Source organism: Rhincodon typus, chromosome 25, assembly GCF_021869965.1.
Source record: "Rhincodon typus isolate 14 chromosome 25, sRhiTyp1.1, whole genome shotgun sequence".
In the NCBI taxonomy this organism is placed as follows: Eukaryota; Metazoa; Chordata; class Chondrichthyes; order Orectolobiformes; family Rhincodontidae; genus Rhincodon; species Rhincodon typus.
The window spans coordinates 10342950-10415038 of NC_063356.1; the positions used below are offsets into that span (position 1 = coordinate 10342950).

Sequence of the window (72089 nt, forward strand, 5' to 3'; positions counted from 1 at the left end):
TTTTCCAAAGTGCAGTGATACACTCTCAAGGGATCATAAGTGGCAAAATTATCATAGAACATCAGAAGAACTAAATATAGAGAACTAAAGATCTCTGATCTTATTTCTCTTTTCCGCATGGAGAGATTTGAGGAAAATCCAGGGAATAGAATGATAGAATCATAGAATTTTACAATACAGAAGAAGCCATTCGACGCATCATTTCTGTACCAGCTTCTGAAAGAGCTATCCAGCTAGTTCCATTCACCAGCTCTATTCTGAGTTTGAGTTTGATTTGTTGTCACATGTTCCAAGATACAGTGAAAAGTGTTGTCTTACATGCTATACAGGCAGTTCGTGCTATACAAACTACAGCAGGGTAGTAGAACAGAGTGCGGAATACAGTGTTGCAGCCACAGAGAAGGTACAGAAAGACAGATCAGAATTAATATTTGAGAGGTCTGTTCAAAAGTCTGCTAACAGTGGGGAAGAAGCGGTTCTTGAATTTATTCGTACATGTATTCAAACTTTTACACCTTCTGCCCAATGGAAGAGGATGAAAGAGAATATAACCAGGGTAGGAGGGGGTCTTTGATTATGTTGGTTGCTTTGATGAGGCAGCAGGAAGTATAGATGGAGTCAATGGATGGGAGGCTGGTTTGCGTGATGGACTGGGCTGTGTTCGTGAGTCTCTGTAGTTTCTTCCATTTTGGGAAGAGAAGTTGTCATACCATGCTGCAATGCATCCAAATAGAATGTTTTCAATGGTGCATCTATACAATTTGGTAAGTGTCTTTGTGCACATATCAAATTTCCTTAGACTCCTGAAGAAGCAGAGACGTGCTTTCTTGACAGCATCAAGATGGGTGGACCAGAACAGATCATTGGTGCTCATCACTCCCAGGAACTTTGCGCTCTCGACTATCTCCACCTCAACACCATTGGTGCAAACAGAAGAATGCCCTCTACTCTGCTTCCTGAAGTCGATGACCATCTCCTTCGTTTTGCTGACACTGATGGGGAGATTGTTGTCTTTCCGCAGCCCTCTGTATTCATCCCTTTCAAATTTATATCCAGTTCTCCTTTGAAACCTCCTATGGAATCACCCTCCACCACTCTCCCAGGCAGGGCATTCCAAATCCTAACAACTCTCTGTGGAAACGAGTTTCTCCTCAACGCACTCCTAGCTCATTTGCTGACAATTTTGAATTTGTTACTAATATGCCACATCTGCAACCATCTCTTGAAGGGCACATAGCCAATGAGGGATTTCAACGTGAGACAAGTCTTGAAGCTAACATGACAGCTACAATTTTTCTAGCGTAAAATGGATCTCAGCTTTCCAATTTCAGAATGATATATCCTACACCTGAATAATGACCGATCTACACATGCGTACTTGAGTGCAAAATTGGATTGGGAGGTATTTAGGGATCCCTCACTCCCTTTTTTATATGCTGAGCAGGAACCTTTTGCTTGTTTTATGATTCTGCCATGATTGCTGAGAAACTAGGCATAATTTGAAATATGTTGTTGTAATGCCAACTGTTTCTTGTTAGAGTTGAGGTACAGAATGTCCATGATCTAACTGGCTGACTGGCTTACCTTTTATTCCTAATATTCCTTTATATCTGCTTGGACACTGATTGGCTTCTGCCCCATTCACTTTAATGCTAATCTTGGTTTAACTTTGTTCTCTCATGATTTTCCTTACAATGCTACTTCCAACCCTACAAGCATCGTATTTGTGTATGAAATGAATTGCTTTTCACTCACAGTATTCTAATTTCCTTTTTTTGTTACTGCTGCGTTATCAATATATTCCACATACGTACTCCGAAGCATTATCGTTAATGAGTCAGCACTCCTTCTCCCTTATCAGGAAGACTGTTTTGGCACCATGTGACATTACAAATTATATAAATTTTCACAGATACATTGAAAGTATGTGTAATGTGAGTACTGCAGTTTTCAGTGAAAAGTCCTGGAGCTAGTGAAAATAATAATTTCTGGAGCAATAATTTATTTGCCACCAGAAATCCCAACACTCCATCGCATTACTTTCCTCCCATGACTTGGCTTAATATTTGTGGATTTTATCAAATTTCATTATCTGGATTTGGCTAGGATGGATAGTTTTTGCAATTCTCTGATTTATGCCATTTCAGTCACATATTGGATAGAGAAAAATTGAGTTAAGGACAATAGATTTTGTGATAATTTCCAAAACTTAAAGAAGTTATTTTTAAAACCTTTATTAAACCAAGACAGCAGAATCAAAAAATGCCAAATTTAATTTCTTTTTTCTTCCATGTGATGTGTGCATCACTGACAGAACTATTATCTGTTGTCCATCCTTAATTACTGTTGAACTGATGGTTTGCAGTGTCGTTTCAGAGGACAGTTAAGAGTCTACTGTATTGTTGTGTCTCTGTAATCACATGGAAGCCAAACCAGGTAAGGATGGCAGATTTTTTCCCCATAAAGGACATGGGTGATCTAGGTAGGTTTTCTTTTATTACGATTGACTCCAATTTTGCAGCATCAGACCTTCAAATTTCAATAGCAGCTGTGCTAGGATTTGAACCCACATGCTCCTACCATTAGCCTGGGCTACTGGAATGACATTATCACTGTGACCACTGTTTCCTACAATTCACCATGCCAAGGGTCCAGTGGTAACTTGTAATTTCTTGCTGAGGGATGGTAATCCTGAGGAATTCTGCTAGTGTCATCTTAGCCACTTAAAGGTTAGTTACACCATTGTGACATAGAACAACTCCAGACTTACACATTAATACTATAAGGTATAGGAGCAAAATTAAGCCATTCGACCCATTGTGTCTGCTCGCCATTTGATCAGAGCTGATATGTTCCACAACTCCTTTCTCCTGCTTTTTCCCCGTGACCTTTGATTGAATGCAAGTGATGTTTATTAGACTTTGTGAACAATTCCTTTGGGGACTTCTATGGTGCAGTGATAGCGTCATTATCTCTGAGCTACAAGGCCCAACTTCAAGTCCCACCTGCTCCAGAGGTGTGTCATAGCATCATGAACAGGTTGATTAGAAGAAATAGTTTGAGGCTGTTGTGTGTAGTGGCAGTGTCCATCAGAAGGCCTGGGCTCAAGCCTCACCTGCTCCAAAAGTGTATTATAGCATGGTTAAACAGATTGATTAAAAAATACCTAGGACCAAGAGCTGTTCATTCACCCCCCAATTCCATTTTAATTTAGTCCCCTCCCTCTCTCCCTCATTTTATTTCATTGCACTGCTCCTGATAGGCTATGCTTGGAAATTGTTCTCTTAATTAAAAACATGGCTAAATTGGCCGAGGCAAAAAAAAACCCATTGAGATCTGTCCATTGCCTTTGCAGAGAGATTGGCAATGGTGGAGATGGGGAGCATTAGTTCCCCGTTCAGCACAGAAGCAGGCAATTGGGCACATCAAGTCTGTACCAACCTTCTGAAGAGCATCCCATACAGATCCACCCCACTCCTCTATCCCCATAGCCAATCTACCTAGCCTGCACATGCTTGGACTGTGGAAGGAAACCCACACAGAGAACATGTAAATTTCACGCAGTCATCCAAGGCTGGAATTGAACGGGAGTCTCTGGTGCTGTGAAGAAATAATGCTAACCACTGAGCCACCATACTGTCTGCTAATAACAATAGCTTTGGTTTTCCCAATATTTATTTGAACTTCCTGCTTCTCTTTCATGAAAATAAATTAATTTGACTGCAATGAAAAAGAAGAACAAAGAATTTCCAACATAAGTCACTTCTTCTACATGGGAGAGAGAGCCACATATTTTGGTCAGACAATAGCAAACTGTTAGAGAAACTTCAAGTTAGGTTTCTGAGTGGGAGAAGAACCAATCTACAGCTCTGCATAATTACTCTGTCAGTAAGTTAGATTTTGGTTCAAGTTTTTCCAGATGCCATTCATAGAGTCTCATAATAATTACAGAGGTCTGCATCACTCAGTTCTGAGGAGAATCCATAATTTCTGCTTACAGGTAAGAAAATAAATAGAGGAGTCTATTTGCAATATACAAGTTCTTCATTGAAAGTACTTGCCCTCAGTAGGAGTTACCCATTGATTTTCAAAGGCAGTGAAAATCAGCTGGTGTAAAAAGAGCTGTTAAGTTCCTATCATTTTAAATCTAAGATAGATACATTTTTGTTAAGCAAAGATATTAAGGAATATGGGCCAAAGGCAGGTACATGGAGTTAGCCAAGATGTCATTAAAAGGCAGAATGGGCTCAAGGGGTTGAATGGCCTACTCTTGTTCCTATGTTCATTCTTCATTTCTACCCAAACTGAGTTTCACTTATGGAGTCATAGAGTCGAGCAGAAATATTTTATTGTAGCTCTGCATTTTGTGTTGATTGAATCTGTAGTTTCAAAGCTGATGTACCTTAAAACAGACTGAACTGAGAGTGAACTGGAAACTTTAGCCAACTGAACGGGTAAGTTATCCTTTAGGATTCTAGAAACACTAGAACAAAAACTCCAGGTTTCTGGGGAAACTGACATTTACTGAAACTGGATAAAATGACACACAGTTGTTCAAGTTCAGATTCCAGCTACGCAGCATTTGCACCCAAATTGGCTGCCATTCTTTCCAAATTGATTGCTGAATTTTAAGCACATTGGAACATGCAAGTCATTTGTTTTAGTTAACACTATTCAAGTGTTAAAAACCAAAAGGACTGCAGTGGCTGTAAATCAAAGACAAAAATAGTAATTGTTTGAAAAGCTGAGCAGGTTTGGCAGCATCTGTGGAGAGCAATCAGTTACCGTTTTGGGTCGAGTGACCCTTCCTCAGAACTCAGTGACCATTCTGAGGAAAGGTTACTCAACCCGAAACGTTAACTGATTTCTCTCCTCAGATGCTGTCAGACCTGCTGAGCTTTTCCAGCAATTTATATTTTTGCTATTCATGTGTTAATATGAGTGAAAATGTCATGAATAGCACCTTCTGATGTATTATGTGAAATCAACATATTTACAACTCTTGAGCCCTCATCCCTTAATGTTTTTCTTGGCAGTATATTCTGAATTTACAATATCATAAAGTGGACAGCATAGAAAGAATTCTGAAAGCTTTGGGAAGAATGATTGATGCCAGAACACTTGCTTTTCTCTCAGCATTGTAACTGAGCAAATATATTATTAGAGAGCTACCCCTGTGAACATAATGTGGACTTCATGATTAGATTGTTTCACAGATGTATCTGAAAAAAAAAATTAGAAAGGAGTAAAAATAAAATTGGGCTGAAGTAATAGGAAACAATTGTGTTTTGTTAATTATAAAGGATGTCACCGTACCTTTTTGCAGTGTGGTACAATTACCATGCGAGTCTGTAATAGATATAATTATAAATATTTTCAGTGTCACAGCTGTCTGATGTATGTTGGAAGATGGTACTCATCCTCTTCTTATATCATCTCCATAATGTGCAGAAACATTTGAATTTGGTAGGTGAAGCTGGAAGGGTTGTTTTAAAAATTATATCTCCCTGGCTTTATGAAAAGAAGAGGACAGTACAAAAGAGTAGCATGGTGGCTCAGTGGTTTGCACTGCTGCCTCACAGTGCCAGAGACCCAAACTCAATTCCAGCCATGGGTGACTGTCCATGTGGAGTTTGCACATTCTCCCCGTGTCTGCGTGGGCTTCCTCCCATAGTCCAACGATGAGCAGGTTAGTTGGATTGGCCATGCTAAATTGTCCATAGCGTGCGGGGTAGGTGGATTAGCCATGGGAAATGCAGGCTTACAGGGATAGGGTGGGTCTGGGCAGGATGTTATCTGGAGGGCTGGCATCAACTGAATAGCCTGCCTCCACACTGTGGGGATTCTATGAAAAGTATGGATGTTCTGCTTAAATCCTTATAAAATGCTTGTTGGGCCCAGACTGAAGTTCCGCATGGAATTGTATAAATCACACAAGCATGAACGAAATACAGGGTATATTTATAGCTGTCACATTACATTTGTTTTAAATGATATTCACATTGAAATTGATATGGTTATGCACATTTTTGTTACATCACTTTATTAATATATGAAGATTTACCTTATAACATGCAACTAGGACTGGTGAGCAAATACAGATGTTACAGTAAAATATTTATCAGTTTCAATTTCTGTCATATAACAACACTGATGGTGCATACGTTGAAAATGGCTCAGTGGAATTTTAGGACTGATGCAAGCTGCCTTATTTGAGACAAGAATTTTACAATGACAATGATTTGAATAGGTCTTACTGAGAACACTGGAAGGAATATGCATAGAGTTGCATGGAATACAAAAAAACGCCCAACTAGTCTGTAGTATTTATAAACCATGATCATTCCTTTTATTCTATCTACTTGATTTTAGCCTTTCTGCATATCTTTCTATTTCCTTTCATTTGCTAATTTAATTTTCACAGAAACATTTTTGCCTCAAACATTTGCTGTGGTGGTAATTTTCTAATATTCTGATTAAGGATTTTTTTCCTATTTTTCAGTTAGATTTATTAATAAATGCATTATATTTATGATCCTTAGTTTTGCATTCTTCCACACGTGGAAATATTCCCCTGTTTCCACTCAGCTACTTTCCCACAGTCTCCATTTTGTCATGAGCTTACTGTGTAACACATTATCAAACATTGCTTTGAAATCTAATTATGTGACATCTACTGTATTAACCTGGTCTACTGTCACATCTTCAAAGGATATTATCAGGTTATCAGGTTAAACTGGGAGAAACTGTTGATTTGTAGGGAACAACTCCAAAGTTGCAGGTAGAGTTGGACAATGTTATATATAGGTGGCTCATGACAGAAGAAACTTAGTGTCACTGAAATACAAAGAAAAATGATGAAGTCTTCCTAAAACTATGCAGACAATAGCTGGAATACTGTGAACAGTTTGGTCCTCTTATCTAAGAGAAGATATACTGGCCTTGGAGGCAGTCTAGACAATGTTCATTCGGTTGATTCTGGAAATGAAGGAATTTTATTATGAGGCGAGGTGGAGTAGTTTGGGCTTGTAGTCATTGGAGTACAGAAGAATGAGAGGAAACCTTATTGAAACATATAAGATTCCTAGGGGCTTGACAGGTTAGATGCAGAGAATTTATTTCTTCTGTTGTATAATCTAGGACCAGAGGGCATAATCTCAGAGTGAGGAGGTGTCCATTTAAGATGGAGATGAGGAGGAATCATGGCACAGTGGCTCAGCAGTTAGCACTGCTGCCTCACAGCGCCAGGGACCAAGGTTCAATTTCACCACCGGGAGACTGTCTGTGTGGAGTTTACACATTCTCCGTTTGTCAGCGTGGGTTTCCTCTGGGTGCTCTGGTTTCCTCCCACAGTCCAAAGATGTGCAGGCTAGGTGGATTGGCCATGCTAAATTGCCCATAGTGTTCAGGGATGTGTAGATTAGGTGGGTAATAGGGGGATGGGTCTGGGTGGGATACTCTAAGGGTCGGTGTGGACTTGTTGGGCTGAAGGGCCTGTTTCCACACTGAAAGGATACTATGATCTATGATAGTCAATCTGTGGAATCCTTTACTACATAGGGCTGCTGAGGCTGGGTCGTTTAGAATATTCAAGGCTGAAATAGACAGATATGTAATCAGTGAGGACCTCAAGGGTCCTGGGGATACAGTTGAGAATTATCAGATTATCCATGAGGTCATTGAATGGTGGACTAGACACAATGGGCTGAATGGCCTACCTCTGCTTTTCCATCTTATGGTCTAAGAAGGAGCAATGAGAATCACGTGTAATAAATGGTTTCCCTCATGTGTAATGTTCTATAAATTGCCATTTGAGAATCTTGTGGATTTTGGAAGATGAAGTTTAAGTATTGTTCTCTGGAGGCTGCTTTTAAATACTGATAGCACTGTAGATGACACTGTCTGCATTGTTAATCGTGTCCCTTTCCACCTCACTCGTCTGTGCTGGTGATTTCCTTTGAAACTGTACTGCTGCGTAATGGATTCCATTTTCATTCTTATTGAACTGGACATTTCCATTGCTGTGTGTTTCAGGTGAGCTACTTTCTGTGACATTTCCATCTGAATTTATGATAGTCCCTTCTGCTGTTGTCAGTTGCTGCATTGTAAAAAAAACACATAATCCAATTTATTTCTAATTAACATCAACATAGATCTGTAGCATTATGACGATGAATACATTTGTTTTATTATGTGTGAGTTCGTAAAGTCATGAAAATTATTTACAGCACAGAAACATTTGGTTTGGCCCAACTAGTTTATGCTTGTATCATTGTCCTTGATAACCTCCTCCCAATCCTCTTAATATCAGTAACATATATTTTTATTCCTTTATCCTTCATGTGCTTATCTAGCTTCCCCTCAAATGGATTTATGGTATTTTTCTCAACTTGTCTCTTTGGTAGAGATTTCTACATTCCGATCACTCTCTGGGTAAAGAGGTTTCTCCTGAATTCCTCTTTCCAAAGGATTGGTTGAAGCAATTAATGGAATTAACTTTAGCATAAATCCAGTTACGTACATGAGAGAGAAAGGATTAAATGCATCAGTTGGACTGACTGGTTGGTTTCTGGATTCCACAAAAACTGAAAATTTCAAAATACTATTCAGAGAATTCATAATTAATATTCTTACCTGATTATCATTTGGAGGCTTGCCTCTTCGACTGCATATAATGCGGCTATTCACTGAAAGATTACAAAATTATTGTTGAAAGAGCTGTGGCAGAAAGGATTAATCAGCTTAACATTTCTTGTAGCATGCATAACCTTACATTGATTTACTTTCAGGTAAACCTCATTTGTACTGTATACATGATTTTCCTATTACTGCAATCACAGCTGATGGTAACACTAGACAAGTAAGATAGCAGGGTGAGCCCTAGCTTTGATGGACCACAAGTTTTATTTTACTTTTTGTTTACCATGGAGGTCAGTCACTGAATATATTTGCAAGAGGCTACCAATGTAGAGGCATAGAATCATAGAGCTATACAGCACAGAAACATACCCTTTAGTCCAACACGTCCATGCTGACCAGATATCCTAAATTAATCTAGTCCCATTTGCCAGCATTTGGCCCATACCCCTCTAAACCCTTCCTATTCATGTTCCTGTCCAGATGTCTATTAAATGTTGTAATTGTACCAGCCTCTACCACTACCTCTGGTAACTCATTTCATACACACACCACCCTCTGCATGAAAAAGTTGCCCCTTAGGTCCCTTTTAAATCTTTCTCCTTTCACCTCAAACCTAAGCCCTCTAGTTTTGCACTCCCCTACCCTGGGGAAAAGACCTTTTCTGTTGACTCTATTCATGCCCCTCATGATTTTATAAACCTCTATAAGGTCACTGCTCAGCCTCTGACGCTCCAGGGAAAATAGCTCCAGCCTGTTCAGCCTCTCCCTTTAGCTCAAACCCTTCAATCCTGGCAACATCCTTGTAAATCTTTTCTGAAGCCTTTCAAGTTTCACAACATCTTTCCTATAGCTGGAAGACCATAAAAATAACATCACAATGTATTACACAAAACAAAAGCTCGCACTGTATTAACTATACAACGTCTATCTGAAGTGATTTCATTACAAATATCAGAAAAAAATAATTCAACCCTTTTATCTCAACAACAACAACCTTAGAGATACTATACCTCAATGAAGAGCCACCCCTCTCTCCATTGTAAAGCTTATTGTTCAGATGGCAGAGCTGTCATTACTTTATTTATGGAAATTTTTTTGCATTTACTTGATGCTATTTTCTTTAGTTAGTGTCTCTTCCTGAGACCTTTAAACATTTTGACACCTCAGCTCAATTACTGCAGAACATATGTTGTTTAAACTCATGTCTTCAAAAGCCTTGCCTGATGCCTCTCTGACACATAACAGCCTTCTGTCTCTGGCATTCTTTCAGCTTTTTTCAGGCCTGACTGTTTGGATTGTTCATGACAGCACATCTGCTGTAAAGGGACTCTTCTCTCTGAATGAACTGATTTCTGTCTGAACAAACCTGCGTCTGGGCCTTATATTTAATTATCTCTCTGGGTTGTAAACCTTCTCGAGTGGTTTGCTTTGCATTTATCTAAATTATGTGAATTCTCGAAATTGATATTTTTTAAACTCATTGTTCTGACCTCTTAAAAAAAAACAAACTTTCACCGACTGAAATCCAAGATTCATTTTTCTCCTCTACTTTAGATCCCATGTTTCAAAATAACAATGATATGTTCTGAACCTTCATCACACTATTTGGAGGAAAACACTGCCCTTGGTTATTTTACATAACACTCAGAAAGAGTAGAGGCAATCTTCATTCACTTTCTGATAGGGTGGGCCACCAGTCTGTTGTAGAATCCACTCAATTTCTGTTCCATTGATTCCTACCAACTGCTCTGTCAGCATACTGTTCAAGACGTGAAAGTGAAAATTAAAGTCTGTCCCTCTACCCAATATTTGTTTGAGGTTGTGCAACTCAAAGATCTCTCAATTCTACATAGAATCTTTACAGTGTGAAAGCAGGTTATTCAGCCTATTGAGTTCACAATGACCTTCCAAACAGCATCCAACCCAGGCCCATCCTTAAATTTCTTATGGCTAACCCACCTAGCATGTAGATCTTTTGGACTGTGAGAGGAAACTCACATGGACATGGGGAGAATGTGCAAACTCCATACAGAGAGTCACCTGAGGTCAGAATCAAACCTGGGTCCCTAGCACTGTGAGACAGCAGAGCTAACCACTGAGCCACCATGTCGCCCCATCGTCTGCATTGATAAGAACCCCTTATTCTATTATACCATTAATGAGAAACAAAACAATGCATTACATGGGGAAATCAGCACCCAATTTTAATTCAAATGCCATTCACTTATACAGAGTAAAGGTGGGCCCTATCTGTTGCCAATGGCTGTGTGTTGGCAACAGGCAGAACTAATTTTTGCGACAGCAAGCCAAATCTATTTATGCAACATGCAATTAAGCAAACAAAGTCTGTTTACTCAACAGGGTCTACTTAAAGGGTGCACGATGACAAATTGTTTACAGAGTTCACTTTGAAAGAGTCTCTAACAACTGGGGAAAGCAGAACTCATGACCGAAAAGGAGACAAATTCCCCATATAAAATAGACTTATTCTATAAAACGGTGGAAGATATTTATATACAAATTATGTGTGTACAATCAATTCCAGTCAATTATAACTGTTTACTTTTAAAGGTATGATGGACGTGGTAATTGTCCAACCATCATCTTGACCAGAAATAGTGATTTACAATGAGAACCTGGAAGAGATCAGTAAGAAAGATCAGCAGGACCACCTCTGGAACTACTTTATGAGTGGAAAATGCATCTCTATTGTTGGTCCATGAACCACACTTTCTGGGCCAAATGAATACTAATACCTTTTCTACCTCTTCAATGATCTTTTTCTTCCTCCACTTCAAATCATTATCTGAATTTTCCCTAAGAAAATCTAATGTTCTCAGCCATTCTTTGTGTCAAGAACCTGTCCTAACATTTCTTATTACTCTCCTGCTAATAGTTTTAAATTGATGGCCCCTCATTTTCAACCAGAAGAAATCCCCAGTCTTTTAATCAATATCATTTATATTAAAGAAAAAAATTAAATGAGAAAGGGAAAGGAAGAAAATGTGATGCGACATAAAAGGAAAAAGCATGTAACAATTTTATTTGTTGATGTTTAATTTGTATGTACAAGAATGACCATAAGTGTGTGCGATTTTCTTGAAAATATTAGGAGCAGTTTTAATAAATCAATAATATTAAACACCTGTCTTCTGATGACAAAGTTATGAGAAGAATTCCACAGGAATTTTACTGGTGATGATCCCTTACTGGAAGACAAGAGTTGTGAAACACTTGACAAATACTACCATTATTTCTGCATCTGAGTTGAGAAATTGTTTACACAATCTCTTCAACAAAAACTACAGCTGCATCAGGATTGATTATTTCTATTTAAAGATGAAAGAGAGGAGATAGGTGATAAATAATGACTTTTAACGGGTTTATAAACTTATTGTGTTGCTGTCTTTGCTTTCTTTCACATCCAGAGAGCATAATGTGATGTTTAGGATGCAGTCTTTTGCGCTTCACATTTAGATTTAGCTTCAGATGTCAATGCCAATCACATCTGGATTCCCTCTGCACAAAATTTCGGCTACAAATGTGACTTAATGTTTTAATCAAAATCTAACTTTTTTTGAATTGTCACAGGGAGAATCCTTTGATCCACATATTGTTTTGTATGTGGAGTTATGGTGCTTTCAGCAAATTCATGCTTGCATTACCAATAACTCATTCCATTCATGTTTCTCTTAAGATATTACTGAGAAGAACTCGACTAACAAAGATTACCCTGCTAAAGATTTCATCTCGTATGTCTTGGGGAAGAATGGGTTTGGTCTTAAGCATGGCAAATTTCACAATAGGAAGCTAAAACAAATTAGTCTGTATTTTTATAGAACACAGATAATCTAACAAATGCTTGAATATACATCCCAATATTGATTACCTGACTCCCATACAAATTTTCTTAAAGAGAAAGTGTTAGTCCTGTATTCAACTGAAACATATTATGATTGGGTCAAATTAAAGAAATTTGGCTCATTAAATCTTCATTACTTTCAATTACAAAAGCCACTTGTCTGTGGTGTGTAGTGATAATGTCACTGCAGCAATAATCCATGTGATCAGGCTAATGCTCTGAACTATAGGTTCAAATCCCATTGCTGCAGACATTGGAATTAAACTTGAATTAATGTAAAATTGAAGCAATGGTCATTGATTGTGGCTTGTCACAAAACATCATGTTCACTAATTCCCCTTTGGGGAATTGTATCTGCCATTACTTGGTCTGCTCTACGTGAGACTTCACTTTGAGGATAATCCTTTTTATGTTCTGTGGCACTAACACTGTGCTAAATGGGATAGATATCAAACAGAACTGAAAACTGGGATTCCATGAGTGATCTGTGCTTTCAGCTGGAGTAGCATTGCACTCTATTATAACCTATAGTCTCATGGGCCTGATATATTCACCACTGCCATTCCCATCAAGCTTGAGGATCAAATCAGAAAATACTGGAGAAACTCAGCAGGTCTGGCAGCATCTCTGGAAAGAGAAGCAAAGTTAATGCTTTGAGTTCGATATGACTTCTTCTGGCAAAATCTCACTTGTCTCACCAAAATCACAACATATCATGTCTATTATTCAAAACCCATGTTAAACACAGATTCCTGCAGGGTTCAGGGCAATATTAGTTTTTATTTGGCAACATGAATGTATTAATTAGTCTACCATTTCTAACATATTGACTAGAATATGCAGTATATTGCTATTGTAGGCATTTGTTGATTATAACAAGCCATGTATTCATTGTATTCTGCAGGTAAACTATTGACATGTAATGAACTGCTTAAGGAGAAAGAGAAACTCACCCTTGTTCATTTTCTTCATGTACCAAAGCAGAGAAAATGCAAAAACAGCAAGAATGGCCCCCAGTACACCGACTATAATGGAAAGCAGTCTGCGATTTAAAGAATAGTCAAGGGTCAATGTTGGTTCACAATTGATTTTTTGATTTTAAATTTAACTTTAGGACACTATTTTGCAAGCAATGAAGGAATTTTGAAGCGAGGGTGCTGTTACAGTGTATTAGACATGCCACCCAATGTGCACACAGCACAGTCCCAAAGACAGGGTGTGTGATAATAACCAGATTTTATTTCCTCACTGATGTTGGTTAAGGAATACATCTTGACCATGTTTCCAGGGATGACTCCCATATGTTTCTTCAAATATTGCCATGGGATATATTAGATCCACTGAAAAGACAGATAGACGCCTGGGTTTAACATCATATCTAAAAGTTGGCCCTTCCGGTCGCTTCAACAGTACTCCCAGTGTTGTGCTGAACTGTCACCTTAAATAGCATGCCCCTAGAGTCTATCAGCCTCCTTCCACAGAAAGTGAATATACTATCATTGTACTTGCCTGGAAGAGAGACTGTTGTTGCTATAGCTTCCAGAACATTTAAAAAAATCAAACGGCGATATCATGGCAAAGTTGTAAGCTGATTGGTTGCTGAATATTCAGTGTGAGTGCCTGTTTGCAAAAACATAGATCAATTAGAGCCAATTGGTGAGTCACTTTATTTTCTGCTTTCTCCACCTCCAGTTCAAAGTGATTAACCTGAGGTTAGCCTGAAGACATGGCAGGACAGCTCAGCTGTGTGAAATTTTCATCTGGTATCATGCATGGAGTTGTGCTTGCTTCATGTGACCTAGGCAATAACATGCATGAAATGTATCTTCAGTTCCAAAAACTGGAGCTCTGAGTTTTGAAACTTGAATAACCCTTGAAGTTGCTGTGGTGAATCTGTAAAGCTGTTAACTCTGCTCACAGGATGTTTAACAAAGCAGATATCCTGCAGATTAAGACCAGAAAGGCAGAGAAGGAACGGGCGACTGCTAGATAGCCCAGAAAAATGAGGTAGGTGATATATGAGTTCCTTGAATCTCTCACTCACTAACTGATTTTCCACATTGGATGCTGGTGAGGCCCTGGTTTATCAAAAGAATGCAGCAAGAGCCAAGCTTGTAGCACCCCAAATTGTTCAGATGCTTGGTGATGTGATGCCAATCAAGCGGGCTGCTTTGTCCTGGACGGTGTTGAGCTTCTTGAGTGTTTTGGAGCTGCAGTCATCCAGTTAAGTAGGGAATATTCCATCACACTCCTGACTTGTGCCTTGTAGATTTTGGATGGTGGACAGGCTTTGGGGAGTCAGGAGGTGAGTTACTCTTTGCAGTATTCCTGGCCTCTCACCTGCTCTAGTAGCCAATGTGTTTAAATGGTGAATCCAGTTGAGTTTCTGGAAAATGTTAACCCATAGGATGTTAATACTGGGGAATTCAGTGATGGTAACACCATTGAATGTCAAGTGGTGATGGTTAGATTGTCTCTTATTGGAGACGGTCAATGCTTAACATTTGTATGGCATGAATGTTACTTGCCACTTGTCAGCCCAGACCTTTATTTAGTCCAGGTCTTGTTACATTTGACCATGAACTGTTTCAATATCTGAGAAGTCACGAATGACTCTGAAGATTGTGCAGTCATCAGCGAACATCTCTGCTTCTGACCTTATTGTGGAGTGAAGGTCATTGTTGAAGCAGCTGAAGATGGTTGGGCCAGGACACTACCCTGAGGAACTCCTGCAGAGATACCTGGAACTGAGATTACTAATCTCCTACAACCATAACCATCTTCCTTTGTGCCAAGTGTAACACCAACCAGTGCAGAGTTTGCCCCCGTACTCATTGATTCCAGTTTTGCTAGGGCTCCTTGAAGCCACACTCAGTCAAATGCAGCCTTGATGTCAAGGGCTGTCACTCTTACCTCACCTCTGGAATTTGTCCATGTTTGAACCAAGGCTGCAATGAGATCAGGAGCTGAGTGGCCCTGGCAGAACCCAAACTGAGCATCACTGAGCAGGTGCTGCTTGATAGCACTATTGATGAAACTTTCCATCACTTTACTGATGATGAAGAGTAAACTAATGGGGCGGTAAATGGCTGGGTTGGATTTATCCTGCTTTTTATGTACAGGACATACATGGGCAATTTTCCACATTTACAGTAGATGCCAATGTTGTAACTGGACTGAAACAGCTTGGCTCAGGGAGTGGCAATTTCTGGAGCACAAGTCTTCAGTACTACTGACAGAATATTGTCAGGACCTATAGCTTTTGCCATATTCAATGCCTCCAATCATTTCTTAATATCATGTGGAGTGTATCAAATTGGCTGAAGACTGGTATCTGTAATGCTAAGAATCATGGGAGGAGACCGAGGTGGATCATTCACTTTGCACTTCTGGCTGAAGATTGCTCCGAATGCTTCAGCCTTATATTTTGCACTGATGTGTTGGGCTCTTCCATCATTGAGGTTGGGGATATTTGTGGAGCATCCTGGTCCAGTGAGATTTTAATTGTCCAACAGCATTCATGACTGGTTGTGGCAGGACTGCAGAGCTTGTGGGATCACTTCGCTCTGCGTGTCACTTGCGGCTTAGCAAGTGGCATGCAAATCATACTTTTTGGTAGCTTTGCCAGATTGACACCTCATTTTTAGGTATGCCTGGTGCTGTTTTTGACATGCCCTCCTGCATTGAACCAGGGTTGATCCCCTGGTTTGATGGTAATGGTTGAGTGGGGGATATGCCGGGCCATGAGGTTACAGATTGTGCTGGAGTACAATTCTGCTGCTGTTGATGGTCAACAGTGTCTCATGGATATTCAGTTCTGAAGTCTGTCCCATTTAGCACGGTGATCATGCTACACAACATGCTGGAGGGTATTTACAGTGTGAGGTGGGACTTTGTTACTACAAGGATTGTGCAATGGTTATTCTTACCGATAATGCCATGGACAGATGCATCTGCAGCTGGTGAGGATGAGATTGCGTGTGTTTTTTGAGTATGTTAGTTAATAATCTTGTTGTAAAACTACTTAGAGAATAGTGACCATGCTATGATCAGATTTTCCACTAAGTTTGAATAAGATACAGTTCATCTGAAACTAGGGTCCTGTATTTACATAGGAGTAATTGTGAAGGTATGAGGAGGATGTTGGTTGTTGTGAATTGGAAATATACATTTGGAGATTTGATTGTAGATAAGCAATGGCTAGTATTTAAAGAATTGGTGCTTTGTTTTCCAAAAAAAGCATATATTAAGTCATGGCAACTGATCATAGCCTCAAATTACTTATGGACATATCGAAATTTTAATTAAGACACGATTTTTCAAAAAATAGAAAGAAAACGAACATACAAGTCAAAGATGTCTGGGAATGTAAATTCTAAGAACATAATGCACCTTCTGTCTGGAAAATTACTGTGTAGATTATGTTCAGTCCTAAATGTAACACCGAGAGGATATGGAGGAATTTCAGACAGAGACACTTCAAAGGAAGAGAGACAGTGCAAAAACTGAACTGTAATCACATGTAGTTGCAAAGATAATGGAGATAAATTACCATCTCAGCAAAAAAAAACTCACATGAGTTCGATTCCACCCTCCAGTGACTGTCTGTGTGGAGTTTGCACATTCTCCCCGTGTCAGTGTGGGTTTCCTCCAGGTGATTTAGTTTCCTCCCACAGTCCAAAGATGTGCAAGCTAGGTGGATTGGCCAGGCTAAATTGCCCATAGTGTTCAGGGATGTGTAGATTAGGTGGGTTATGCGGGATGGGTCGGGGTGGGATGCTGTGAGGGTTGGTGTGGACTTGTTGGGCCAAAGGGCCTGTTTCCACACTGCAGGGATTCTATGATGACACGTTTATGGTTTCCCCTTCCAGCAATACATAAGAAAAGGAGCTGTAAAAATCAACTGCAACACGGGACTTAATGTGTTAGTTTTGTGTTTGAGTTCTGTGGGGCTGGTGTGTTCTGTGAAGGTCACATCTGAAGAACATTCACTTGGCACTCCAACACTTGAATGTAGAAGTGAAAGTCTCTCTCTTGTCAATTTCTGGGAGCAAGTCACAAGTCAGCAAAAAACCCTCATCACAAAGGAATCAGGAAAACTCCCTTTGGTCAACTTTTAGCAATGAGATCCGGCCCAATATTTTTGAGAGCTTACTTAAAAGTTACCCGCTAAAAATAAATACAGTGTGCATGCCAGAAATCTGAATGAGAAACAAAGGTTACTGGAAGAACTCAAAGGTCAGTTGGCATTTGTGGCTGAACTGGTCTGTTTAAATTCAGCTGTGGAATAGAAGTGTAAAAAAATCTACACCGAACCATAAATGTGTCTATTTCTCAGAAGGTATGGAATTAACTTCTGTGTTTCCAATACCCTTGCTTCTTTTGACATTTATTTGGCATTTTCACCTCATCCATTATAGTTTCAAAGGCTCAGTTACTCAGTGTCTGCATCACACTTAAAATTCCTTCTGCTTATTGCCAACAGCTCAGGCTAATAATGTGGAAACTAGATCAATGCTGCAAGCTGTCTGTCATTGGTGTTACAAAAAAGCTCTGTAGAACATTGCCCAATACCTCCTTTTCACAAGCAGAAATACAACTACCCTGTCAGTGTCATTCCAGAACAGATAGCCAAGGTCAATTTGGCGAGCAAATCTCACAACACACTGCAAGAGTAGGTCAGAGGTGAAGCAATCTCAATGCATAATGCAAAGAGAACCATCTGAGGGTTGTCAAAATGAAGATTTTAACTTCTTATTCTTAAATCTGACTAATGAATAAACTATTTTCATGAGGACACAACAACGTTGTAAATCCAGTCAGCATTTCCATTTGACGAGCTACGTTCAGTCATAAAAAATTAGTTTCACTTGTTTCGCCAAAATAAGGAACAGTATTAATGTATCAGGTAGAAGAAGTGGTACTAATCAAAACAAATCAGTAATGAGAAGATTGTACCTTTTGTTTTTCAGAGATTGGTTTTGAGTATTTGCACTTGTAGATGGTGCAGTTGTTGAAGAAACTTCACAAGAATATTTCTGTTCTGTTGAAACAATGGAATATCATTCAGATTCACTTCATGTTAATCTGTAGTCAACTGAGACAGCATGATTGTTAAACAGAACGAGATTACTTGAGAAACACATGAACGAGAAACACATGAACAAGAAACAGGAGTAGGCCATTCAGTCCCTTGAGCCTGCTCTCCCATCCAACAAGATCGTGGTTGCTCTGATTGCAACCTCAAATCTACATTCTTGCTTTCCCCTCGTAACCTTTTTGCCCCTTTGCTTAGCAAGAATCAATCTACTCCGTCTTAAAAATGTGATAGGACTCTGCTTCCACCACCTTCTTTGGAAGAGAGTTTCAATGTCTCATGGCCGTCTGAGAGGAAACAATTTCACCACGTCTCGGTGTTTAAATGAGTCACCCCTGATTAAACGTGTGACCCCAAGTTCTAGATTATTTTACATGAAGAAACATCCCTCCACATCCCTTATGTCGAGACCCCTTTAGGATTTCACATATTTCAATCAAGTCACCTCCATTATACATATGGTTGATACAATGGATTTGGATGATTTAATTCCTGCGAAATTCTCCCTTGTGTGGTTGCATGAGGAGATGCAAATACCTGGCAGTGTCTCATTTTTCTTGATAATTTCTAATCATTTCCTGCCTCTGAGAGTGGAGAGTTACGATTGGGCCAGTCAAAGGGTTCAGGCTGGTGGACTACAATCCAGGTTTCTCCCTTCCATTGCCGAATATGAATGAAATGAAAGATTCAGCCAAAGAGCTAGCCTTCGGCACCATCAGAAAATATACACTTGGGGGACCAGTAACCACAGTTCTGTCATGGAAAGATATCCTGGAAAGAATGCAAGTATCAGCTCCACATTGAACAGACAGGGAAGTGGTAGACCAGGAATAATTGCTGTCAATGTTAGTGATCAAGCATTTAATAGATCTATATCTGGCATTTCTCTGTTAATGAATGCTGCTATAAAACAATAAAGTCACATGAAAATATGAAAAAACCCAACAGCTTACAGTAATGATTCTTAAGGGATCACAGTAGCAGTACTCCAGTAGTAGTGGTTCAAGCCCTACCTTGGGGTATAATGACTGCTCTGAACAGGTTGATTAGAAAATACTTCATAACAATGCTCAGTTCTTGCTTATTTGAGTCAGATTTCTGGCCTTACAATAGCAACAGGAAACATTGCCCACTGGCAATGGGCACAACAAAGTTCGAGTAGTGATTTCCAGTATGGGGTTGATTATAATTCACGTTATGGAACAGTCACCATTCAGATTGTTGTCTCAGGAAAGTTTTGAGTGAATTGTTTATTTCAAAAAGGACAACATGACTTGCATTTATATAGCGCCTTTCACAATCCCAGGAAAACCCAACCTGCTTCACAAGCCATGAAGCATGTGTTTTGAAGGGTCGCTGTGATGGTTTCATGGGGAATGTCGGAAGTCAATTCGCACACTGTAATATCTCACAAAGCTCAATGAGATAAATCACCAGTCAGTTTTCTCTTGCTGTGGGTTTAGGGATGAAGTCTTGATCTGAAACCACTAAACTTCTTCGAGTAGCACCATGGAATCTGATAAGTCTGCCTGACTGTGGAGTGCAGTAGATGGACCTTCAGTTTAATGTTTAATCTAAACAATAGCTCCTCCGACAGCATTGTATATCCTCAGTGCTGGGCATTGGTTTCAGGCAGAATTATAAAACTGCAGGATTATTTGGACTCTGGAGGAAGAATCCAAGATATTTTGATGTTCTTTCCATGGGATGGGTGCTAACAGGACACAGGCCTGCTAACCCTGGGAAGAATGCTATGCCAGGCACAAGGGCTACTGGGTGCCATGAAGGACTGGTTCCACCTCCGTGCTCTAGGACTTGGTTCCAGTTGTAATAAAACAATAAATAGCCCTAGAGCTTTCACCTCTCATCACCTATTCATGACTCATTCATGCCAACTGATGGCACTTCATGCTCCGGTCACCCCTCTGTGGCCCTTTGATCCATCATGCCACACTAACCAACTGAACCGCCAGATGTCAAAATAATGCTCTCTACCCACCCTTCACACCCTCCATGCCAACCCATGCCACTCTCCTCCTCATATCCCATTATATCCTCTATGCCAACTTGGTACCAACCATGCCACCACCCATCCCATGACCTTTTGCCTTTACATTTGCCATACAAGATCACCCAGTATCCATCACCATGGAAAGTTGGTTACATTGTTGCAATACCACTGGACTGGTATTCTAGAGACCTAGACGAGTGGTTTGGGGACATGCATTCAAATCTCACCATGGCAGCTGGTGGAATTTGAATTTCAGTTAGTAAATCTGGATTATAAAGCTAGCATCTGTAATGGTGACCATGAAACTGTCATCAATAGTTGTAAAAAGCCATCTAGTTCACTAATGTCCTTAAGAAAGGAAATCTGACATCCTTACATGGCCTGGTCTACAGGTAACTCCAGGCCCACAGCACTGTGGTTGACTCTTACATTCTCTGTGAAGTAACAGAGCAAGCCATTCCATTTAAGAGCAATTAAGAATGGGCAATTAATGTTTATTTTCACGAGGGAATTATTTTTGAAAGGATATAAATCCTCTAATATAGCTTAAAGTTAAACTATTAATAGTTTAATAGTTTGGGACATGATGGTCTAGGGGTATCATCACTGGACTGTTAATCTAGAGACCCAGGTAATGATCTGGGTTCAAATCCCACCACAGTAGATTGTAGAATTTGAGTTCAACAAAAAAAAAATCTGTAAAAAGAGTTAAATGATGACCATGAATCCATTGCTAATTGTCAGGAAAAACCTATCTCATTCACTAATCCCTGTTAGGGAACGAAACTGCCATCCTTACCTGGTCTGATGTACATGTGACTCCAGACCCACAGCAATTTGGTTGACTCATTGGGATGGGCAATAAATACTGGTCTAGCCAGTGATGCCCACATCCCATGTATAAATAAAGGAAAAAAATAACCCAACAGGATTAAAATATTATCAATTAGGGTGAACAGAAACATAATGATACTTAAATATATGCTGTTAATCACAGCATGGGTCCTGAAGTCTGACTACTTTTATTCTCTATTCTTTCATAATTGCTAGATTAACTAGCTTGGTAAATTCTAATTGAACTGCACTTTGAAAAATGTTTGTGGGAAAATACAAAAAATGTAAAAGTATGCTTCTATTCATAAAGTGATCTTCAAAATACTAAAAGGGTTTTGAGTGAATTGAAAATATTGGAAAATCCAAGAAAAGACTATCAAAAATGTCAAAGGGCAGTTTGAAATGATCAGATGATTTCAGTAATTTTCTAAACAAAGTAAAATTACAATATAAAATCAATGAATTGGACTCCAACCCTCTTTCTAAGGCCTGCACATACAATAGTTAACTCTTTCTGCTGGCATTTCATTTCACCATACAATTTCCATATTGCTTGATGTATCATTCTGGAAATGTGCAGATCCCCATGACTTTGCCTTTTAGAAACTGGCCTTCACCAGTCAGACCATGCCCTGGTCTTCTGTGACAAAGTGTTTGAGAATGGGAAAATTGATTCTGATCTCTTGGTCTCTGATCTAAAAGAACAGTTTAAAAACAGCCAGGCCTGGATAATTGTTTCTGAAATTGGGATTGACGAATAATTATATAAAAGTTGCTATTTCAAGCACTTGAATTGGAAAATGACATGAAGTTTAATAAGCAGCACAGTGATCTAATATATGGACAATCTTTCGATTATCTCAGAAGCCATTAAGGAATACATTAAGGACTTTATGGCATATCCTGAAGCAACTGGGAGCAGCTGGGTTTAAAGTCAGCCTAAATAAAAGGGACGTTTCTTGCAGTTGTAAGGACACACTAGACCATCAAGACCTGTGGATGTACAACACAGGTCAGTTGGATTACTTAAATATTATAGGATCCTTTTATGAAGAACTTTGCTAAATTTCTGCTCCCCAACAAGAATTGACAAGAGGGTATTGTATCAGTTCTAATTCATTAAGCATCAAATCTTCAGTCAATCTGCTATATGGACATACTGGTTAATAGTAAAAAGGTAAAGTTGCCATAGTCCTATTGGACCATAAGGTTCTCTCATTAGAGCGAGAGAGTCAGCTAGTGGTGGTCGAACCTAAGGGTCACCATGCCTCAGGCGAGGTTAATAATGATTTAGTTAATCAAGTTACATGTTAGTTTCATGGGATTACATCAAGGTTTAAGGTTTTCGTGCATGATTTAGGGTGGTTTTGTTCATTTTTGCAAGAAAAATGCAAATCAGTAGCCATGTTCAGAACTGTTGAGGACCAAACAGAGTGAATTTGGCCGGTTGCAGACTCTCAGAGTGCCTGAAGGAACTTAATCAGTAACCAGGAACGCAAACAGAAGTTGCTGGCAAAGCTCAGCAGGTCTGGCAGCATCCGTGAAGAAAAAATCAGAGTTAATGTTTCAGGCCCGGTGACCCTTCCTCAGAATGTTCTGGGGAAGGGTCACTGGACCCAAATCATTAACTCTGATTTTTCGCCGCAGATATTGCCAGACCTGCAGAACTTTTCCAGCAACTTCAGTTTTTGTTCCTGATTTACAGCATCTGCAGTTCTTTCAGTTTTTAAGTATTTAACCTGTATAAAAAGTTTGGTTAAATTTTTATGAAAAATATTCATTGATTGGTTGTTTGTTTAAAGTAACACTTACCAATGTTACTGATCTGTGCCTCATAACTGCAATTTTTCTCTGATTTGTTGATGACTGATACATTAATCGTTACACTGTTTTGTGTTGCCTGTTGATTTTTGGCTGTGCAGTAATACTGATGATGTTGCTGTATGAAGGATTGACAATGTAGATCCAGTTTATTGGTGTCAGAGATCTTTGAAACTTGAGATGGGGTCTTCTCAAACCATGTGTAATGAATGGGGAGGGATCCGTGGGCAGACTCACAGGAGATTGTCACTAAGCCTCCAGAACATGAGGCATTTGGTGGCGAAGAGAATTTGAGAACAGGAACAGACACGGATTCTGTGGAGAAGAAATGAGTATTCACATACTGCATGAACATCCAAAATTTAAAAACATCTCATTCTCAGTATCTTACACATCTTAGCCAGGGTTCATCTTGTTGGAATCTCACCAGCACATTTAACTTTCCATGACCCTCCTGGCAGCCTGAATTAGAATGACTACCATTAGATAATAGCAAAGTAGGTCTCCAGATTAGGGCAGCTGCAAGAATACCGAGGATGAGTCAATGTTAAAGACAGTGGCAATAATTTCTTTCAGCGGCAGGTATTCAGCCTCCAAAGCTACAAATGATTTCACTCTCAAATATGAAGAGGTCAAATCAGTGATTAATGTAGCGGAAAATTACGATTAAAATTTACCAGATATCAGTTACAGGTTTTGTGGATTTAAGTAAGGAGTGTAGTTGTGTTGGAGCTCAGCGAACTGCTGCTAAAAGGGATCACTTCATCTGAAACTGCACAGGGAGGTTGTGAGGGAGTGCGACAAAAAGGAAGCAAGATGGCTGGCGAAGATTTAGAAAATGTAATGGCAAAACCTTCTTAGAATTTTCCAATCTGTTTCTCACCTGACATTGGGCCAATATGAGAGAAAGGCAACGCAGATCGTGGCAGAGTGAAGACTTGTTGGGGTGCTGAAGACACGTTGGGTGGTGGGTTGGATATTGGTTGATCACGTGAGTGTCAATCAACTGAGATGAAAGTAACTCGTGGCATGAGCTTTGCTTGGGAGGAAGGTGGCAGATTGGACACCTGCTATTCCCAGTTCATGAGCTGCATTGAAAGTGTATTTCCCTGCTTCGGCTGGAAGACCAAGGAAAACAAAGTCTACAACAATTAAACTCATATCAGTTCCAAGAATCAGAGAAATGGAGTCTCATTGGAATACTCTGACCTGTCTCTCCAGAGTGAGATATTCCATTATCTCAAACCCACTGAGGTTTCAACAGAAATAGCTGGGTTGGCTTGTAGACATTTTTCACTGACCATTTGACCCTCTCCTGTTTTTTGGAGATATGAGCATTGGTAAATTTCACATTTAACTCTGAGAGAAGTAGCCCAAGCTCAAAAACATGCCAGATTCACCAGCAATCTTATTATGAGTTTGTGATCCTTCACCATTGTCACCACATCCCATCTATACACAAATGGGGCAACTTATGCTTGTGAAGAGGAAGTCTATCATTGAAATACTCCAAATTCTGAGCCTGACCCTGAGCGCTTTGCTACTCACAGTCCTTGTTCAATTGGAAAATAAACACAGGTCACTAAAATAGCAAAGCGCTTACATCTTATAGCCCTTTAAGAATTTTTTTGCCATCCAAATAGAGCATAGCTGGTTTGTATCTCAACACAATCCATGGAAGAAGACTTCCTGGAGGTGTCCTTCAATATCAACCAATTTAGGCCTGAGCTGGACTCCGTTGCTCTGTACATTTATGGACAATGAGTTTGGAAGTCCTGTCAGCACATCACAGATCATCCATTGCTTGTCAATGATTACTGTTTCTGTCCATTGCTCCCAGAACGCATCCCCTGTAGCCAACTCTACAGCTTCACTCTCTACCGCAGAGTCTAGACAACTACACTTTCCACCACTGGTTGCCTTTATTAAGTGTGAGTGAAGTTGGATCAAGAAGGTTATCGTTCTCCAAATACCCCTTTGAGACAAAGTCATTGGCTCAGTCACATTCTGAGGGTGCGATACGTCACTATGCTAATATTTCCTCAGATGGAATCAGCTACTGTGAAGATTCATTGTCCTCAAGGTGGCTGACGACTGCATATTTTCAGTTCCATCTATAACTCCTCAGTTAATGAAATGCTCATATCTATATACAGCCAGTCCTGGACATTCAGGTTTGTGCTGGTGAGTGATGCAATTTGTGCCATGTAAACGGCAGGCACAATCGTCTCCAACAAGAGAAGGTCCAACCAATCCTCCCAAAAAATTAACAGCATTGTCATTTTTGAAGAACACATCATAATTGCTCATGAAGTTAACTAAAACTCTTTATCACATCCATGATATCAAGAGCCCAGGACCAGTATATCCCTGCTAGGGTGAAGGGAAAAGCTGGCAGGTTTAGGAATCCCTGGCTGATAAGGGATATTGAGGCTCTGGTCAGGAAAAAGAAGAAGGCATACATTGAGTTTAAGCTATCAGGCTCAAGTGAATCCTGAGGTGATTATAAAAAGTGTAGGAGTGCACTTAAGAGGGAAATCAGAAGAGCAAAAAGAGGGTATGAGATTGATCTGGCAGATAAGATTAAAGATAATCTTAAGAGGTTCAATAGCTATATTAAGAGTAAAAGGGTGGCTAGGGAGAGAATAGGTCCCCTTAAACATCAGCATGGCCATCTATGTGTGGAGTGATAGGAGATGGGGGAGATTTTTAATGAACATTTCTCCTCAGTGTTGACCGAGGACAGAATCATGGATGCTAAGGAAATCAGGGAAACAAGTGGGATGTTTCGGACCACATACATATTACCAGAGAGGAAGCATTTTTAGCCTTACGTTGCATTAAGGCAGATAAATCCCCTCAGCCTGATCAAGTCCATCCTCAGAAGTTTGGGAGGTTAGAGAAGAAATTACAGAGGCCCTTGCAGAGATTTTTGCTTCATTTTTAGCCACTGGTGAAGTTCTGGAAGACTGGAGGGTGGCTAATGTTGTTCCATTGAGGAAAGGTAGCAAAGACAATTTAGGGAACTACAGGCCACTGAACCTGACATCAATGTTAGGCAAGTTATTGGAGAGGGTACTGAGGGACAGGATCAACCAACATTTGGATAGTCAATAGTCAGCGTGGATTTGTGCATGGGAAGTCAATTCTGACAAATCTTTTAGAGCTGTAGGAAGAGGTAACCAAGAGGATTGATGAGGGTAGGGCAGCAAATGTTGTCTACATGGACTTTGACAAGGTCCTGCATGGCAGACGAGTCATGAAAGTTAGTTCACCCAGGATTCAGGGAGAGCTAGCTAATTGGATTCATAATTGGTTCAATTGTAGGAAGCTGAGGGTGATGGTTAAAGGTTGTTTCTTGGATTAGAGGCCTGTGCCTAGTGGTATGCCGCAGGGGTTGGTCTGTGACCTTTACTATTTGTTATTCGCATAAACGATCTGGATATGAATGTTCAAGGCATGATTAGTAAGTTTACAGATGATACAAAATTAGGGGCTATCATTGATAGCAAGGAAGGTTATCAAAAATTACAGAGGGATATTGATTAGATGGGAAAATGGGCTGAGGATTGGCAAATGCAGTTCAATGCGGATAATTGTGAGGTGTTGTACTTTGGAAAGTCAAACCAAGGTAGGACTCATACAGTAAATGGTAAGGTCCTGAGGAGTATTGTGGAACAGAGGGGGCTAGGAGTAAAAGTAGAGAGTTTGTTAAAAGCAGCCTCACAGGTGGACAGGGTAGTGAAGAAAGCATTTAGCATGCTGGCCTTCATCGTTCGAGGCATTGCGTACAGGAGTTGAGACGTTATTTGACAGCTGTGTAAGTCGTTGGTGAGGCTGCACTTGGAGTATTGTGTACAGTTTTGGTCACCCAGTTACAGGAAAAACATAGTTGAACTGGAAAGTGTGCAAAGAAGATTTACGAGGATGTTGCCAGGACTAGTAGGCCTGAGTTATAGGGAGAGGTTGGCCAGGAAAGGACTTTATTTCTTGGAATGTAGGAGAATGAGGGTTGACCTTAATGAGATGTGTAAAATCTTGAGGGGCATAGATAGGGTGAATGCATATAGTCTTTTTCCCAGGGATGAGGATTTGAAAACTGGATGATATAGGTTTTAGGTGAGAGGGGACAGAATTAAGAAATACCTGAGGCGCAACTTCTTTACACAGAGAGTGGTGCGTAGATGAAATGGGCTGCCATAGAAAATGGTTGAGCCAGGTACAATAGCAACATTTAAAAAATGTTTGCATAGGTACATGGATGGGAAGGGTTAAGAGCAATCAAATGCAGCAACTGGGACTAGCTGAGTGGGCACTATGGTCAGCATGGATCAGTTTGGGCTGAACGGCCTGTTTCCATCTTGTATTACTCCATGACTCTCTGACATCTAATCAATAGTGATTACAAGGACACCAATAGCTAGCTATAAATTCCAAATTTCAATTTTCACCATTAAGTTTCATCATCTGCCACAGTGGGATTCAAACCTGTAAAGCATTGATCAAATATTTCAATTGAGAGTAAAGAAGAAAATCAATGAGACATGTACCATAAGATACTTGCAGATTCACAATAAAACTTTGATCAAGGCCAAGTTGATCAATGCCACATCTGTACCATCCTGCATCTTTTGGCTGAAGATTCTCCATCACAACAATAAATACTCCTTGTGCCTTGTAATCTTTGATTGACATTCTTCCTTGCCGTCCATTTGGATCGTCTGTTCTCACCAAATATTTGCATTGATTAGTCCAATCATGACACCAGAATTTCATGTTTTGCTGGTACTGGTTAGTATAAGAACAGTTTATTGTAATCGCTCTACCAACAATTCCCGTTACTTCCTTTTCTGCCCGCAATGCACCTGAAACTGGGTAGAAAACATTTCATAAGTTGAACATGATAAAAAAACTTCAAACAGACACATTTTAATAAGAACTACCGCTGTAGTTAGGGAATCTCTCACGTACATCTGTTAACACTATCAAATTTCTACCAGGTTGTGTTGAAAGGAAATATTAACACAGTGACCTATCACAGCCTCAGAAATGTGACAGAGGCAATGATTTTGTTTCGTGATGGTATTTGGAGATTGATAATTTCTTGATCCAACTGCAGTAATTGGGAACAGGGAAGCTGGAAATTAGGGTTCAGTCACATTCTGTAGGATTTAACTCCATGGGTAATGACATTTGTTTGCAGAGTGATGGTGGAGTTGGAAGGTAGAAGCCTGTTTCTTGGCTTGAGGTGTTGGTGGCCAAATGCATAGGGTTGGGGGGAGACCAGAAGGATGGAGAAGGGGCTTTGTGATTGGTTGCTGCTGGCCAAGGAAAGACATTGGATCCATCAATGAAGAGGAAAGGTAGTATACCCCGATTGCTCAGGCCCTCACCTTCCTTGCACTGTCATGTTTCTGAACCAACAGGAGAATTCGAATGGGCCATTCATACTAATTAACATAATTAAAAGCTGACACGCCTCCCTGGAGCCTCCATCATACACTTTCCCCGTTTCGCCTCTTCTGTTAAAGTGAGAAGTCTGTAGCATGGTGACTGTTTGAGCAAATTCCACCCGGAGCTGAAGATCTCAGCTGTCCATAAGACCATAAGACATAGGAGCAGAAATTAGGCCATTCAGCCCATCAAGTCTGCTCCGCCATTCAATCATGGCTGAGAAGTTCCTCGACCCCATTCTCCTGCTTTCTCCCCGTAACCCTTGATCTCCTTGATAATCAAGAACCTATCTATTTCAGTCTTAAATGTACTCAATGACTTGGCCTCCACAGCCTTCTGTGGCAGTGAATTCCATAGATTCACCACTCTCTGCCTGAAGATTCCAAGTTGTCATTCCAAGTTGGTGCTCTTCCAGACCACATGGGTCATCTGGTGCCCTCCCTTGTCTGCCATGTTTGATGCTGAGGGCCATTTAACCAGCTGGAAGGTGGAGACCGTCCCACTTCCACATTGATTAAAGCTGTTATTGGAAGGCTTCCCACTCTGCCTCCAACTGAGATCAATTCATACCCACGACGGGCTTCATCTTGTTGCCATTGTTATGAACAAGGGGGCTGAGCACAATTTCCAAACCTGGCTGTGTTTGCTTGTGGTTTCCCAAGGGGACCCTTATCCAAAGCTCCTGAGTGTCTGATCAAGGGACCCAACATTAAGAGGATCGGTGGGTGGGGCTACCTTCTGAAAGCTACCACCCCCTCCTTGTTGCAAACAAACCCCTCTTTGATGCCACTTTCCCTATGACCTATGCCCCATCAGACCCCCTTCCACCTTGACTCAACTGTGCCTGGCCCTGCGTTCATTCTGAGGCCTTAGGTCGCTGCAGTACCAGCTGCAGTCACCACCTCCTGATGGCACTGCCAGGTGCTGAAGAGTCGTTTCCTTTGGTGGGCAGGCTTTCCATCCACCAGGGCGCACCTCTCATCTGTTAAGTGCCCAATTGACTCGAGATGCAACAGGCCTCTGGAAAAGACCTACTGCAAGCGTCTCACTGGCTTTCCAGCCAACAGCTATGACCCCTACCATCTCCACATGATTCAATCCCATATTTACCCTCTCATGTGGACAGAAACGTTCCAACATGGAAAAGTGGCCATGGCACAAATTTGAAGAAGAGCAGGAAAGTACTTCACAATCCGTCCTTAAAATTACTCTTCAAGCAACAATCATTGAGAAAACAGATTATATGGTTATTCTCATCTGTCTGATTGGGGATCTTGCTTTGCACAAATTCATGACCATTTCTCCTTCATTACAAAAATAGCATACCTTCAAACAAATAAGTAATTGTTGAGTATTTTGGGGCATCTGGAGGTCATGAAATGTTCTGCATAAGTGCGATACTTTCTTCATAATGGCAACAGCAACTGAATTTAAGATTTTCCCCAAGTCATTTAGCAGTGAGGAAAAGGCAAATTAATTTCCACTCTCCCCATTGTTGGCTGCTGTTGTATGTGCAGTGAAACCAAGTTTGCACCTCACCATGTGGGAGGTTTGCAACCAGCTTTCTCTTTGTGGGAAGCTACAATGACTGCTTGGTCCAGCATGACAGAGAAAAACCACTGACTGGTCTAACTCGAAGTGACTATTGTATTGAACAAGAAGTAGCTTGCTGCCTGTTAGGGAGTTGGTTAGCTCAGTTGGATGGATGCGTGCTTTGCAATGTAAAATATGAGTTTAATTCCTGCACCAGTTACAGTCGTTATAAAGGCCTTTTTGACTTTTCCCCTTGCCCGTGGCATGGTGATCCTCAAGTTAAATCCACCACCAGTTGTCTTTCCAACATGAGAGAGCAGCCCAATGGTCATAGTCATACAGCATGGAAACAGACCCTTCGGTCTAACTAGTCCATGCCAAATATCATCCCAAACTAACCGAGTCCTACCTGCCTACTCCTAGTCCATATCCCTCCAAACCTTTCCCCTTCATGTACTTATCCAAGTGTCTTTTAAATGGGCATCTTCTACTATTATTGCATATTAGCAACAAGTTACATTGTTATGAGAAACATTGTTACAGAAATTACGCACAGCATCTGGATGTTAGGTTGTTACTTCTTCCGGATCCTAAGCTGTTCACTGACAGGTCCACGTGGTTTATCACAGTGGCTGGTGCTGCTGGCACCCGTCTCTATTAACTTGTTCATATCCTTATACAACACTGTCAACTGCAGCAGGATTTGGAGAGGGAAAGCCACATAGTTCATGCAACAAGAACATAGGAAGGAAGTTATTTTTTATTCCTTTCTGGGTTGTGGGTATTATTGGCCAGTCCAGCATTTATGACCCATCCCCAACTGCCTGGAGGACATTAGTGTTAACCACCTTGCTGTGGGTCTGGAGTCACGTGTAGGCCAGATCAGGCAAGGGAAGCATTTTCCATTGGCATTCAGTAAGGGAAAGCAAAGGATCTTGGAGTAAGGAATTTAAGATAATAAACACTGTGGGTAGAATTTTATAGGGGTCTAGGTGACATGGGAGATGGTGAGTTTTGTGGCAGAATTGGATGAGAATTCCAGCAAGGTCCAGGAGAAGGTTGCTACCTCTTTTATGGATTTACAGTGAGGTATGTTTCTCATCAAGAAGTGGTGCTACACTAATTAAGGGGAATTACAGCTTGTTAAATGTCTTATTAATGTCACAACTCACTTCATTAATATTTAGCCTCCTCCCTTAGTGAGTGTGCTGCACGAGATAGCCATTGAGAATTCTCAAAATGGAAATCAGAGCGCGTAACTGGCTACATGTTACTCATCACTGGCTCCAAAGGACCTTCATGTTGAATACTGGGCACCAAAACGTCACTGCCCAATCCGTGGGCTTCACCCAAGCATGCCCCACATCAATGGATATTAGCACCAGGCTTATATTACTTCTGTCTTGCCTCACCATTTCCCGCACGCACAAAGTTAGGAAGCTTGTCATAATTGTGAGTCGGTCTCAGTCCAATCAAGAGGGATAGGCTTCTGTCAGGTTTTTCATGGCACGGTAAGTCAGACCAGTCTCTGGTACCAGTCCAGGGTTTTGGACTCAGTCAGTCAGCCACTCAGGTGTGTTACAGTTTGGATGTTATTCACATAAATGATGAGGAGCTGAATGTCGGGTAGCCTAGATCCAATCTTGACTCTTTCTGTCCTTTTGTGGACCGTTTCCCTCTTGGAAGGAGAGAGAGGTCATTATTAAGGGAGATGAAAGGGGATGGCACAGCTGAAATGTTTTTGGTACAAGTAGGAAGATTCTGCAAGTGAGGGAGCAGGCAGCAGAGATGCCTGGAGGGCTAGTGGAACCAGAGTTTGAAGTTTGGGACAATGAGTGAAGGGAGATGTTGCAGACAATAGTGAGAATGATGGAGCATAAGCCTTGGTGGGAGGTGAATAGCGGAGGGAGAGAGAGAGGGAGCGTGTGTGATGTATTGGGGAGAAGATGGTGGTGCTCGCGCTGGAGAAGTGGGGAAGCTCATTGACCTTGTTATTACAGTGCTGTGTTTTCTTTCTGATGCAGAAGGTGGGCTCACCTATGCGGCAACTTTAGACCAGACTGGCAACTCCAGGCTGACAGTTTTTAGTTATGTCCATAATGGGCGTTTACAGATGGTTCAGATAGAAGAGATGCCAGGCTGTTTGCAGATATTTACTGACTAGCAAGTTGTTCTGAGAGTGGTGTGTATTAACATGGGGCCAGAATCTGACGAGATAGTGCCGTAGAGGCAGGCTAGGTAGTTAATGAAACTGGTTAGGTAAGGTGCAGCGAGAAATCTCATTGTGAGAATCCCTTCAAAACCCTCAATGTAACTGACACTTGGCCCACAGTTATTTCCAATACATTCGGGCAGCCAGTGTAAGAATAAAACAAAGGAAGTAATTCTCTTACTGGAGAAAAAGTTCGGTTGGACAGGGTTCAGATTCCTGGCAAAGTGGAATTTTTCGAGGAGGAACAGCCTGTAGAGAATGCAAAGATGGTCTCTGAGCATGGTAGAGACTGGGTTACCATGCTGGGCAGGAATTTGCAAATAGGGAGATAGTTTACATTGAAATGGAGGATTTAAAACCAGGTGGAGTAGCAGAAGGAAGAACAGAAAGAATGCAGGAAGTTTTGAAAACAGTGAAGGGAAGGGAAGAGAATCCAGATCAGAAGCAGGAAGTATTGCAAACATGGAGAATGACAAAATATAACATGGTTCAGTTGAATGTGCAGAAATACATTTTGTAAGTTGTGAAAATGTGGAAGAAAATAGTAAATTAGAGGCATTAATTTTTATCAGAATGGTCAGATTGATGATTTTGGGTTAGTTTAACATCGTGGTTAGAAAACATACCATTAATAGAGGAAAAATGGATGCTATTCACTAACTATTCCATTGTAGCTAATTATTTTAAGGTTAATACAGAATTGGAGGGAAAGCTAAATAGAATTGTTTAATGGTTAAGAGTAGAAAGAAAGCAGTTACTTATTGGCAGTAATATAGACAAACAGTCTACCAGAGTCACTGTGACTGTTATAACAATGTTTTATCAACAGCACTTTAAATAATAGGAACAATTGCAAACTCAAGACATGTTCCATTTGATAGACTGTTATCATTGCAGACTTCTCTGTATTTTGGACATCAGACAATTAAAGAAATCATTTTTTTCACAACTTAAACAGGTTATTTTTTATGTTTTGATTATTACTCAGATAGTTTTTCAAACAATTGTATGGTTCTTGTTATTTATTATTTACAGTTAATAATATAGTTTACTACATAGTGATAAATATTTCTGTGGTCCAATATTGCAGTTGAAAGGCTACTGCACTTTGCCAAAATACAATTCTTTCATTTTTGCTGATTCTTTTAAGCCATTTCATGCCTCCAAGTACTTTAACATCTCTGCTGTATAACCCATACATTAGATTTAAACCAATACAAATTATTTGGCTCTGGCTGACACTCACCAGGCAGGGAACAAATGAGAAGAATTAGAATCCACATATTTTATTAACAAAGACCTGTTCACTGCTTGTCACCAAGCTCTTAGTCCTGATATTGAAATAACTGCCTGATATAACTGTGATAATGATTTAGGACAGGAAGAAGATTGCAGGAAGCCCAGTGATGAAACCATCATGAAGCAGATGATGAAACAAGAACTAAAGAAGGAGGAGCAGGTGTAGACTTTACTGGTGATTAAATCTGGACTGTCATTCAGTACACTCTTGACCTTAAATCCTTTTTCCTCCCTTTTCCTGCATCCCTTGATTCTCGAGGCTGAAAATCCTTTTATTTCATCCTTAAATATATTCAATATAAAATATCCACAATCAAACCAGGTAGAGATTTTCAAACAATCAGTCTTTGAAGCCTCTTTGTGTCCCTTCTGATAAAAATTCCCGTCTTACTTTATATTATCGGTAACCGTAGCTAGATACCTTTCAGTCTCTTTCCTGGAATTATTAATTTGCATTCTAAATAAATGTGGCCCGGGCACTGGCTATTTGTGTGAAAAGATTTGTGTGAAGAAAATTCATTCCATCTCAGTCCAAAAGGATTCGTTGCATATCCTCAGATTATCCTCACAGCTTGTAGATTCCCCAACCATGGGAAATGATTTCTCTGTGTCTATCCTTGCCATCAAGCTCCTTCAGAGTCTTGCATATTTAATGCAGGTTGATGCTCATTCCTCTTCAATCAAGAAAGTATAGGTTCGACTTACCCACCTTCTCATCTGCAGCTTTCTCAACTCAGGAATGAAACTAATGAATCTTCACTGCACTCCACTCCCTTCTTACACATGGAGCAATCTGTGGTCTGACCAGAGCCCATGTACAATTGCAGCAATATTCCTTATTCTTTTGTTTCAGTTTTTTGCAATGTGGCCAATATAATGTCATAAAGCACAGAAAAGGACCTTTAGCCCATCGAGTCTGGGCCAAACTATTTCCACTAATCCCACTTTCCAACACTTGGCCAATAGCCTTGAAAGTTATGACATTTACAAGTTTGCTGATGACACCACTGTGGTAGGACTGTTATCAAACAATGATGAGTCATAGTACAGGAAGGAGATAGAGGGCTTGGTGTTGTGGTGCAATGATAACTTTTCTCTTAATTTTGGTAAAATAAAAGAAGTGATCATTGACATCAGGAAGAAAGGAGGAGGACATGCCGTCACCTGCATCTACAGAGCTGAGGTTGAGAGGGTCGAGGGTATCAGGTTCCTAGTAAACAACAATCTGTCCTGGGCCTCACCAGAACATGTCAGGGTCAAGAAGGCACATCACCTCTTTTTCCTCAGGTGGTTTAGGAAATTCAACGTGTTCGTAAGGGCCCTCACCACAGAAAGCCAACTATCTGAGTTTATAATGCCCTGGTATGGCTACTACTCTGCACAGGACCATAAGAAATTACAGAGAGTTGTGAACACAGCCCAGACCATCACGGAAGCCAACCTCTCATCCATGGACACATTTACACTTCTTATTGCCTCAGGCATGCTGCAAACATCATCAAAGATCCCTCCCACCCTGGTGATGCTCTCTTTCAATCTCTTCCATCAGGCAGAAGATACAGAAGCTTGAACACATGCACCAACAGGTTCAAGAACAGCTTCTTCCCTGCTGTTGTTAGACTCATGAATGGACCTCTCTAACATTAAATAATGTTGATCTTACTTTGCGTACGTCCTATGCACTGTAACCTAACACTGTTTAAGCATTCTATGATCTGTGTGTCCTTGTTTGCTATGATCTGCTTGCACTGCTCACAAAACAAAGCCTTTCACTGTACTTAGGTAGAGGTGGTTCTGCTATAACGCGATAGTTGCGTTGAGGGTTTTGAGGGGATTCTCTCCGTGAGATTTCTCACTGCACCTTACCAAACCAGTTTCATTAACCACCTACCCTGCCCTGAAGGCACTATCTCATCAGATTCTGGTCCCATGTTAATACGCACCATACCCAGAACAACTCATCAGCCGGCAAATATCTGCCATTTGGCTGGCATCCCTTCTACTGTACCATCTGTAAATGCCCGTTATGGACATAACTAAATACTATCAGCCTGGAGTTGATAGTCTGGTCTGAAGTTGCCATCCAGGTCAGTACACTCTCTGGAGGAAAATACAGCACTGCAAAATGAAGGTTTCCATCTTTCTCCATTTCTCCAGTGTAAGACCCACCACCTTTTCCACAATGTCTCATATTCGGTCTCTCTCTCTCTCTCTGCTACTCACCTCCCACCAAGACTCAAGCTCCACCATTCTCAGTATTGTCCGTCACCCCAGACTCCAGCACCACTAACCCTCCACAGCGTTGTCAAGGGACAGTTAGACCCCAAACACTACTTCAATGTTCCCCTCCCTCCCTCCTCCTCTAATTAACAAACAAAAGCCCACTCTGAAGACCACAAGTAGCAGCAGCGGCAGAGTGAGTATAAACCTACCAGAGCTCGGGGCACATTGTAGCTGTGAGAAAAGGCTGGTGAGATGTCACAGGGAGGCTGTGACCTGGTTCACTGGTAGGAAATCTGCACCAAATTTGAAAAAGAACGCAGCCAAGAAGTATCAATAAATTCAATTAACTCAATAAAGTAATTAACTGAGTAGAAATGCCTGGACAGGTGATGTGTTGTAGCTGTATGATGTGTGAGATGGCTGATCCCATTGCGAACTGCAGTGACCACATCTACAGCAAGTGTTGGTTGCTTGAGAAACTTCAGCTCAGAGTTGATGAGCTGGAACTGTAGCTTCAAATACTGCAGCACATCCAGGAGGGGAAGAAGTACCTGGACGCTGTGTTTCAGGAAGCAGTCACACCTGGTAGATTAAGTACTTTAAATTTGGCCAGTGGCCAGGGACAGCAGGGTGTGACTGTAAGTGGGTCAGGTAGAGAGATCCTGCATTCAGGAACAGATGAGCCCCAGCCCTTGTCCAGTAGGTACGAGGTACTTGCTCCCTGTGTGGATGAGGAAAAGGGCTGCAGGGAGGATGAGCCAACTGACCACTGCACCGTGGACACTGACCACTGGGAGCAAAAAGACAAGTGGCATTTGTAGGGGATTCTATAATCAGGGGAATAGATAGTACCCTTTGTAAGCAGGATCGAGAGTTCCGCATGAGGTGTTGCCTGCCCGGTGCCAGGGTAAGGGATATCTCTGACTGGCTTGAAAGGATATTGGAGCGGGAGGGGAGGATCCAGTTGTTATGACCCACGTCGGAATAAACAACATAGGCAAGACTACGAGAGACAACCTGTTCAGGGGTTACCAGGAGCTAGGAATGAAATTAAAGAGCAAGTCCTCAAGGATTATAATCTCCGGATTACTGCCCGAGCCACGTGCAAATTGGCATAGGGACACAAGAATAAGGGAAGTAAGTACATGGCTAAAGGAACGTTGTGGGAAAGAGGGGTTCCTTTTCATGGGGCACTGGCATCAGTTTTGGAACAGGAGGGATCTGTTCTGCTGGGACAGTCTCCAGCTGAACAGAGCTGGGACCAATGTTCTAGCAAAAAGGGTAAATACACTGGTCAACAGGATTTTAAACTAGAAAGTGGGGAGTGGGGGAAGGGAAGGGTAAAACATCCCCCAGTGGGGAACAAAGTAACAGGCTGAAAGCTGTTGGGGTTGATTCAACTGTGTGGAAAAATATGAAAAAAATGACATGAAAGGAGAACTCAGGAGAGGTTATTAAAGTCTCCAGCACAGACACAAATAGGACAGAGTGTTTGGAAAGGGTTAGGAATCAAACTTCAAGCACATTGGATAAACGAGTGACAATGAGAAGAGGGATGGTTAGTACAGGACTGAAGGCGTTTTATCTAAATGCGCGCAGTATAAGAAAGAAGTAAATGAGCTTGCGGCACAAATTGAAATTGGCAGATATGACTTAGTGGGCATTACGGAGACATGGCTGCAAGGGGATCAGGATTGGGGGCTGAATATTCAAGGATATACATTTTATCGAAAAGATAGGCATGTGGGCAGGTGGGTGGGGTTGACTTATCAGTAAGAAATGAAATTAAATCAATTATAAGAAACAAAGTAGGGTCAGATGGTGTAGAAGCTGTGTGGGTAGAGTTGAGGAACCGCAGATGTGAAAAAACCATAGTTGGAATTTTGTACAGGCCTCCAAATCATATTTAGCAGCTGGGGCGCAAGATACACCAGGAGATAGAAAAGGTGTGTAAGAAAGGCAAAGTCACAGTGATCATGGGGGATTTCAGTATGCAGGTGGACTGGGAAAATCAGGTTGGTAGTGGATTGCAAGAAAAGGAATTTGTGGAATGTCCACAAAATGGCTTTTTGGAGCAGCTTGTGGTGGAGCCCACAAGGGGACAGACAATACTGGATTTAGTGCTGTGCAATGAGGCAGACTTGGTAAGGGAGCTTAAGGTGAAGGAACCCTGAGGAAGCAGTGATCATAATATGAAGATAGAATCAGATGTAATGGTATTACAGCTGAATAAAGGCAACTACAGAGGCATGAGGGAGGAGCTGGGCAGAATTGACTGGGAGAGGAGCTTAGCAGGAAAGACAGTGGAACAGCAAAGGCAGGAGTTTCCAGGAGTAATTGAGGAGACACAGCAAAAATTCATCTCTAGGAAAAAGAAGCTTAGCACGGGGACTAAAAGGCAACCATGGTTGACTAGGGATGTCAGGGATAGCATAAAAGCAAAAGTGAAAGCATATAATGGAGCAAAGGGCAGTGGGAAACCAGAGGTTGGGAAGTGAATAAAGACCGACAGATGGCAATGACAAAAAAGAAATTATGAAGAAGATTAAATATGAGGAGAAGCTAGCCAGTAATATAAAGGAGGACTGTAGAGTTTCCTTAGATATATAAAGGGCAAAAGAGAGGCAAAAGTGGGCATTGGACTGCTGGAAAATGACACTGGAGAGACAGTAGTGGGGAACAAGGAAATGGCTGAGGAACTGAATATACCCAAAAATTTGAGAGAGTCAGGGGGCAGAGCTGAGTATGGTGGGCATCACCAAGGAGTAGGTGCTAGAAAAACTGATTGGCCTGAAGGTGGACAAATCACCTGGACCAGATAGACTACACCCCAGAGTTCGTAAGGAGATAACTGAAGAGAGAGTGGAAGCGTTAGTGGTGATCTTTCAGGAATCATGAGAGTCAGGGAGGGTCCCAGAGGACTGGAAAATTGCTAACGTGACACCCCTCATTCAATAGGGAGTAAGGCAAAAGACTGAAAATTGCAAGCCAATTAGCCTAACCTCAGTCGTGCATAAGATTTTAAAGTCCATTGTCAAGGATGAGATCTCTGAATACTTGGAAGTGCATGGTAAAACAAGGCAAAGTCAGCACAGCTTCGTCAAAGGGAGTTCATGCCTGACAAATCTGTTAGAATTCTTTGAGGAAGTAACAAGCAGGTTAGACAAAGGAGAGCCAATGGATGTTATCTACCTGGACTTCAAGAAGGCCTTTGACAAGGTGCCGCACAGGTGGCTGCTGAGAAAGATCAGGGCCCATGTGTTAGAGGCAAGGTGCTAGCATGGATAGAAGATTGGCTGTCTGGCAGAAAGCAGACAGTGGGGATAAAAGGCTCTTTCTCAGAATGGCAGCTGGTGACAAGTGGTGTTCCACAAGGGTCAGTGTTGGGACCACAACTTTTCACTTTATACATTAATGATCTGGATGAAGGAACTGGGGGCATTCTGGCTAAGTTTGCAGACAATACAAAGATAGGTAGGGGGACAGGTAGTATTGAGGATGCGGGGAGGCTGCAGAAGGATTTGGACAGGTTGGAGAGTAGGCAAAGGAGTAGCAAATGGAGTACAACGTGGGAAAGTGTGAGGTCATGAACTTTGGTAAGAAAAATAAAAGCATGGACTATTTTCTAAATGGGGAGAAAATGCAAAATTCTGAAGTGCAAAGAGACTTGGGAGTTCTAGTCCAGGACTGTCTCAAGGTAAACACGCAGGTTGAGTCAGTAGTTAGGAAGTCACATGTAACTTTGGCATTTATTTTGAGAGGACTTGAATATAAACGTAGGGATGTACTTCTGAGGCTGTATAAGGCTCTGGTCATGCCACATTTAGAGTATTATGCGCAGTTTTGGGCCCTGTATCTCAGGAAGGATATACTGGCCCCAGAATGGGTTCAGAGGAGATTCACGAATCCCAGGAATGAAAAGCTTAACATATGACGAATGTTTGAGGACCCTGGGACTATGCTCATTGGAGTTTAGAAGGATGAGGGGTGATCTAATTGAAACTTACAGAATGCTGAACGGCCTGGACAGAGTGGACGTTGGGAAGATGTTTCCATTGGTAGGAGAGACTAGGACCAGAGGGCACAGCCTTAGAGTAAAGGGAAGACCTTTTAGAACGGAGATATGGAGAAACATCTTTAGCCAGAGATTGGTGACTCTATGGAATTCACTGCAACAGAAGGCTGTGGAGGCCAGGTCATTGAGTATATTTAAGATGGAGATAGATAGGTTCTTGATCATCAAGGAGATCAAGGGTTAAAGGAAGAAAGTGGGAGAATGGGGTGGAGAAAATTATCAGCAATGACTGAATGGTGGAGCAGGCTCGATGGGCTGAATGGATTAATTTCTGCTCCAATGACTTATGGTCTAATGGCATCTGTAATGTCTGCTCACTCACTTGCAGCATCTTCCCAACTACCAAAACCATTTCAACGGTGCCATCCCCTTTCATCTCCCTTAATAATGACATCTCTCTCCTTCCAAGAGGGAAACGGTCCACAATAGGACAGAAAGAGTCAAGATTGGATCTGGACTACCCGACATTCAGCTCCTCATCATTTATGTGAATAACATCCAAACTGTAACACACCTGAGTGGCTGACTGACTGAGTCCAAAACCCTGGACTGGTACCAGAGACTGGTCTGACTTACTGTGCCATGAAAAACCTGACAGAAGCCTATCCCTCTTGATTGGACTGAGACCGACTCACAATTATGACAAGCTTCCTAACTTTGTGCGTGCGGGAAATGGTGAGGCAAGACAGAAGTAATATAAGCCTGGTGCTAATATCCATTGATGTGGGGCATGCTTGGGTGAAGCCCACGGATTGGGCAGTGACGTTTTGGTGCCCAGTATTCAACATGAAGGTCCTTTGGAGCCAGTGATGAGTAACATGTAGCCAGTTACGCGCTCTGATTTCCATTTTGAGAATTCTCAATGGCTATCTCGTGCAGCACACTCACTAAGGGAGGAGGCTAAATATTAATGAAGTGAGTTGTGACATTAATAAGACATTTAACAAGCTGTAATTCCCCTTAATTAGTGTAGCACCACTTCTTGATGAGAAACATACCTCACTGTAAATCCATAAAAGAGGTAGCAACCTTCTCCTGGACCTTGCTGGAATTCTCATCCAATTCTGCCACAAAACTCACCATCTCCCATGTCACCTAGACCCCTATAAAATTCTACCCACAGTGTTTATTATCTTAAATTCCTTACTCCAAGATCCTTTGCTTTCCCTTACTGAATGCCAATGGAAAATGCTTCCCTTGCCTGATCTGGCCTACACGTGACTCCAGACCCACAGCAAGGTGGTTAACACTAATGTCCTCCAGGCAGTTGGGGATGGGTCATAAATGCTGGACTGGCCAATAATACCCACAACCCAGAAAGGAATAAAAAATAACTTCCTTCCTATGTTCTTGTTGCATGAACTATGTGGCTTTCCCTCTCCAAATCCTGCTGCAGTTGACAGTGTTGTATAAGGATATGAACAAGTTAATAGAGACGGGTGCCAGCAGCACCAGCCACTGTGATAAACCACGTGGACCTGTCAGTGAACAGCTTAGGATCCGGAAGAAGTAACAACCTAACATCCAGATGCTGTGCGTAATTTCTGTAACAATGTTTCTCATAACAATGTAACTTGTTGCTAATATGCAATAATAGTAGAAGATGCCCATTTAAAAGACACTTGGATAAGTACATGAAGGGGAAAGGTTTGGAGGGATATGGACTAGGAGTAGGCAGGTAGGACTCGGTTAGTTTGGGATGATATTTGGCATGGACTAGTTAGACCGAAGGGTCTGTTTCCATGCTGTATGACTATGACCATTGGGCTGCTCTCTCATGTTGGAAAGACAACTGGTGGTGGATTTAACTTGAGGATCACCATGCCACGGGCAAGGGGAAAAGTCAAAAAGGCCTTTATAACGACTGTAACTGGTGCAGGAATTAAACTCATATTTTACATTGCAAAGCACGCATCCATCCAACTGAGCTAACCAACTCCCTAACAGGCAGCAAGCTACTTCTTGTTCAATACAATAGTCACTTCGAGTTAGACCAGTCAGTGGTTTTTCTCTGTCATGCTGGACCAAGCAGTCATTGTAGCTTCCCACAAAGAGAAAGCTGGTTGCAAACCTCCCACATGGTGAGGTGCAAACTTGGTTTCACTGCACATACAACAGCAGCCAACAATGGGGAGAGTGGAAATTAATTTGCCTTTTCCTCACTGCTAAATGACTTGGGGAAAATCTTAAATTCAGTTGCTGTTGCCATTATGAAAAAAGTATCGCACTTATGCAGAACATTTCATGACCTCCAGATGCCCCAAAATACTCAACAATTACTTATTTGTTTGAAGGTATGCTATTTTTGTAATGAAGGAGAAATGGTCATGAACTTGTGCAAAGCAAGATCCCCAATCAGACAGATGAGAATAACCATATAATCTGTTTTCTCAATGATTGTTGCTTGAAGAGTAATTTTAAGGACGGATTGTGAAGTACTTTCCTGCTCTTCTTCAAATTTGTGCCATGGCCACTTTTCCATGTTGGAACGTTTCTGTCCACATGAGAGGGTAAATATGGGATTGAATCATGTGGAGATGGTAGGGGTCATAGCTGTTGGCTGGAAAGCCAGTGAGACGCTTGCAGTAGGTCTTTTCCAGAGGCCTGTTGCATCTCGAGTCAATTGGGCACTTAACAGATGAGAGGTGCGCCCTGGTGGATGGAAAGCCTGCCCACCAAAGGAAACGACTCTTCAGCACCTGGCAGTGCCATCAGGAGGTGGTGACTGCAGCTGGTACTGCAGCGACCTAAGGCCTCAGAATGAACGCAGGGCCAGGCACAGTTGAGTCAAGGTGGAAGGGGGTCTGATGGGGCATAGGTCATAGGGAAAGTGGCATCAAAGAGGGGTTTGTTTGCAACAAGGAGGGGGTGGTAGCTTTCAGAAGGTAGCCCCACCCACCGATCCTCTTAATGTTGGGTCCCTTGATCAGGCACTCAGGTGCTTTGGATAAGGGTCCCCTTGGGAAACCACAAGCAAACACAGCCAGGTTTGGAAATTGTGCTCAGCCCCCTTGTTCATAACAATGGCAACAAGATGAAGCCCTTCGTGGGTATGAATTGATCTCAGTTGGAGGCAGAGTGGGAAGCCTTCCAATAACAGCTTTAATCAATGTGGAAGTGGGACGGTCTCCACCTTCCCCTCCCCCAGCTGGTTAAATGGCCCTCAGCATCAAAATGGCAGACAAGGGAGGGCACCAGATGACCCATGTGGTCTGGAAGTGCACCAACTTGGAATGACAACTTGGAATCTTCAGACAGAGAGTGGTGAATCTATGGAATTCACTGCCACAGAAGGCTGTGGAGGCCAAGTCATTGAGTACATTTAAGACTGAAATAGATAGGTTCTTGATTATCAAGGAGATCAAGGGTTACGGGGAGAAAGCAGGAGAATGGGGTCGAGGAACTTCTCAGCCATGATTGAATGGCGGAGCAGACTTGATGGGCTGAATGGCCTAATTTCTGCTCCTATGTCTTATGGTCTTATGGACAGCTGAGATCTTCAGCTCCGGGTGGAATTTGCTCAAACAGTCACCATGCTACAGACTTCTCACTTTAACAGAAGAGGCGAAACGGGGAAAGTGTATGATGGAGGCTCCAGGGAGGCGTGTCAGCTTTTAATTATGTTAATTAGTATGAATGGCCCATTCGAATTCTCCTGTTGGTTCAGAAACATGACAGTGCAAGGAAGGTGAGGGCCTGAGCAATCGGGGGTATTGTACCTTTCCTCTTCATTGATGGATCCAATGTCTTTCCTTGGCCAGCAGTAATCAATCACAAAGCCCCTTCTCCATCCTTCTGGTCTACCCCCAACCTCATGCATTTGGCCACCAACACCTCAAGCCAAGAAACAGGCTTCTACCTTCCAACTCCACCATCACTCTGCAAACAAATGTCATTGCCCATGGAATTAAATCCGACAGAATGTGACTGAACCCTAATTTCCAGCTTCCCTGTTTTCGATTAGTACAGTTGGATCAAGAAAGTTATCAATCTCCAAATACGATCATGAGGCAAAATCATGGGCTCTGTCACATTCGGAGGCTGTGATAGGTCACTGTGTTAATATTTCCATTCAACACAACCTTTAAGAAATTTGATAGAGTTAATAGATGTACATGTGAGATTCCCTAACTACAGCGGTAATTCTTATTAAACTGTGTCGGTTTGATGTTTTGTTTTCCTGTTCAACTTATGAAATGTTGTCTGCTCAAATTCAGGTGCATTGTGGGTGGAAAAGGAAGTAAGGGGAATTGTGGGAAGAGCAATTACAATAAATTGTACTTGTAGCGAACAGTACCATCAGAACATGAAAGACATGGGGTTCTGCTATGACGCAATAGCTGCGTTCCTGTGCAACATTGCATTTACGAAAGAACGGGGCCTATGGGAAAAGCAGGGTTAGGGCGCCAACCACTAAAAAAATCACTCAACATCACTCAAAAGCCTAACATAAAGGATAGCACAGTTTGAATAAATGTTTAAATCACATCAAATAATGAAATAAGAGTAAATTTAACACCTTTAAGCGTTTGAGTTTGTTCTGTTGTTAATTGCAGAGGCTGAGGGTTGTCGTTATCATACCTTTAGGTGCAGTTGTGTTTGCAGGGTTAGGACTGAAGATAGTTAATCCAGAAGTGGATGACTGTGGCTCAGTGTCTTCTGACTGTTTCTTGGGGTTTGGCTTAAAAAAGACATGCAGTTTTTGCTGCTTTGCCCATTTTCTTCTTTCATGAAGAAACTTCTCATAGGGTGGCAAATAGGATGTTTTTCCACAAACTGCTACCGTGTTGTATTCTGCATTGTAATCATCCTCTAAGAGCTGTAACTGCTTCTCAATTTCCCTCAGGATAAAAGACAAAACAGAAGTGGAAAGCTCTCATGCTGCTGTATCCTGGACTCCATCTTCTTCGTCTCCAGCTTCCACTTCCCCTTCAGTGACCAGTTGTTGTAGATCAGCTGTAGACAGGTCTTCACAGAGGGACTCAAGCAGCTCTTCAATCTCCTCACTCTCCACTTCTTCAAATCCAACTTGCTTTACAAGAGCAACACAATGTTCTTTGACTTATGGGAGCTGCTCTGATGGATCAAATGTTTAAAATCTTGAAAAACATCTGGGAGAAGCCTCTGCCAAACTGCATGCAAACAGTCCTTACTGACATCATCCAGGCCTCCATGATAATGTCAATTGCATTCTTGATGTTAAATCTCTTCCAAAATTGAAGAACACTGGACACAGCCCGCAAAATGATCATGTGATGTCAATGCATTCTCCTCCGTGCACTGATGGAATCGCATTACAGTCAACACAATTTGCATTTTAGAAATCCTTATTCATCAGTCACATTATAGCTAATTTGCGTTGCTGGAACAGATGTTATAGCAGAACACCAACAGGACAACAAATCAAGTCATTTCGAGTGCTGATCCATGTACCTTTTGAAGGTTGTGAGTTTTCCCAGCTTGTTGACCCTCCCAGGCAGTGTATTCCATATTCCCACCATCCTGTGAATTTTTATGTGCATTGAGAGGAGGAGGGCGTTGCTGCCTAGGCCAGCATTTATTGCCAATCCCTAATTACCCATAGGGCAGTAATGAGTCAACCATATTGCAGTGGGTCTGGGGTCAATGTTGGCTGGACCAAATTGGGATGGCAGTTTCCTTCCCGAAAGGACCTCAGTAAATACATGGGTTTTTGCAACAGTCAGCAAAGGATTCACAGTAATCAGTAGTCTCTTAATTCCAGATTTTTATTAACTTCAAATTCCACCATCTGCCATAGCAGGATTCAAATCCAGACCCCCATGATATTACCTGGGTCTCTGGATTAACAGCCTTGTGATAATACCATTAGGCCATAACCCGCCCTAAAAAAAAAATTTTCCTCAAATCCACTTTAAACCTCCTGCCCTTCACCTAAATTTATGTCCCCTTGTTATTGACCCTTCAACTAAGGGGAACAGCTATTTCCTACACTCACTGCCCATGCCCTTCATTATCAGGTCCCCTCTCAGCTTTCCGTTCTTGAAAGGAAATTTGCTTTCTGAATTGTCCCTGTGCATCAACTCTGTGTTTTCCTTGCACGAGTACAGTTAAGTCTGTGCTGCGCTCACAACCAATTTACTCAGTTGGTGAGACTCTCAGTGTGGCACAATATCATCGCGTAGAAGCTAAACACGAATAATGAGGACCCCTTTCGTTGTAGACAGAAGGTCTTTGACAAGGTGCCTCTGGAGGCTGCTGTGAGGGAAGAGCTTCACAAATCTGAAGCATAAAGGGACTTGGGAGACCTAGGTCAGCATTTTCTTAAGGCTAACAGGCCGCTTCAATTGTCAGTTAGGAAGGCAAATGCAATAGCAGCATTTCAAAAGGCCTCAAATACAAGAGGAGGGACATACTGTTGAAGTTATATAATGCTCTGGTCAGACCACACTTGGATTATTCTGAGCAGTTTTGGATCCTGTATGTAGGGAAGGCTGTATTGGTGCTGGAGGGGGTCCGGAGGAGGTTTACAAGACTGACCCTGGGGATGAAGGGCTTGTCATATGAGGAGCAGTCGAGGACTCTGGGCCTGTACTTGATGGAGTTTAGCAGGATAAGGGAGATCTCATTGAAACTTACAGAATACTGAGAGGCCTGGAGTGGATGTGGAGAAGACGTTTCCACTAGTAGGAGAGACTAGGACCTGAGGGCACAGTCTCAAACTGAAGGGGGTGACCCTTTAGATCTGAGATGAGGAGGAATTTCTTCAGCCAGAGGGAGGTTAATGTGTGAAACTCATTGCTGCAGATTTATGTGGGGGCCATGTCATTTGGTGTATTTACGACAGAGATAGATAGTTTCTTGAGTAGTAAGGGAATCAAGGGTTACAGGTGGAAGGCAGGAGAATGGGGTTGAGAAACATATCAGCAATGATTTAATGGGGGAGCAGACTCAATGGACCAAATGATCTAATTCTGTTCCTATATCTTATGGTCTTATGGTCACACACAACATTTGTTTCAAATTAACAAAATGCCTGACAGCCATTTACTGGTTCACTTCTCAGGGCTATGCTCTGACCAACCAAAGTGGCTTAAAGTGTAATAAAGTCTGGCTGTTAATTGTCAATCAGCATCATTATGTGTATTCTCCATGGCAGCACATCTATAAACCAGAGTCCGCTTGACAACCATTCTGTATTGTCTCCTCTCATGCACTGTAAATGTTGGTTTTCTCTCTGAACTTGTGTTCTTATTCGAAGAAAGGTCACTGGGCTTAAAATGTTAACTCTGTTTTTTCTCCACAGAAGCTGCCAGACCTGCTGAGTTTCTCCAGCACTTTCAGTTTTTATTTCAGATGTCCATCATTTGCAGTACTTTATTTTTATTCCTTTAACAATGCAGTCTTTCATCTCACGTTTTCAAACTCAGCTCTTAATTTCATACCTAACACTTCCAGTCACTTTCACACCATCCCTAAGAATGTACATATAAGTTTCTAACTCTTTCAAACAAACATGACCATCAAAGCTGCAATAAGCCGAAACTTTTAGACTCATGGAACGATTGCAATGCATAAAGACACCATTAGGCTCATCCTATTCATGTTGTCTCTCTATGAGAATAACTTGCCTCATCCCACCTTCCCACCACTTCCTTGTGGTCCTGGAAATTGTTGTCTCTTCAGGTAATTATCCAACTCCCTGTTGAAAGCTATGATTAAATCTACCTACCCCCACACTTTTGGGTAGGGCATTCCAGATCCCAACTCCACCTGAATCGATCTGAACCAGTGTCCTAGTGAAAAGGATAAATAGGGTGGTCACAGATAGCAAAAGTTTCTATAAATATATAAAATGAAAAAGAGTGGCTAAAGTAAACGTTGGCCCTTTAGAGGATGAGAAGGGGAATTTAGTTATGGGATATGATGAAATGGCCGAGGCATTGAACAGGTATTTTGTATCGGTCTTCACAGTGGAGGACACTAATAACATGCCAGTAACTGACAAAGAGACGAAGGTAGGTGAGGACCTGGAAACAATCATTATTACGGAAGAGGTAGTGTTGGGCAAACTAATGGAGCTAAGGATTGATAAGTCTCCTGGCCCTGATGGAATGCATCCCAGGTACTAAAAGAGATGGGGGGAGAAATAGCAGGCGCACTGGCGGTAATTTTCCAAAATTTGCTGGACTCTGGGGCAGTCCCAGCAGATTGGAAAACAGCAAATGTGACGCCACTGTTTAAAAAGGGAAGTAGACAAAAGATGGGGAATTATAGACCAGTTAGCTTAACCTCTGTAGTGGGGAAGATGCTTGAGTCTATTATCGAGGAAGAAATAGCAAGGCATCTTGATAGAAATTGTCCTGCTGGGCAGACGCAGCATGGGTTCATGAAGGGCAGGTCATGCTTGACAAATCTTTTGGAATTCTATGAAGACATTATGAGCGAGGTGGACAATGGGGACCCAGTGGATGTGGTGTACCTAGATTTCCAAAAGGCCTTTGACAAGGTGCCGCACAAGAGGCTACCGCATAAGATAAGGATGCATGGCATTAAGGGTAAAGTATTAGCATGGATAGAGGATTGGTTGACTAACAGGAAGCAAAGAGTGGGGATAAATGAGGGCTATTCTAGCTGGCAGTCAGTGACTAGTGGTGTGCCTCAGGGATCGGTGTTGGGACCGCAATTATTTACAATTTATATAGATGATTTGGAGTTGGGGACCACGTGTAGGGTGTCAAAGTTTGTAGATGACACTAAAATGAGTGGCAAAGCAAAGTGTGCAGAGGACTGTGAAACTTTGCAGAGGAACATAGATACATTGGGTGAGTGGGCAAAGGTCTGGCAGATGGAATACAATATAAATAAATGTGAAGTCATACATTTTGGTAGGAGTAATAGTAAAAAGGATTATTACTTGAATGGTAAAAAGTTGCAGCATGCTGCTATGCAGAGGGACCTGGGTGTCCTTGTGCATGAATCACAGAAGGTAGATCTGCAGGTACAACAAGTAATTAGAAAGGCAAATGGAATTTTGTCCTTCATTGCTAAAGGGATTGAGATTAAAAGCAGAGAGGTTATATTGCAGCTGTACAAGGTGCTGGTGAGGCCACACCTGGAGTACTGTGTGCAATTTTGGTCTCCTTACTTGAGAAAGGATGAACTGGCACTGGAGGGGGTGCAAAGGAGGTTCACTAGGTTGATTCCGGAGTTGAGGGGGTTGGCTTATGAGGAGAGACTGAGTAGATTGGGATTATATTCATTGGAATTAAGAAGATTGAGGGGGAATCTTATAGAAACATATAAAATTATGAAGGGAATAGATAAGATAGAAGTAGAGAGGATGTTTCCACTGGCAGGTGAAGCTAGGACAAGAGGGCATAGCCTCAAGATTAGAGGGAGCAGATTTAGGACTGAATTGAGAAGGAACTTCTTCACCCAGAGGGTTTTTAATCTATGGAATTTCTTGCCCAGTGAAGTAATTGACGCTACTTCAGTAAATGTTTTTAAAGATAAGGTAGATATTTTTTTGAACAATAAAGGAATTAAGGGATACGGTGAGAACGCGGGTAAGTGGATGTGAGTCCACGAAAAGATCAGCCATGATCTTATTGAATGGTGGAGCAGGCTCGAAGGGCCGGACGGCCTACTCCTGCTCCTAGTTCTTATGTTCTTATTATGTAAAAAAAATTCCTCATGTCACCATTGCTTCTTTTGCTAATGCTCTTAAACCAGAGCCCTGTGATTCTCAATCCTTCCAGATTAGTTTCAAAACCCAACTCTTTCTCTGCATTGTTGATCGACCCTTAAAGCATTTGAGGAGTTAATGGAATTGAACTAAAACTAATTTGTCTTTATTTAGGATGGAGCATTCACCTGCAATATTCCACATGGAAAAAAGACTTTTAACAATTAAAATTGGAGGAAAATTTTCAAAGTCAATCCATTACACATGGGAAAAAAAACTTTGTTTAATAAAACTACAGTGATAAAACTCTTACTAACAACAATAATGGCTTGAGAAACGTCTTCATTTATCTTTCTTGAAATCCATGATTGGAATCATCAATGATAGTAATAACATTTTTAGTTTGCACTTTCAACATTGCAAAACTTTGCAAGGTACCTGAAAGGAAAATGATCAGACAAATATTGTTGCTAAATTAAAGGTAGAGACAGATTATGTGTCAAAATATTTAGTCATGGAGTGTGACTGGTTTGAGAGAGAGAATATTAGAGTTGAGCAATTAGACAAATGAAGACATTTTACTGTTAATCCTGAGGCAATAGGAAGTGGAAAGGAGAAAGAGCAACAATGATTTCACAAAGGGTGTTTGAAAGAAATGAACAAGTGAAGTCATGAAGGGATTTTACAAATTGAGGCACTTGGGGACTAGTAACTAAAATAGATCATTTAGTTGATGAGTGAAGTTGGTTCAAGTTGGGATTCAGATTGCAGAGATTTGGAGGGGGTTTAAATTGATATAAAACAGATGATGGGAGGCCAGGAGGGGACCATTAGAATAGTTGAGTATGGATGGGAAATTTTGTGGCAATAAGTGGGTTCAGACAAAGTCAAAGGGTAGATAATGATAAACTGTTTCCATTGGTTAGGGATTCTAGACCAAGGGAGCATAAAATGAGAATTAGGGCCAGACTGTTCAGGAGAGATATTAGGAAGTACTTCTACACACAAAAAATGCTGGATGTTCAGAACTCTCTTCCATAAATGGCAGCGGATGCTGGATCAGTCTGTAATTTTAAATCTGACTTAGATACATTTTTATTAAGCAAAGGTATTAAGGGATATGGGCCAAAGGCTGGTATTTGGAATTATGCCACAGATCAGCTATGATATCATTGAATGTTAGAATAGGCTTGGGGGGCTGAATCGCCTACTCTTGTTCCTACATTCCTATGAATTAGTGTTAGAGTTAGTGACGAGTCAGTGCATAAGTAACAATTGGGGAGAAAGATAATGGCTTCTGTCTTTGTAATGTTTAATTGTTAGATAATTTGGAAAATCCAGGTCTGAATATTGGACATATAATTTCGCACTGAGACAGTGGGAGATGTCGGCTGAACTGGAGATCAAACAGCAGAGCAGTCTTCCTGTGTGAAGCTATGCTTATGGCTTTGGAATATACTCACAAGTATAAAACAAGTTTGTAAAATGAACATATTGCTGAAAAAAACTTGCTCGAGAACTTTTAGGTTTTACACTCAGCAGGAAGAGGCAAGAATACCAAAGTACAAAGTAGACAACAATTGAGACAACATGAGAATTAGTTGGTTGATAGTGTAGTGCCTGAACATTGGTAAAAAAGGACACGCTTTGTCAAAACATCTTGCCTTGCAGTAATCAGAACAATTTGCAAGAAATACTAAAATAAATACAAAACAATATATATACTGTATAAGAGAATGTGCTGATTGATTGGCAAGTAGATTATGATTGGTAGAGACACTGTCATGAAGAACATACCAATTAGGTAATAACTGACAATTAACAGTCAAGCTTTTAAACCAGCAAAGGCATAACTTTGAAAAATTAATTGGAAAAAGACTGTCACCTAATTTGTTGAATTGAAACAGGTGTAATGTGTGTAAACATTCTCTCTGACTGTAAAGAACAAGGGCCTGTGTTTGTAGTTTCAATATTGCTAAAGAAAAATAAAACACATTTTATCGAAGTTTTTCATTTTGTACTGATCAGTACAATTGAAGGAATGCAAATTAAGGGGAAATCTACATTTATGCTGTCTGAGAAGAGAGTGCTGATTGGTTGGCAACAGAGTTATGACTGATACAAGTGTTGACATGGAGAATATATGAGGTAGTTATGATTGACAGTTAACTGCCAGGTTTTGTTTTAATTTTGAACCAGGTAGTTTGAGTCCAATTGATCAGGATATTGCCATGAAAAATGAACCAGTGAGTGGGTTTCACTCATTTTGCTGAGTTGAAAGAGGTTGTGTGTGTGTACATGTTCTTTCTGTCTGCAAAGTACAGGGCTCTGTACATTAATATATGAAGCTTCCAGTACATGTCAGTGCACCACACTGTGAGTTGAAGTGATAATCCTGAATTGACTATCAGCGTAATTCTTCACACTCTCAGCATTATCCAGTAAATAGAACAAAGAACTGTGTATGCTGGAAATCTGAAACAAAAGCAAAAAAATTGCTTGAGAAACTCAGCAAGTCTGGCAGTATCTGTGGACAGAAAGCAGAATTAATGTTTCAGGTCAAGTGACCCTTCATCAGAACAATTAGAAGCTAGGAAGGGGTGGTATGTGTGCCAAAGACATGAATGGGGGAGAGGGTGGAATAAGCAAAAGGGTGGAACCCTGAAAAAGCAAGACAGTCAGGTAGACAAGGGGATTATGGTTAAACCATGAGTCAGAAAAGCTGATAATGGGGACCATAAGTAAGTGAAAATGCATTGGCTATGCTGAAAGGAGCGCATGTCATGGCAGGGCTAGGAGTGTCGAGGCGTACAAGGGACGTTAAGGAAGATAGATGGACCAGGTGACAGTGAGAGCAGGGTGGAAATTGGGAGTGAAATTGAGAGATATTTCCAACTCCAGATGAGAGAAGGAAGTAGCACCGATGATGTCATCAATGTACTGGATAAAGAGATTTGGGGAGGAGGCCTGAGTAGGATTGGAGCAAGGAATATTCTACATATTCCACAAAGAGACAGACATAGCTGGGATCCGTGTGGGCACCATGGCCATACCTTTGACTGAAGAACGTGAGAGGAGTTAAAAGTGAAGTTATTCAAAGTGAGGATGAGTTTGGCCAGGCGGAGGAGGATGGTGGTGGATGGGGATCGTTCAGGCCTTCATTCCAGAAAGCAGAGGAAATCCCTACTACCATCCTGGCGAGGGACGGATGTGTAAAGGAACTGCGTGTCCACTGTGAACAGAAGGTGGCTGATGCCCACAAACTGGAAATTCCGAAACTAATGTAAAGCATCAGAAGAATCGCAGCTATAAGTGAGAAGGAACAGGATAAGGGGTGAAAGAAAATCTAGTTGAGGTAGGAAGAGACATGTTCTGTGGGGCAGGAGCAGGCAGAAACAACAGGGCTGCCCAGCTAGTTCTTATCATCTCATCACAGTTTCTCTTTTGGGCCCCTGCAGCCTCAGACTCAATATCAAGTTTAATAATTTTAGAATCTGTACAACTTCCTCTGTATCCTTTCCCTATCCCTACACTTCTAGCCCTGTCATGAAATGGGCTCCTTTCAGCACAGTCAACCCATTTTCACCTACTTATGGTCCTCATTATCAGCTTTTCCTTCTCCCAGGCTTAGTATTATCCCATTGTCTGCCTGACTGTCTTTCTCTCTCTACCTATTTGCTTACACCTTCACTTCCACCCAAACCCTGTCCTCAGCATACATTTCACCTTTTGTAGCCACTAACAGGTGTGAAGAAGTGTCACTGGATCTGAAACATTGACTTTGCTTTCTTCCCACAGATATTGCCCGCGCTGCTGAGTTTCTCCAACAACTTTTGTTTAAACTTCAGATTATTCAGCAAATGTCATCAAATTGCAGAAGCACATCTAATGTTGGACACAGTGTTGCAGATTTTGCAAGACTGGGATCGCTGGGTACAGTCAGCACCTTGTTATTTTGCAAACAGCAGGAAGGATGTGCTATTTGATATCAACACCAGTCCTTGGGATGTATGACCTACATATCAGGCATTGCGCAGGCATGAAAATTAATGTATCACATACTCATGTGTGACAAATGTTTCCTAGCCCTCTTGTTTCATTAATAAAAAAGCATGATGTGTATATTCTGTTAAGCTGAATTAGACAGTGAGAAAAAATTGGGCAATTTGATGGTTTAATTGAATTTTCACATTTATGATTGATTTCCGGTGCACTACTCCAGAGAATCGTGACAATGTTTAGCTTCTTGTATCTGTTTTACATTATAAGACCACTGACAATCCTGTTATAATTGAATATCATTTCAACCCAATAAAAGTGCAACATATTATTTGAGTCATCAGTGTCCAGTGAGTGAATAACTCAACGGGCCTATTTCTCCCAGAACAATCTTCATGTGGTCATGATATTTATAGGCTTAGAAATTGACATAATTTATGACAAAAATGTCAAATAATTCTAAAATAAAACAAACAACAAACTGCAGAGGCTGGAAATCTGTAACAGAAACAAGAAATTGCAAAACACTGGTCTGGCAGCATCTGTGGAAAGAAAACAGAGTTAAATGTTTCACATCAGAAGAGTTCTGCTGAAGAGTCACTGGACTCAAAACGCTAAAACTCTGCTTTCTTCCTGCAGATGCTGCCAGACCTGCCAAATTTCACTGGAAATTTCTGTTTTTGTTTTGAACCATTCCAGTTGTGCATCCAGGAAGTGGAAGAACAGTAAATTAATACCGAGATGCAGAGAGAGAGACAACAACTTTGAGGAAATGGCTTTTTTTTGTTTTTATTTCTTCCTTCCCCAGTTTTGTGGCCAAGCTGATTTGATGACAAAGTCCGTTGTATTCTCTGAAATTGGCAAAGGGGCACGTTATGAATCGGACCCAAAATTCTATCCATGTATACATAGCCCAAAGATCTTCATTTTCCCACTTTGGTCATGTTGTGGCCATCTGGTTCAGCGAGTGGCTGGAAAAGAAAATATTTAAGGCTCTGCTTTCATTCAGACTGAGAGCAAGGTGTTTCTGAATGGAACTCTAGGACTGGCAACAAATCAGGCAAAGGTTTGTGATGAACTGGACATGTGTCAAGACCACACTTCCCCCTCCCTCATCAATTGTTGCAATGTGTGTGAGGAAAAGGTGTCAGCGGTGTTACATTGACTTAATTCAATATCACTTTCTCACAGGTCAACAACATTTCCCCGCAGCTGTACTGGTGGTTGGTTCACAGCAAAATAAATGATTCGCTATTCTAGTAAGTCTAATTTACTGGGGCCAGTCTATATGATTCCCAACCGTAATTGCATAGGATCTGCGCCTGAACAATTTTGTGTTTGAGCAGAAAGAAATTAGTCCCTTGTTCTTCTCTGAAAACAATTCTCCCTGGCACCTCACAGTAGTGTACTAAATTTTGTCACCTTTTAAATCCGCTTTCTTCCTGTTTTTTCTCTCAATTGTTTTATAACAATAGGCTGTTATTTGAGAGTGTTCTCCTACAGAGGGCTAGATATGAACATAGCAAAAAACAGCCCATTCAACTTCTTAAGCTTATTCTGCCATTCGATTAGATCACGGCTGATTTGTAGCTCCATTTAATATGATTTCACATCCTTTAAGTATCCTTTAAGTATTCTTTAAACATCCTTCAATATGATTTCACATCCTTTAAGTCCCTGACCTAACACACATTGAGCGATTTCTGTTATGAAATTGTCAATTGACCCTGTATTCATGTGCTTTGGATGAGGCAGTTCCAGATTTCCAACACACCTTGTGTGCAAAATGCTTCCCATTGTCACATGCACATTTCTCCCACTGATAAATTAATTTAAACATACATTTTATACAGCAACCATACTCTGTTATATGGCATGATATTTAAAAGAGGTCCTCATATTTCAATTTTATTTCTGGTCATTCCAAAACTTTATTGAAAGTTAAAAATATAGAAAAATTGCCTATCCCTCATACTTTTCACAACAACTGAATATCCCAAAGAGCTGGGCAACTGAATACATTTGAAGTGTGGTCACTGCTGTATTGTAGGGAATACAGCAACCAATTTACTTGCAGCAAACTCCCACTTGTGACAAAGAACACCTAATCTGTTTTTATGGTGTTGAATAAGGAACATAAATTGATGAGGATACTGGAGCTAACTCCACTGCTCTCTGAAATAGTCTGATGAGATCTTTTACTTCCATTTGATATGGAGGATGGTCCCAGAATTTAGGCCATTTTCTGCCCCGATTGGTTGCATAAATTTTATTGTTTATTTGCCTTCTGTGTTTCAAAAAAGTATAAAATAATTTTTCAGCTGATGTCTAGTTCGGATTTTGCCCAACAGGTTTATTTGAAGACACAAGCTTTTGCAGCCTTGCTCCTTCTTCAGGCGTCAGTGAGAGAGGTGGCATCAGACACAGAATTTAGAAGCAAAAGATCAAAGGCTCATAGAACTGATGCAAATGCGTTCAACAAACCTAAAATAGCTATAAATGTCACCTCTAGTGCGACCACACTGCACTATACACTCTCACACATGCACACACACACACTCTCACTCAAACACACTCGCATTCAATTACTCACACACTCACACAGCCCCTCTCTCACACACACAGCCCCTCTCTCACACACACACACACCTACACACTCTCTCTCCCAGACACACATACACACACACACACACGCACCGCGCACACATACACACACACACACACTCTCTCTTTCTCTCACTCCTACACACACACACACGCACACACACATACACACACATGTGCGCGCACACACGGACTTTGCATTTGCAGGTTTGTAATTGCAGATACATTCTATTTTGTTCAAAAAGTGCACAATTTGTAGACAGTCAATGTGGAATTTTATAAATTCGTACTTTGGAAATAAAACCAGTCCGACTTTAAGTTGATACACTGCCAGGTTCTAAACAAGGCCTCACTCCTAAAATGCATTGTCTGACCTGAGATGCCACCTCTGTTATACTGATAAAACCTTTAGTTATCTCGGGACAGTGACTTGAAAGAAATTCTGGGATTTGCATATTAATCCTTTCTAACTGATTAAAGATTTAGCAGCCATTTTAGATTTTAGATTTACATCAGTTCTATGACCTTTTGATCTTATGCTTCTAAATTCTGTGTCTGATATTACCTCTCTCACTGACACCTGAAGAAGGAGCGAGACTCCAAAAGCTTGTGTTTTCAAATAAACCTGTTGGACTATAACCTTCTGTCATGTGATTTTTTTTCCTTGTCCAACCCAGTCCAACACGGGCACCTCCACTTCATTCAATAAACTAGACTTTTTAGAATTATAGCAGAGATGTTTTACAAAGCATTCTCAAAATGTATGCTGGTAATATTGTTTTTTAAAATGGAAGCCTCTAACATTTGCTCATGAAACATCATTCATGTGAGGAAGTAAACATGCTCCTGTCCATCTCTGCTGTGTGTGAAATTATGTGATATGTTTGAGTAAATAGATGACTCCATGCGAAAGGAGAACAGAGACAGTGGAGGAAGGGGTGATTGGGGGATATAGACTGAGGTTCGTACGCTTCCGTTAAAACCTAAAACATGAGACCCGTAAGCACTGTTTCCACTTATTAGCCTTTTAAATTTTGGCAAAATCTGCACTTTCCCTGTAAATTGATTGGTATTGCAACTGCATGTGTAGGAAGAGCACCCTCTGCAGTTACAGCATCACCAACATAGCCTTTCAGATTATATCTCCCCACGCTAGAATTCCAACCAGTTTTTCTACTATCTATATGCATCCGAGTGATTCCCTAAAGAGTTAGAAATAGTTCAATCAGCCCAGCTGTGATCTTTACAAACTCAAGGGAACAAAAGCCAAGTTGATGCAATCTGTCCTCCTAATTGAACTCTTTAATCACAGGTACATTAATTTGTGGTTGGTTGGCTCGCCGAGCTGGTTCATTGTTGTTCCGCAGACATTTCATTACCATGCTGGGTAACATCATCAGTGCAGCCTCCGATGAAGCGCTGTTGTGTTTTCCCACCTGTTATTTAAACTCTGGGGTCTGTTGAGCTGGATTACCTCACTTCTGGTTTTCCTTCGCAATGGAGTGTATATGGGGTCGAGTTCTATGTGTTTGTTGATGGCTTTCTTTGTGGAGTACCAGGCTTCTAGAAACTCATGTGCTTGTCTCTGCTTTGCATGTCCCAGGATCTTGGTGTTGTCCCAATAGAATTGGTGGTTCTCGTTATCCATGTGGATAGAGATGAGTGAGTATTGGTTATGTCTTTTTGTAGCCAATTGGTGTTCGTGTACCCTTGTTGTTAATTTCCAACCTGTTTGTCCAAAGCAGTGTTTGTCACAGTCTCTGCAGGGAATCTTATATATGACATTGGTCCTGTCCATAGTGGGTAGCGGGTCTTTGGTTCGGGTGAGCAGTAGTCGTAGGGTTAATGTGGGTTTGTGTGCCACTCTGATGCCCAGCGATCGTAGGAGTCTTGTGGTTAATTCCGATGTGTTCCTGATGTAGGGTAGTGTGATGAATGTGTCGGGGCGTGTAGTATCTTCCTGATGTTGTTCGTGTAGGCATCTTCTGACCCAGTTTTTTGGATATCCATTATCCTTGAAAACCGGGAATAGGTATTCTTCTTCTTCTCGGCATAGTTCTGTGTTGCTGCAGTGTGTTGTTGCCTGTTTAAATAGTGCTCGCATGCAGCTTCGTTTGTGTGTGCTGGGATGGTTACTGTTGAAGCTCAGTACCTGGTCAGTGAGTGTGGCTTTTCTGTGTACTTTCCTTTGGAGTTCCCCATTGGTCCTGCGCTCTACCATGACGTCCAGGAATGGGAGCTGTTTGTTCTTCTCCTCCTCTCTGTGAATTTGATTCCGGTGAGGGTGTTGTTTATTTGCTGGTGTGTCTCCTCTAGTTTGGTCGGTTTAATGATGACAAAGGTGTCGTCCACATAGCGTATCCATAATTTTGGTTGGATTAGTGGAAGGGCCGTACTTTCCAGTCTTTGCATCACCGCCTCGGCTATTAGTCCGGAGATAGGTGATCCCATGGGAGTCTCGTTGATCTGTTCGTATACTTCGCTGTTAAAAGTGAAGTGGGTGGTGAGGCATAGGTCCAGTAGCTTCAGCATGTTGTCAGTGGAGATGGTTTCACCTACGACAACTGCTCACCCGAACCAAAGACCCACTACCCACTATGGACAGGAACAATGTCATATATAAGATTCCCTGCAGAGACTGTGACAAACACTACTTCGGACAAACAGGAAGGAAATTAACACCAAGGGTACACGAACACCAGTTGGCTACAAAAAGACACGACCAATACTCACTCATCTCTATCCACATGGATAAGGAGAACCACAAATTCGACTGGGACAACACCAATATCGTGGGACAAGCAAAGCAGAGACAGGCTCGGGAGTTCCTAGAAGTCTGGTGCTCCACGAAGAAAGCCATCAACAAACACATAGAACTCAACCCCATGTACACTCCATTGTGAAGGAAAACCCCAAGTGAGGTAATCCAGCTCAACGGACTCCAGAGTTTAAAAACCAGGCGGGAAAACACAATGGTGCTTCATCGGAGCCTGCACTGACGACATTACCCAGCATGGTAATGAAACGTCTGAGGAACAACAATGAACCAGCTCGGCGAGCCAACCAACCATGACACCCACAACCCGAGCTACAAATCTGCATGAATTTACATTGCACCCCTTTCAATGCCAGTATTTCTCTCCTGGGTTTCAGTGACAAAGCTAAATGCAGAATTCCACAGGGGATCACACCACACTTCTGTACAACTCAAACATCACTTTCTCACTTTTAAATTCCAATTCCTTTAAAGGCTAACATTAGCTCATCCTCAAATTATTTTCTGCATTCATACACTCCTTTTTATGAAGTTTGTTGTACAGCATACTTATCACACCTGAGTACATAATCCATTCTCTCAACATTAAGAAATTATTTTGAACTAAAAACAAAGAAACTGTGGATGTTGGAAATCTGAAGCATAAACAGAAATTACTGAAGAAACTCTACAGGTCTGGCAGCATCTGTAGAGAGAGAAGCTGAGTTAACATTTCGAGTCAAATAACAATCCTGAAGAAGGACCTGAAGAGTTGATTCTGCTTTCTCTTCACAGATCCTGCTAGACCTGCTGAGTTTCTTCGGCAATTTCTGTTTTTGTTAAATAAATTATTCTGACTTGTCTTTATCAAGAGGATGAACCAAAGAGGATGAACTCTCACTTCCTCACATTGAGCTCCATCTGGATAAATTTGCCCTTTCTCTCAGTTTTGAGATGTTCTGCTCCCATCCCAAGGAAAATTCTAGACTTGGAACATTGTCCTTGCTGCAATGATATTGGTTTTTCTATGTCACATGGAGTTTTTTTAACTGGGACTAAGGCTGTTTGGCCCCATATTCTATCACAACTCAGTCTTGAAAAGAGTTAGTTCTCTGTTGTGAAATTGATTGTCATATGTTTGTCCCAATGCCAACAGCTGTCATGACATTATATTGAAGAAGGGCAGAGGAATTTGTCTTGATCTAAACCAATTATTTGTTCACTTCTTTGCTGATTTTTTTCTCTGCATGTATCACTTGTCACCTTTGTTGAAAAATTGATGATAACATTTGAAAGATAACTTTTTTGAGTTTGGTTGGGATGCCTTGAAGACAGGAAAGTCATTAAGTTATAAAAACATCCATCAAACATAAGGTGAAACTTTCATATGTCAGAGATTACCCTAGACTGATATAACACTGATCCCTTCTGGTTGGATGAAGCAACAAAGTTTAAAAATTACAATTCCATCCAGAATGAGGAATCAACTTGATTTTACTGCTTGACAACAGTAACACGCTTACAGTGTTGGCTGTAAAACACTTTGTTTCATCCTGAGGCCATGGAAGGATTTCTATCAATGCATGTTCTGATTTACATTATCTGTGATCAATATTGTTAAAAGCAGTGGAGGAATGTATCAAAGTGCATTACCCCTACCTTAGATTTTCTTGTATACAGTGTGACTGAAACAGCACAAATCACCAGGACAGCAAAGAGCCCCCAACGTATTACATTGTAGGCGGTGTAGCTGAGCAAAAAGAAATTGAAGGAAATGAGTTTGCTTCATATTTGAAACAATTACCCAACTATTTACACTCTAATTTTAGCATATTTTAACAATTAAAGCATCGGAGAGAAGGGACCTTATCTGAAAGATTAAGCTCGGATTATACACAAAAGACAATGGTGTGATTATCAAATAAAGATAAAATAAAGTAATAAAAACCAAAAGAACTGCGGATGCTGTAAATAAGGAACAAAAACAGAAGTTGCTGGAAGAGTTCAGCAGGTCTGGCAACATCTGTCAAGAAAAAAATCACCATTAACGTTAACAGATTTTTTTTCTTCACAGATGCTGCCAGGCCTGTTGAGCTTTTCCACTAAAATAAAGCAATGTTCACTGACATGTCCACAATTAATTGTAACATTAGGCATAATTTTATATGTTAAGAACGTTACAAACTGGTCACCTAAGGGAAGCAATGCTCTTGGGGGTCAGGTAGCAATTGTGAGATGTCCCTCAGGGCTTAAGAATACTCAAACTATCATCACCCCACTCTGCTCTTGTGCACCAGCTGGCAACTAATTGGCAACCAGCTCGAAGCAGAGAGCACTCCCCAACTCTCAGTTTGGAAACAGTCTGTAATATAAAGAGAAATGAGACGGACAAAATGAAAAAGAATGCAACTTTTCTTTCAGAGCCATTCCCAGAACAGGCAAGGTTAATGAAAGATGGCAACGCGGGAGTGTGACAATGACCATTCCATGTGATAGGGTTAAAGGTGAAGTAATTAAGGTGAAGACTAAAACCAGCAGCTTGTGAGGATCAACAAATTGGAAATATTTATCATGGAATCATACAGTACAGAAGAGGGCCTTTGGCCCATTGAGTCTGTATTGGCAAAAATACATTGCTACCTGCACTAATCCCACTTTCGCACATATAAGCCCGTAGTCCTGTATGCTATGACACTTCAAATGCTCATCCAAATGCTTTTATGTCCTACTCTTACCTCACCATCCTCACAGCAGTTACACCTCTGACAATAAGCTCATAAAATAACATGGTGCAAATTCAGCCATCTTAACCATTCTGATAAATTAGACTCTGGGATAGGAAGCTAGCTTTTGCAAACCTTTGTGACAAAATACTTAATCATTTATTCTTACTTGATAGCAATACTAATGGAAACATTGGCAATGAGAACATTGTACCTTTTACTGGCATTCACAGATCTTGGAAATACGGTTGAAACTGTAGTTGAAATAGTTGGTGTTATCGATGTAGTTGTCAGTGGTGTTCTTGAAGTTGTTGGTGATGCTCTTGAAGTTTTTGATGATATTGTTGAAGTTGCTGGTGACATTGTTGGAGAAACTTCACAATTATACTCAATTCCTATGGAGAAATGGGGAAAATATTCAATTTATTCCGATTCTCAGTTGCAGTCAACCAAGAGGCCTCTCTTCTCAAATGGACCCCAAGGGCTTTTTTGGCAGATGGGGGAGGGGATTAATGGTTTAATCTTTATGGCATTTCCCTTGTCATGCGATATATAATGTTGAGTATTGATCTTTTGATTTCCTTTGGTTATGGGTTCATACCCAAGGGTTTCATGGACTGATTCTACCTATAAATGGGACAAAATACTCATTTAACTATGGCCACAGGAGTCACCTAACCAACGCAGGTTGGCCAAACTTGATGAAATGAATGTGGATTGGACAAAGGACAGCCTGAACTGAAGGTAACTTTTTACTTAAAAGCAATGAAAACAGTCATCCCAGTGGGAGACCTGGAATGGTCCATGCCTCCTATCTGAATTACACCTTTCTGAGAATCTTCTCATGTTGAAAATAAAACATCACCTGCAATTTTCTGAATGGAGTCCTGGGTTGTGTTGTAAAGGAGGATGGAAACCGACTAGCATGTGTAAAATATCACAAAAAGCAATAAAATAAAACACCAGATAATCAGTTTTCTGTTGTAGTTGGTTGAGGGAAGAAGGATTGCCTTGAAGCCATAATTTTCTTTGAACAATAAAATGGAATCCGACATATCTGGCTGACCGGAGAACACAGTGGATGGAAACTGAGTTTAACATTTAATCCAGACAACTGCATCTCCTTATAGCTGTTTTTTTTCTAGGCTGAATTATAACCATTCAAGATAGATTTGCTCCCACAACCAAATGTCATCTTAAAATGCTGCTTCAGTACAAGTTCCTGTTGATGCCAGAGGTAAAGTTGCAGTTTGCAAATGAAATCCCTACCTGTCACAGATATTCTTCATCTCAGGTTTCTAAAGCGAGTGCCCACATTGTTCTATGGCCAGAATCAGGATTTTCGCATCTTAATTTATCTCAGCTGCTGCCCTGACATTCTTGTGTTTTCTGACTGTAACTTTAAGTATTTCAGTTTCTTGTAAATTAAAAAAGTCTGAGATTTTGACAATTGATTTGTGATAATAAAATATTACAGCACAGAATGCAAATGGGCTATCATTCTTCTGCTGGTCCTTTGAAACAGCTCCCAAATAAACCCCATTGAATTCCACTTTCTCTACAAGCTTAAATTTGCATCTTTTCACTTCCACTTTAAAAAAATACTTCAGACTCTGTTTCTGCCACTTATTTTGTTGAGTTATGTCTTGCAGCTAAAGTGCAATACCCTTTAAGAGATATGCTCTTTGTGTTCCCTCTAAGCTGTGTACTTACATGCATGCAGCTCCTCCGAGGTTCGATGCATGTCAATTGCTGTCAGCATACTAACCACAGCACTTATCCATGCATGGACATGGGAGGCCCACACAGCTAGAAAACAAATGAGAGGGAATGCTGACCTCGACCGCATCATGGCATGTGACTTGGTGTATAAAGATTTCAGACTCCATCTTCTTGGAGACGCTTGCAGCATGACATACAGAGGAAAGCTTGCTGCAGTTTGTAACTAGATTGCTCATTACTAGTCCAGGGAGACTAGTGCTTGTGATTATAATATTTATGTAGATACCATGCGTATGAGAAATGTCAATTGACTACTTTACCCCTGTCTAGGTGTTATGTTATGGGAGTTAACGTAAGTATTGCCTCATCAAGTGCAAATACTTTGCTGAGGGTAAAAGTCTTGTATCTGTATCTATAGCAGATCTGATGAAAGAACAGATTACAGTCTGGATATATTATTTGCATCTGTGAAATCCTATGCACCTCTCTATCTCATTTTGGTGATGATATTAACTCCATCAGTTGCTCGCTGACTGGTGAATGGAAGTAACTAACTCAAATTTGCTTTATTAAAACCTCTAACAGAATCATAGATTTTTATAGCACAGAAGGATGCCATTCAGCCCATCATGCTTATACCGGCTCACAAAAGAGTGAGCCAGCTTATCCCAGGATACCAAGTAGGTATGAAGGTGAACTGTGACGAGAATGCAGAGGTCCTTCAGCATGATTTCGTTGGGTGAGCGGGCAAATCCATGGCAGATGCAGTATAATTTGGATAAATGTGAGGTTATTCACTTTGGAAGCAAAATCAAGAAGGCAGATTACTATCTGAATGGCTGTAAATTGGGAGAGGGGAGTGTGTAGCAGGACCTGGGCTTCCTTGTGCACCAATCGCTGAAGGTAAGCATGTAGGTGCAGTAGGTGGTAAAGAAGGTAAATGGTATGTTGGCCTTCATTGCAAGAGGTTTCGAGCACAGGAGCAGGAATGTGTTTTTGCAGTTATACAGGGCCTTGGTGAGACCATACCTGGAATATTGTGTGCAGTTTTGATATTCATTTCTGAAGAAGGATGCTCTTACTCTCGAGGGAGTGCAGCGAAGGTTTACCAGGCTGATTCCGGGGATGGCGGCATTAACATTCGAGGAGAGACTGACTAGGTTGGGATTGTTTTCACTGGAGTTCAGATGAATGAGGGGGGACTTCATAGAGACTTGTAAAATTCTAACAGGACTGGATATGGTAGATGCAGGGAGGACCATTGGGAGGACGTTCCCAATGGTTGGTGTGTCCAGAACCAGGGGTCACAATCTGAGGATACAGGGTAGACGATTTAGGGCAGAGATGAGGAGACATTTCTTCACCCAAAGAGTGGTGAGCCTGTGGAATTTAGGAGCCAGTTGATCCCAGAACATTGAATTTATTCAAGAGGCAAGTAGATATAGCACTTGGGGCGAATGGGATCAAAGGTTATGGGGAGAAAGCAGGATTAGGTTATTGAGTTGGACAATCAGCCATGATCGTGAAGAATGGCAGAGCAGGCTTGAAGGGCCAAATGGCCTCCTTCTGCTCCTATCTTCTATGTTTTTATCCCATTCTCCAACCCTATCTCCATAGCCCTTTAAATTCTTCACAGCAGTTGCTGGTTATATTTCAGAATCGCAGTTGTGTGAAATAGGCCAAGTAGTTTTTAAAGACTTCATCATTTTTAACTTCATGGAATTATTGGAGTTGCTACAGTGTCGAAGCATTTATTTGGAATATTCCCTTCCATTTCTTATGAGGCATACAACAATGTCCCTGTTTCTAACTCTTGAGAAAATAAGTAGAGTAAACTTGATCAGTTGTGGTTCATAAATGTCTGAGAGAATTTGAACTACAACCCGTTGGACAAACTTTGATTAAAAAGAATACATTCATCATGTTGTCTGTTTGCTGTATCACTTACTGCTGTTGCTGATTTGTGCCACATAATTGCAGTTCCTCTCTGATTTGTGGATGACTGACACGTTAACTGTTTCACTGAATTTCACTCCCTGACTATTTAAGGCTATGCAGTAATATTGATGATGTTTCTGTTTGAAGAACTGACAATGTAGATCCAGTTTATTGGTGTCAGAGATCTTTGAATCTTGAGACGAGTTCTTTTCATACCAAGCGTACGGAACTGTGCGGGATCCATAGTCAGATTCACAGGAGGCTGATACTGAGCATTCGAAATTTGGTGAAGGTTCAAATATAATTACAGGAACAGATGCCGTTTCTGTGGGAAGGAAACAAAAATTTAAATACTGACTGAACATCTAGAAAGGTAATGCTCATGGATTCTCAGTACTTCGGTATCTCAGCCAATGCCTGCAATGTCAGAATTTCACCAGACCTTCTCCATGTCTCTAACTTGTCATCCTCTCAGAAGCCTGAACTCTCAAGTCCAGTATACACTGAGGTCTCCAGATCAAGATAACAGCAAAAATACTGAGGATAGGTCAATGTGAGATTCATTGCTAACAATTTCTCTCAGCATCTGATAGAACGGGTCTCCCTTAACTGTGTCTAATTGCAGCATCAATCCACTCATTAATGAGTTGGATTTTCCATTCTCTCTTACCTCTTGAGCAGTGAGTAAAAATAAACTTGCCAGAATGAGATGACTGGTGGTGAGTTTAACCTGAATGTCACCATTGCTCAGGTGACAAGCAAAATTGAGAAGGCAGCACGTTCCTGTAGATTTAGCCCCTGCAGAATTGAGCACACACTGCTGCAGTTATTACTGAATTGCAGATCAGCCATCCGCCAACTGAGCTAATGAACTCCCAGTAGCTCAGTGCCCTAATGGTATGTCACAGATTTCCTGCTGTACCCTCAGTGATGAGCCCTTCCATCACAGACTTCTGGAGCACAGTGACAGGAATAGAATTTGCAGTGGTTCTGAAGCAGTCTCCATTGTTATTCCTGTACCACAGCCTGGAGGTTTAAAGGATGGTTAATAGTGATGTAGGTGCAATAGATTGTGATGTGGAATTCGTTTGGGTAAAATTAAGGATTAGCAAGAGAAAGAATTCATGGGTGGGAGTCATCTATTAGGCACAAAGAATTGTATCACTGCAGGGCAAAGTATTAATTTAGAAGTAATGGAGATGTATATGAAGAGCACTGCAACTGTCCTGGACAATTCCAATCTGCATATTTTCTGACCATGGACAGGGGTAACATGGAAGATTAATTTTAGGGTGCACAGGGCTTGTTTCTTCAAGTAATGCATTGCAGAATCAACTTGGAAGCATCCTTTTCAGCTCTAATAATGTGTAATGTGGTAATGTAATTAAGAGAACTAATAATTAGGGTTGCTCTGGTTGCAATCATACGATGATAGAATTTCAAATTCAGTTTGAGGGAAAGAACTTGGGTCTCAAACCAGTGTCCTCCACTTAAACAGGGGCAATTGTAGAGGTATGAAGAAAGAGTTGTCTAATCTACGTTGGGGAAGTAGACAAAGGGGAAGTCAACGGATGAGCAATGGCAAACATTTATGCAGATATTTCATTACACTCAGCAAATCTTTATTCCAGTTAAAAAGACAGACTTGGTGAGAAGGCTGACAAACATTGCCATAGAGAGTACCCAATCAAAAATGAAGGCATACGAAGTAGCAGAATCTAGTGGTAAACCAGATGCTTGAATATTTTATACGAACCAGCAGCAGGTGACTGTAAATCTATTAAAAAGGGAGAAAATTGATAATGAAAGTAAATTAGCAAGAGATATAAAATCAAATGGCAAGAGCTTCTACATGTACATGAATATTAAGAGAGTAGTTAAAGTAAACATGGAATCCTTTGAAGATCAACTGGGGAATTTGTACCAGGGAAACAGGGAAATGGCAGGTAATTTAAATTAATATTTTGCTTTGGATTTCACGGTTCACAATTCTATAAACATTTCAAAGATAATAGATAAATATGGTGTTAATGAGAGATCTGGTAAAACTCTCTGTCATGAGGGTCTGAGTATTTGACTAATAATTGGACAAAAGGCAGACCAGTCACCAGGACCTGATGACTTGCATCCAAGGGTTTTAAGGGAGGTTACTTTAGAGATTGTGGAAGCATTAGTTTAAGATTAGGGAAGTCTTGGTATAACTATAGAGTGTTGGTGAGGCCACACCTGGAGCATTGTGTTTTGATATGTTTTCTGTATGTAATAAGAATGTATAGGCATTGAAAACAGCTTGAAAGAGATTCTGTCAGCTGCTTCCTAGGATGAAAGGAAATGACTTATCAAGTATGGTAGAATAGTTTAGGTTTTTATTCAGTATAATTTAGAAGAATGAAAGTCGGTCTTATTTAAAAATATAAGATGCTGAAGGAGCTTGACAAGGTAGATGTTGAGAAAATGTTGCACTGGTGGATGAATATCGAGCTCAGGAACATGATTGTAGAATTTAAAACAGAGATGTTAAGAAATTTCTTCTCCCAGAGGTAGTAAAAGTCTGGAATTATGGAGGTTAGGTTACTGAAAGTATTTAGAGATGAAATAGATACATTTCTGAAGTGTTGGGGAGCTGAGGGCTGTAATGAGGTGGCACGAAGGATGGGTTGAGGGATGGGGAAGATCAGCCTGATGGATTGGCCATGCTAAATTGCCCATAGTGTTCAGGGATGTGTAGATTAGGGGGAATGGGTCTGGGTGGGATGCTCTGGGGGTCAGTGTGGATTTGTTGGGCTAAAGGGCCTGGTTCCACACTGTAGGGATTCTATGAAGCTGTCCCCTTGCCCTCCACAATTCAACAGTCATCAGTCTTTCTTGCCCTCTTCCCTTAACCAACAATCCCCTACAAGGCTAAATATCTGTTTAACGCAGCCTTAAATATATTCATCAATGGAGCATCCACAACTATTTGTGGGAGAGAAGTTCAAAAATACACAGCTGTTTGCATGAAGTTATTTTTGGGTCTTTACCAAAAGAAAGATACCACCCAGGTCACAGTGACAAGAGAATTTAGTTCAGTCACTTGAATGTGTAAAATTAATAAGAAAGAAGTCTTGGATAAACTGCCTGTACTTCAAGTTGAAAACTCAACATGACCCATGAGATGCATCCAAGGATATTGAAGGAAATGAGGGTGAAAATTGTTGGCACAGTGCCCATAATTTTCCCTTTGAGTCTTAGAAATGGTGGCTGAGGGATACATAATTGAAAATGTTACACTTTTAATCAAAAGTGTGTAAAGATAAGCCCATTACCTTCAAGGCCAGTCAGTTTAAACTCAGTGGTGAAAAAGCTTTAAAAACAATAATTCACAAAGTTTATAACCACTTGTACACATGTAGTTTAATTAACGAAAGCCAGAATGGAGATGCTGAGGGCAATTCTTCACTTAACTTGCTTGAGTTCTTCAATGAGATAACACAAAGTTTTGATGCTAACACTGTTGGTGTGTTACATGTGACTGCCAAAAGTTATTTGGTAAAATCCTGTGCAACAGACTTGTGAGCAAATTTGAAGCTCATGAAATAACAGGGACCGTAACATCATTGGTACAAAATTGTCCTAGTGACAGAATATGGAAGATACTGGTTAATTGTTGTTTTACAACCTGGAGGAGTATTTGTAGTGGGCTTCCCCAGAGGTCGCTGTAAGGAACTCTGCCATTTCTAACATATAAATGATGTGGACATTGTTGTATAAGGCACAATTTCAAAAATTGAACAACTTACAAAATGTGTAGGCATTAGGAACTGTGAGGAGGATAGTGTAAAATTCTAAAGGGTATAGACAGAATGGTGGAATGGATGGACAAATCGCAGGAATATTTTAATTTAGAGAAATATTAAGTAATCCATTTTGTTGGAACTAAGAGACAGTATAAAAGGAAAGGTTTAATTTTAAAGAGGGTGCTGGAGCAGAGAGACGTCATTGAAGGTTGAGGGACAAATTAATAAAGAAAACCACATTTTAGATTTTACAACACACGCATGCCACAAAGGAAGTTATGACAAACAAGTCCACATCTGTCTGGTATTGACTTGTGGATAACTGCTGCCAGGAAGATATTGCAATGTCTGCTGATAGAGCTGTTGAAATGTAGAAAGAAGTGGAGGCTTGGAATTGAATTGAGGTCTGATTCCCTGTAATGCTGAAGCAGTTCTCACAAAAACAACAGAACACAATAGGAATCATGGTCGTGTTGGCTTGCATCAAGAAATCCCTTCCGTTCAGTAGCTCAAGAAGGTAATTTACCACCACCTTCTCAAGAATAATTGGCTATGGCATAGCCAGCAACACCCACATCCTATGAATTGATTTTTTTTAAAAAGTGAAATGAATGCATATGGTAATATTCAAATGTAAAACTGTGCTGAAAATCAAGATGTCTTTGGGAATGTTTGTTCATGTGCATGGTAGTTGTTGAATGGATGAGGTTCAAATGAAGTTAGGGATCAGTAACATGAAAATAATGAGCTATGTAAAGAACATGGATTATTAGTGTGGACCATGTACATATCACATTGATGAGATCAAGATGTGCTGGCAAAGAGGTAATACCTCTTTAGAATCCCTACAGTGTGGAAACAGGCCCTTTGGCCCAACAAGTCCACACTGCCCTCATAGCATCCCACCCAGATCCATCCCCCTAATCCACTCATCCTTGAACACTATGGGCAATTTAGCATGGCTATCCCACCTAGATTGTATATCTTTGGACTGTGGGAGGAAACCGGAGCACCCAGAGAAAACCCACGCAGACACAGGGAGAATGTGCAAACTCCACATAGACAGACGCCCAAGGGTGGAATCAAACCCAGGATCCTGGCACTGTGAGGCAGCAGTGCTAACCACTGAGCCACTGTGCTGCCCCCATTGTGGTTATACTTAGGATGTAATGCCCACTATTCAACTTTTGGGTATGTCCTTAGGCAAACCATATTGATAACAGCCCATAATTTGCTGAAATAATTTATGGGGTGTGAAGCCTTCAGTCATGTGAAAATTAGTAAGAAACTTGCGCTGATAAAGAGACATCCTATAAATTGTGAAAATCCACAGGCTGCTGGCTGATCTGTGCAGCTCCGCTATTTGCTTCCTGTTAACCTCCTTGTGAGATTGATGAAGTCTGGCTATGCAGCTAACCTTTTAAGAAAATGATTATACCATATTATTGTTGATGTTTGCAGAACATAATTTGACCGAGTGTAAAGCATTACCCAGAGATAGTAAGAACTGCCGATGCTGGTGTCAGAGGTAGCACAGTGTGGAGCTGGAGGAACGCAGCAGGCCAGACCTTCTGTAAAGTATTACCCTTTTGTTTTAGCTTCAATGATCATGTATTTGTGTGAACTCACTATTCAGGTTTTCAGATGGAGAGCTAGCAAGCGGAAATTGTTGATTTGCTTCCACCCACACAGAAGTTGTCCAGAAGGATTTGTTTGAAAAACTGAAGACTTATGCCATCAAGAAACTACTGAAGGAAACATTAAGTACAAAGTGATTCTTGCTGGCCAACAAATCTAACATGTCCTGAACAGAAATTGCATTGTTAACACAATCACCAGAACACCCAAACGCAGTGAGGGAAGTGGAAGGTGTGGCCTTCTGCATACACCAAGGAAATGTCCAGCTTTCAATCAATTCTTCATGGCCTGTGTCAGGAAAGGCCATCAGTAGAGGCAGTGCACAAAAGTAAGGCTAAGGTAATTGCATCAAACCAAACTGACCATGCGCAAGGAGTATCTTCAAGCTACAATGTGTCCTGCCAGAGATATACACAAGAAGTGATTGACAAACCAGAATCTGACAGTGTGCACAAGATTGGGCATGAGAGATGAATACACAGAGTCATAGAGATGCACACCATGGAAACAGACCCTTCGATCCAACTGGTCTACGCCAACCAGATATCCTGAATACATGTAGTCCCATTTGACAGCATTTGGCCCATATCCCTCTAAACTCTTCCTATTCATGTACCCATCCAGACGCCTTTTAAATTGGACCAGCCTCCACCACCTCGTCTGACAGCTCATTCCACACATGTACCACACTCTGCATGAAAAAGTTGCTCCTTAGGTCCCTTTTAAATATTTCCTCTCTCCCCTTAAACCTATGCCCTCTAGTTTTGTACTCCCCCACCTTGGGGAAAAGACCTTGGCTATTCACACTATCCATGCCTCTCATTTATTGATTGATTTTATTGTCACATGTCACAAAATATAGTGAAAAGCTTTATTTACAAGCCTACAGGCAGATCACAGCAAGCAAAGGATGTACAGATCAAAAAGATTTAGAGGCATACAGATTACATTGCAGGTTATATTATTTGAGGCTAGAGTCCATTCAAAAGCCTGATAATGGCCGGAAAGAAGCTGTTCCTGAACCCGCTTGTGCATGTGTTCAGGCTTCTGTATCTTCTGCCTGATGGAAGAGGTTGTAGGAGGTCATTACCAGGGCGCAATTGGTCTTTGATGTTGGCCACCTTTCCGCAGCAGCGAGCCATGTAAGTAGAGTCCATAGATGGAAGGTTGGCTTTGTGATGGTCTGGGCTGCGCCCAACACCTTCT

At 41.1% G+C, this 72089-nt stretch overlaps 1 protein-coding gene across 1 annotated transcript; it reads right to left on the reverse strand.

Moving 5' to 3' along the window:
* Positions 1-6027: 6027 nt before the first annotated feature.
* LOC109911720 lies at positions 6028-33793 on the reverse strand. The gene is made up of 7 exons (XM_048612236.1): positions 33711-33793; positions 27816-28136; positions 23257-23580; positions 18461-18545; positions 13456-13544; positions 8635-8687; positions 6028-8098 (listed from the first exon to the last, which is right to left on the reverse strand). The coding sequence occupies exons 1-7, from the start codon at positions 33745-33747 to the stop codon at positions 7871-7873; spliced, it is 1137 nt and encodes a 378-aa protein (XP_048468193.1). The 5' UTR covers positions 33748-33793; the 3' UTR covers positions 6028-7870.
* Between the last annotated feature and the right edge of the window lie 38296 nt (positions 33794-72089).

What these genes read in the sequence shown, in the direction of transcription:
- LOC109911720 (XM_048612236.1), bottom strand. Translation starts at nt 33,747, where the DNA reads ATGTGGATTCTAATTCTTCTCATTTGTTCCCTGCCTG. An exon ending in TCTCATTTGTTCCCTGCCTG is followed by an intron (nt 28,137 to 33,710) that starts GTGAGTGTCAGC and finishes TTTTCTACCCAG; the next exon opens with TTTCAGGTGCATTGCGGGCA. An exon ending in CATGAAGAAAATGAACAAGG is followed by an intron (nt 8,688 to 13,455) that starts GTGAGTTTCTCT and finishes GTAATCTTTCAG; the next exon opens with TGAATAGCCGCATTATATGC.